At 40.6% G+C, this 72,089-nt stretch overlaps 1 protein-coding gene across 1 annotated transcript; it reads left to right on the top strand.

Annotated features, from left to right (window-relative positions):
* The first annotated feature begins 11,677 nt into the window (after window positions 1-11,677).
* shank3b (SH3 and multiple ankyrin repeat domains 3b) lies at window positions 11,678-71,130 on the top strand. Its single transcript, XM_025899740.1, is given in 28 exon segments — window positions 11,678-12,005; window positions 23,985-24,378; window positions 40,932-41,103; window positions 41,252-41,455; window positions 42,929-43,000; window positions 43,419-43,527; window positions 47,451-47,602; window positions 49,027-49,156; window positions 49,297-49,334; window positions 49,485-49,601; window positions 49,716-49,793; window positions 50,934-51,000; window positions 51,104-51,335; window positions 52,037-52,212; window positions 52,535-52,648; window positions 52,860-52,935; window positions 53,837-53,919; window positions 54,142-54,266; window positions 54,638-54,770; window positions 55,307-55,387; window positions 55,473-55,490; window positions 56,702-56,832; window positions 58,151-58,244; window positions 58,554-58,919; window positions 59,345-59,635; window positions 60,323-61,619; window positions 62,834-63,216; window positions 63,219-71,130. Coding segments are annotated over 26 exon segments (4,944 nt in total). The 5' UTR covers window positions 11,678-12,005; window positions 23,985-24,378; window positions 40,932-40,935; the 3' UTR covers window positions 63,428-71,130.
* The last annotated feature ends 959 nt before the right edge of the window (window positions 71,131-72,089 follow it).

The raw sequence follows: 72,089 nt of genomic DNA, 5'->3' as shown, positions 1-72,089 counted from the left end.
TTTTTGTTTGTTTTTGTTCTGACATACAATCTGAACTCTGTGAATTTATATGCACAGTAGTGAGTCTTTCAAAACTCCTATCAAGCCAAGTTTAATTAAGAGTAGTACTTAATAAAGTATGTTTATGCAAAAAATACATTTTCTAAGTGATAACAATGAAAATAAGTTTTGAAATTTGTAAAAGTGTTTATGTGTTACACATAAGAAGTAGCACATCTCCAAAAGTTGATTCTGTTCATCTGGACGTAGCGTTTTGTGGGAGAAACGTTTCGTCACTCATCCAAGTGACTTCTTCAGTCTCAGCTGACTGCAGGTTTCCCCAAACCTTATAAACAGTACATTTGCATAATGACTGAAGCCAGCCCACTGAAGGAACAATGGGCTGTGAGGTCAGTTCCTTAATCATAATTATGCAAATTCCCATGACCATTGATCAACAATCACTGACCAAAACCCACTGATCAAAGAACACTGATCTATGGCCATGAGTACCATTCACAGAGAGTTGGGGAATGGCTGCAATCACAGCATTGTAAGATGGCGAAAGATGTACCCTTAGGCCCCCTCCTCGATTCAGAGATGGTCTTTCCCTTTTCACGTAAATGGCCTCCTTGACTCCGCGCTCAAACCAGCGTTCTTCCCTGTCCAGGATGTGTACATCCTCATCGTTGAAAGAGTGTCCACTGGCCTGTAGGTGTAAGTAGACTGCAGTGTCCAGGCCTGACGAGGTAGCTCTTCTGTGTTGTGCCATCCGCTTTGGTTTCCCCGATGTATAAATCCTGGCAATCCTCCTGGCACTTAACAGCGTACACTGTGTTACTCTGTTTGTGTCGGGGGACCCGATCCTTGGGGTGGACCAGTTTTTGGCGCAGCGTATTTTGGGGTTTAAAAGCCACAGAGACCCGGTGTTTAGAAAAAATGCGTCTCAACTGTTCCGATACTCCTGACACATATGGGATCACTACAGGTTTTCGCTTGGGCAGCGGTTGTCCGGCTGGAGCTTTCTTTAGGTGTCTTTCCAGCTTTGACAAAAGTCCAGCTGGGATAACCACATTTACTCAGGGCCTTCTTGATGTGCTGTTCTTCTGCCTCCCTGGCCGCTGTGTCAGTGGGGATGGTGTTCGCTCTGTGTTGTAGCATCCTGATGACACCCAGTTTGTGCTCCAGTGGATGATGAGAGTCAAACCTTAGATACTGATCCGTATGCGTAGGTTTACGGTACACATCAGCTTTTAGATGTCCCCCATTACTGATGGAAATCTCACAGTCTAAGAAGGCTAACCTGCCACTTTTCATATCCTCCCTGGTGAATTTGATGTGTTGGTCCACCGAGTTAATGTGATCCGTGAAATGTAGTACGTCATGAGATTTGATTTTCACCCAGGTGTCATCCACATATCTGAACCAATGGCTTGGTGGTGTTCCAGGGTAGGATAGCAAAGCCCTTCTTCCATGTACAAATTGGCCACGATGGGTGAAACTGGGGAGCCCATGGCACACCCATGTTTCTGCCTGTAGAACTGACCCTTGTATGTGAAGTAAGTGGAATGAAGACAGTTCCAAAAGCAAACACACTTGGTCGATGCTGAGAGTGGTCCTGCTGCTGAGGTTGGTGTCATCCTGTAATCTCTTACGGACTACCTCCAACGCTTCCGTGACTGGGATGCAAGTGAAGAGAGATGTAACATTGTACGAGACCATGGTTTCATCTGCCTCCATAATGACATCTCTCACCTTCTCAACAAAATCCAGGGTGTTCTGGATGTGGTGTTCAGAGCTGCCCACCAGCGGGTTGAGGATTGAAGCCAGAAACTTGGAGATGTTATAGGTGACCGAGTTGATCATGCAGACAATCGGTCTTAAGGGTGCACCCTGCTTATGTATTTTCGGTAAACCATACAGACTTGGTGTAGACTCCCCTGGGTACAGCCTGTGGTATGAGGTCCGGTCAATAGCCTTGTCTTGTTCTAACTGCTTCAGACAGTCTATCACCCTCTTCCTGTAGCCACTTCCTGGGTCTCGTTTCAGGGGCTCATAAGTATTTCCATCACTGAGTAGTGACAAAATCTTCTCATGATAGTCTTTCTGGTTAAGCAATACCGTGCACCTACCCTTGTCTGCCGGAAGGATGATAATGTTGTTGTCATCACTAAGTGATGTGAGTGCCTTCCTCTCCTCCATGGTGATGTTGGATGCTGGGGGCTTTGCATTGCTGAGACAGGCTGAAACTTTCTTCCGTAGTTGCTCTGCTTCCACTTCTGCAATATTGTTGTTACGAATTGCTGTTTCTGTGGCGGTGATCAGCTCCACTAGCGGGATTTGTCTCGGTGTGACGGCAAAATTCAACCCTTTAGCAAGGATGTTTTTCTCTGTTTGGGTGAGCTGTCTGTCAGACAAATTCTTCACCCACTTGTCCACATCCTCCATGTCGCATCCTTGTCTCTTCTGGCCACTGAGGACACTCTCCGTATTTTGCAGTGGTGTCCGACGTACAACAAGTAAGTCAAACTTCCTTTGTTGCCTGGTCTTAGACTTCTTGTGCTGTACTAGACGAGCCTTCCTTCAGTGGGCTGGTTTCAGTCATTATGCAAATGTACTGTTTATAAGGTTTGGGGAAACCTGCAGTAAGCTGAGACTGAAGAAGTCACTTGGATGAGTGACAAAACGTTTCTCCCACCAAACGCTACATCCAGATGAACAGATTCAACTTTTGGAGATTTACTTTCCTGGATGATTGAGAATGCATCAAGAAGTAGCATAGTCAAAGGAGTTTGCAAAGAAAAGCGTCTGGACTTCTTTGAGTTGCTTGAAGACGTTTCACCTCTCATCTGAGAAGCTTCTTCAGTTCTAAGGTCAAATGGCCGAGAGTCCCAGATTTAAACCCAGTGGGAGTATCCCCCCAAGGAGGGACAAAGGACCCCCTGGTGATCCTCTAATCACATGCGCCAAGGTGTGAAAGCGGGTGTGGGACCTAATCAGCCAGGGTTTCGGGTGAGCTCATTGTGAAACTTAGAACTGAAGAAGCTTCTCGGATGAGAGGTGAAACGTCTTCAAGCAACTCAAAGAAGTCCAGACGCTTTTCTTTGCAAACTCCTTTGACTACGATGACCTGGATGACTGAGAACCTTCACAGACACAAGAAGTAGCATAATTAACTTGAATAATCAGCAAACATTATGCCTAAAATACCCTAAAATTCATATTTTTCCTCTGATAAAAAGTTAAGTGTAAAGTTACACAGCCCAACAGGGTTAGATCCACTTCAAAGGAAGGCGTTAACAGAGGCTAACAGCAGCACCCCATACCAGTTGGTGGCGCTAATCCACCATTTCCCTGTTTGCCAGCCACCAATAAAAACTCACAAGAAGAAGAAAGACGCCGGCTGTGCTGCGGGTCAGTCAGCGCTGACTTGCGGTCCGCCTCCGCCTCCTTCAGTGCTTTCGCCGCTGCTGCTCCGCCCCGGAGGCATGGTTTCGCGGCAAAATTAAGCCTCGTTGACGCAGTTAGACAGCAGCAGACACTCGTGAACAGGTGAGACTTAAAAAGTTTTATTTGTGCAAATCTAGGTTTTGCCACAGCTGACTGTTGCACTTTCTGCTACCTTCGCATTAGCACCGGCTTCCATAGCTAATCGGTGTCTTTACCGCCAAGCCTTAGAAACTCCTGAAGCTCGCTATAGTAACTGTCACGGGGTCCATGGAGAAGTTATCCTGATACCTACAGGCTTATCTAACCATCCGGAGAAAAATATGCCCGCATCTGAAGTACATGTACGGATTTTAATACGCCTCTTTCAAGACGCCATCTTTGTTTTGGTTCTGAAGCAGTGGCGTAGTTTTGTGAAAATAATAATAATAAATAAATAAATAAAAGTGTCTGTGGTGCGGTTGACTGAATATACTTTATCCCGCATTGTTAGAAGAGTATTCGAGGATTAAAAACGCTGCTACGTGTTTGGATATGTTTTTCTGGGGTGTTCAAACATGGCAGAGAATTTCAAAATAAACGGTTAGTTCAGTGACCGAGGATGCTGTAAGTCTGTGGAAGCTTCTTAGTATGGAGGGCCAAACCTGCCAAACTCAGGAATAAATAACGAAAATAAAGAACTGAAATATCATTAAAAAGAAACACATTACTTATTATTATTGTTATTATTATTATTATTGTTACTTTTTCAGACTTATGGTCTAATTTTGCATGAATATATTTGGTGGTTTTTGGGACATCTTTAAAAGGTTACAGGTTAGAGTATAAAACTCATAACAAGCTCCTGTGCAGGTAAAGTTAATTTTGGTGTTATTTAATCAGGTACAAACACATTGCATGTTTTGTATGTACTCAGTAGAGCCATGCCGTCCAATGTGGAGATCAAAGCCAAAGTGAGCGACCCGGCACAGTTTGCCCAGAAGGCGGCTGAGCTCAGCCAATCGGAGGGGACGATCATCAGGCAGCATGACACTTTCTTCAACTGCAGCCAAGGACGGGTGAAGCTGCGAGACTTCATGGTACAGAGAACAACAGATGAGGTTTAGAGAAGTTTAAAATACAAAAAATTAAATATTTGTTTATTTTTGCTCCTTAGAACGGGTCGGGTCAGCTGATCTTCTACGAGCGTCCGGACACCGATGGACCCAAACTATCTCGTTACTCCATCAGCCCCACCGGTGACCCACAGAGCCTCCAGGTAAAGCACCAACATATATAGCTGTTAATGAAATTAGGTAGCGTAGGCCACGCCCCCAACCAGAGACATAACTTAAATCAAGATTTCTCTGTGAATGTATGTTGTTCTTTTTTTTTTAATTTACCTGCCAACAGGCAGCTCTTTCTGACAAGGAGTTAAAGCCATCACTCTCCACCAGACTCCATTCATAAAAACTGAAATTTTAACTCTCCAAAACAGGAAATGTTTGTCTGCAGCTGCCTTAATTGGTTATTTTGCATTATCATGTGACTTTGGTGCTTTAATGGTTCAGTTTGGAGCCAAAATAATAAAAACACAAATCAGACCAGCAAATTTATATTTTCCAAAAGATAAAATAAAGATAGAAAAATCATAGTTTTTTTGTTTGTTTGTTTTTTGGGTTTTTTTCAGTGAGTCTGGTGGATTTCTGATTTGGCACGTCCACCAATCATTGAGCCTTGTTGTCTGTAATATTTGAACTTTTACGTTTTTTTTATTGACTGTTGGACCGGTGCTGACTTCCTGTATGCTGCAGAACAGTATGGAAGACCCATTTATCCTCACGCCACTGGCTTCTTTGTGCACCACTGTAACTTCATCACACAGCGATATCCACTCACAGTCATCGTTATAGCGCTTTGCTTCATTTGGGGTTCTGCAGCTCTGCAGTCTATATCCAAGTGTGCCATTTGGGAATCCCTGTGCTCCCTCATATCTGTGTCATATAGATGTCTTTACAGGCAGATATGCTAACACAGTGTTTCCTCAACCTCATCCATTTTGACAATACCTGTGTGGGCAACATCATCAAATCGAGATGGCCACAACTGAAACAACTCCAAATTGCAAGCTGGAGAATACAAAATAATAATTGTTTTTGATAGTACAGTCAAAGTGTAGAATGAGAGGGTGTAGGGCTGTAGAGGGAGGTTAAAGGTGGGGCTCTAGATGAAGCTAGGCATACAGCAAAGAAAGAGATGGCAAAGGCTCATACTGAGACTGAGGAAGAACTTTTTATTGGCTAGGCAGACAAATCAAGGTGATAAGGATATGCAGCAGGCTAGAGTGATTAAGGATAGAGATGACAACCACTAAAAAAAGAGTTGCTTAGATGAAAGGAGTACTTTGAGCAGCTACAATGGATGAAGTTTGTGGTTGGAGTTTTACAGTGAGTTTGGGGACGGGGACAATAACAACACTTCAAGACATGTTGAGGAGGTAATTTAGCCCTTTAAATCAGCTGGCCAAAGTGTGTGCAGCAGCCCTCTGGGGGGCTTTGAAGGTACCGCATGTGAGAGGCATAATCAGTATGTTTAAAAACAAAAAAGTTTAATTTTCAGATCTTTAATTTATTTTTGACACTGAGCTGAAAATTCAGCATCTTGTGTATTTGGATCTTTAAGTATATCTCAGTGGCAGTAATCTTAATAACAGTAAATATGTTTGTGCAGGTTGTCCTTTCAGAAGCTCTCGGGGTCAAAGGTGAAGTAAAGAAGGAGCGGCGGCTGTTTCTGATTGGTCAGACCAGAGTTCACCTGGACACGGTAGAAGGACTGGGCCACTACATGGAGCTGGAGGTCAGCAAACCCGTCACCTTTACCTCAAGCTATTGATCAGTGAATGATAAGTAAACCCGCTGAATATCTGCTAGTATCAGAAACTTAAACTGTGTGAAATGTGCAAAAAGCTTAAAAAGCTTTGATTTCACCAACAAAATGTGCTTAAAAATGACACGCTGTGACTTTAAATGCGGTTCCTGTTGGTTAATGTCAACACGTCAGCTATACCCTCTCACATAATGACGATGAAAAGAAATAAAATCCTGATGGTAGTGTAGTTAAGTGTGTTACTGCACACTTTTTATGTATTTAAAAAGTAAAAAACTAAATTCTGCTAAAACTTAGAACTTCCCAACTCTCTGTCACCTTTTTCATGGACTTGGGTTATTAGTCCTTTATTTATCCAGTTAAAAAATCTCATTGAGATTAAAAATCCCATTTTCAAGAGAGACCTGGCATCATGGCAATAAAAGTCAAAATACACATACCACATAAGTATATAACATTTAAAACAAATACAATATCCCATACCAACATGTGTAAAATATTGAATTTATACAAAAATCTGAACACTGATGCAAACAGTTCGTTTGATAAGTTTAAGTTGGTGAGATTTAGTTAGGCAGGAGAACTGAGGAGCACCGGCTGGATCAGACCATGAGCAGTTTGTTTTCCAGCGGTGTCTGAATATATTTTAAACCCATCGTTGCTTCAGCGGGACAGAGTTCATGATCGTCACCGTTTCTGACATCGTGTTAGATTTATTGTAGCTGTCAGATCTCAATCTGAAGGGCTCTGAGAGGACCGAAAGTCCTCAGTGACAAATGGTGAGTTCTGTGCTGAAATGGATCCAGAGCTCTGTAAGTATAAACCTGCCCACTGTATAATCTGTTGTGTGTTTGTTCAGGTGGTGATGCGACCAGAGCAGACTGTGGAAGAGGGACAGCAGGTGGGGTTTAAACGGTTTATCTACCAACAGATGCAGCTCACAGTCTCACACTGTCTTTGGAAAAGACACATTTCTGTCTCCCTTTATTTATATATTTATTTAATTTTAGGTGGCTGAGGATCTGATGAAGAAGCTTGGAGTTTCTAAGGAGAGTCTGGTGACCGGAGCTTACATGGACCTGTTGCTGAAGGGACACAAAGAGACATAAAACAAACACACACCTGAGTTTCAGCTGCAGTGGTGTGATTGTGGTAGACTCTGTTCTGTTAGTTTCTGTGAAATAATTTGTTAAAATTCAAAATAGTTAATGTATGAAATCCTTTTTTAAACCACGATTTATGTTTTTGTTTTCTAAATAAATGGACTCCTGTTCAAACAGAGTTGGTTAATGTGTGATCAGAGCAACGTCCCCCTGCTGATGTCATCGATCACAAACCAATGGGTTTGGATCTGAGTCTAACGGGGAACCGTGCACTGAATGTTAGATAAAATGCTTAGAAAAAGTGCTGGTATGAATGGGTGTGAACTAGTGAATGAGGCAAGTTGTACAAAGTGCTCAGAGTAAAAAAAAAAAAAAAAGCGCAATATACGAACCAGTCCGTTTACCATTTTACATTTAGCTTAAAGCTTTAGTTACTCATAGTTCTGTATATTGAGATTATTATGGAAAGTAAATGCTAAAAAAATCTGTATATATTAATCAAATTTGGCTTTTGTGTTGCAAAAAAAATACACAACAGTGGTTAGAAATTTACATCCAGTCATGGGCATGAATGTCAGGAGAATTTGGGTTTTTTAATGATTTCTTTGAACTCTTCTTTTTTCTATGCGGGAATGATTGTAGAGCATACATCTTTAATGACTTTAAAAGATTTTCTTAAATCCACACAGGCTCAAATATATACATATGCTGTCATTAATATTTTTTTTTAAATGTCCCTTAGCAAGTGACACCTTGACTAGACACTTCTGGTAACATCAACAAGCTTCTGCAATAATTCAGAATATATATTTGACCACACAGGCAGAACTGGTAGTTAATTTTCCATTGGCTGGTTTCCTCGCATTCTCCTGTCTTTTAAGTATAGTTGACTATAGTCTTTGTGTTATTGTAAGGTCTTTACTTTATAATAAAAATGCACCTTGAGGCAGCTGTTGTGATTTGATGCTAGATAAATAAAATTAAATTGAATTGAGCAAATTTTCAATAAGGTTGAGGACAGGTTTTGGGAAGCCCATTCTAGAAGCTTAATGTTAGCCAGCTTTATCCAATCCAGAACCAGTTTTTATATGTATTTGTCCTGTTAGAATACCCGACTATGTCCAAGTTTTAAGCATCTAGTTCTTAATTTTAATTTAATTTAGTAGTCCTCCATTATTCCACACACATTGTGCAATGTACCAGCCCAGAGCATGATGCTACCACCACAGTTGGTACATCTTAGTCCACGGTGGTGTAAAACTGGCTTCATTCATCCGTGCTGCTGGTGTTCCAGGACTTTCCAGTTTATAACAGGCTTGAGCCTTGGTGTTTCCTAGGTTGTTCCTGAACATCCTAACCAGTTTCCTCTCATCTGAGGGTGAGAGTTTGGGTCTTCTTCTAGACCTTGGTAAAGTGACACATTTTAATAATTTGTACTTGCATTCAGTTGTTTGAACTGATGATCTTAGAATCTGCTGCTGTTCAGAAATGGCTCCAAGAGATCTTCCAACTTAAGTAAATCTAGAATTCTTGTTTTTAGATGAGTTCCTTTAACTTTTTAATTGATCTGAGTATTGATCAGTCCAGTGAGTGCTGTCAAACAAGTCCTTTTTATGCTGTAAAGAGAACCTACCATTTGCAGTTAATCATGATCACTGATCAGAAGTTAATAGTCCTTGGACCAGTCAAGTTAAAAGACATTGCAAAACCTTCAGTATCACTTATAAACAAATTTTTGAGTGTATGTATATATTTGAACCCATGTGGATGAGAGATCATTCAAAATAAATTCAAACTTGTGCACTCAGGTCTTGTTTTTTTTAAAGTCATTATGGATGCATGCTGCACAGTCATTCGACCATCGAAAAAGAACAGTTCCAAGTATTCACATTCATGCCAATGATGACCATGGCCAAACAGTATAAGGTGGATTTCATTGTGATATATGGTGTAGGTTTCTTCCTCAGCAGATGACACTGTTTTATGGCTGCTGCTCATTTTTATTTTATTTTAATCAAAACTGAGTTGAAAAAAACCTTTTAAGTGCTCACTTTAAAGCTTTACCCTCAATTGCAGTACACCTGGAAACACCTCGTATAGCACATGTTAACAAGGTGCTTAATCTCCCATCCATGTGCTGTTGCCATGGTAGCGAGCCGGTCTGCCTCATATTTAAATGTAAATCCCCAAAACACAGATATTCAGCTCTGTGGGAAACTATTTTTTTTCCTCTTTCTTCCTTTAAATCCAGCTTGGCTGAAAAATCTCCTGAAAGGTGAGGAGGAAGAAGAATCAGGAATTTCAGGAGGTTTTTAATCTGCCACACGCCTTATAACTCAGATCACATATCAACCTTTAACCTGCGTATATTTTCTTTAGTTAGACAACAGGAAATGAAGGTTTGTTTTCTCCTCTGTGCAGTTTTACCTCGGAGCCAAATATGCTGCAGTCCACCAGAGGACGCTGTGGTTCTGTAACAGGCTTAGTGGCCTGCAGACCTGCAGTTTAAGAGGTTTTCTTCAACCCTGCAAACTTTGCTCAAAGCTATATTAAAGACGTTTTAATGGGAAACTCTAACTAGTTTTGTGGTACTGAAGGATGACCCACAAAGAGCATCAAGGACCAGCAGAGATTAAAGGACAATACAACTTTATTTATCCAGAAGTTTGGAAATTCCTTTGTTGCAGCAGTCATGTTCATACCGATTTGCTTTTGTCCTCATCTCCGTGAAGAAAAGAAACCAAACAGCTTCAGTGTATGTCGTCTGGAGGCTCCCAGCTGATGAGGTTCAGGACCCTAATTTTCATCAACTAATTTTTCACTGAAGCTGAAATCTTTTTAACTCATCTAGTGGCGTCTTCACCTCAAGTCTCAACACAGGGCGTGAATTTCTATATAATCACTTCCCTTTGCATTAGAAGGGCGCTGTGACACACCACTAGCAACTTTTTCTCTCTGTGATTGGAAGATAAAGAACAAGCACAGTTCTGCAGCGTAACCACGGACAACAGGAGGAAAAGGGGAAGACCACCGAGGAGGTTCGTGGATGCAGAGGGTTGGTGTGACAGTGTGGAGGATGCTCAGGATAGGATGGGATGATCCACGGAGGCAGCCTCTGAAGTTAGTAGCCCAAGAAACAAGAAGAACAACCACAGTCGGTATAAAACATGGACAATGTGAACATGATGTCACCTGTTGTTTTGTGAAGTCCTCTTCTGAAGCCTTGAGTGTTTTCAACGTCACCATCTTGATTGTTTGGTATTAGTCCTTTCCTTTCTTAGAATGGGCTCACAAAGTCATCAGGAAGGTATTTAGAGACGTCGGTGCAAACTGACTGTTTTCCCACACATTTCTATGGACCACAAGACCTTTTGCAGCCACAAGTGTGGCCCCCTGGTGGTCATTAGAAAGAATACAAGTGTAAGGCAAGAGCATAATTAATGATTTCTTTTGGCTCTTAAATGTACAAACAGTATTTAAACTTATCTGTTCATGTTTTCTGATTTTGAAATACTTCAGATTTTCTTCTGCCGGTTACTGTGAACACACCGTTGTAGGTGTGCCTTGGATCCACGCTGTTTTTCCTCACTGGTCAGAGCAACTGTTTATCGTTTGTTTATCACAGCTGATGTCTTCTGCCGCTCCCTGCCCTAAACTTTAGGTAGCACGTCTGTCCATTACACAGAAACCAACATGTCTCCATATTAAATGATTGGAAAGTGCATATAAAGAGATTTATTCCGGTTTTTCACCAAAACATGGAACGCTTCCAAACATTTTTGTCCCGCTCAATCGTTTACGCCCAAGTTAAGCTTTCAGAGGAGGCCTGTGGTGACGTGTTAAACTCCTCAGGGTGGCGCTCTGTGAGTGGTGCGCACATATAGTAGGGCTGAGTGACGGGTGAGAGGTTTACATGTGAAGAAGGAGAAGGAGTCATGTGATTGTGGGCCACGTGCACTCTGATTGGCCGAGTCTCTTGAAATTCAAGTTAAAAGACTGTGATTTATTTATTGTTTTTCCCACATCCATCTTTAAACGGGGCTGATCATCATCATCATCATTGGATGCCAGTGATGATGCTCAGATGCTGAATCCCCCCCCCACCAGGTTTCATCATTGCCATGGTGATGGGGCCGCTCCTCCACGCCCACGCTGCTTACCCCCTCTCTCTCTCTCTCTGCTCTCTCTCATGCTCACAGCGAGTGAGCGAGGGAGAAAAGACAAGGAAAAAGAGAGAGAGAGCGAGAGAGAGGTGTGTTTTCTAACCCACGCATTGGAGTGGGAGACAACGTGCGCACTCACACGTGCACACACACACACACACACACACACACACACACACACACTTGCATCCACAGTGTGTCATGCTAGCAGTGTGTGGGCTGAGCCGACCAGCCTTCCACTCATCCTGCTTCTCTCCCTCTCTCTCCCTCTCTCTCCCTCTTCTTCTCCTCTCTCTTTTCGTCTCCAGATACTCCTCTTCTTCTTCTTCCTCCTCTTCTTTTCTCCTCATCTTCCATCCTCTCCCATCCTCTCCTCCTCCTCTGTGTTTCTCTCTCCATCTTTTCTTTTCAGTTTATCATCATGGAGAACGAGTCGGCAACCTTCTGGGTGAGTCTCTCTCTGCAGCGCTCTGTGTGTGTGTGTGTGTGTGTGTGTGTGTGTGTGTTAAAGGTTTGAGTGTTTGGATGATGTTTCAGCAATATGTTTGCAAGTGTGTGTGAGTGTGTAGGTGTGTGAATCGGTAATTTGTAACTTTAAAAGTCGTGATTCCTTTTATTCACACTTAACCATTTTTACCTCTTCTTATCATATGTTTCCTTTCCTTCTCTCGTCCCTCCTTCCCATTTCTTTCCTTTCCCTAAGTGTCTTTCATCTCCTCCTTTCCTTTCCTTTCCTTTCTATCTCTTGGTCTTTTTTTCTTTTTTCTTTCTTCATACTTTTTTCTCCCCCCCCCTTCATTAGTTTCCTTTCCTAATCTGTCCCCTACCTCTTTTCTTTTCCCTGTGTCTCTGTTTTTCATCTCACCTCTTCTGTACCTTACCTTGTCTGTTCCTTCCTTAATTTGTATTCTGCATTCTTCCTTTTTTCCTCTTGATTCCTTTACTCTTCTTATGTCCTTCTCTATCTCTCTTTTAATTCCTTTATGTCTGCATACCTCCTTCCCCTTCTCCTCTCCTCTCCTCTGCTTTCCTTTCCTCTCTTGTCCTGCCTTTTTATTTCCTGTTTCTATTTCCTCCAGCATCACTTTACCGTCCTTTGAGTATGTGTGTGTTATGTAAGCGCAGCTGCCAATGTGTAGGCTGTAGTCTCAGACCGACTACCTAAACACATGATCCCCTCCAGCCCATCCCACTAAAAAAAAAGAAAAAAAAATCCAAACACTTAAAACAGGAACAGGAAGTGCATCTTCTTCTAAAGCACTGACTCTCTTTGACATCATGTTGCTGTCACAGCTAGGTGGCTAAAAGCTGTTGTGAAAGAAATTTATATCACAAATTAATGCAAAAACAAAGTGTAATTAAAAAATGATAGAAGCTGATTTTTTTCAGCAAAATATTTTTGGAAAAAGTCCATTCTTAAATGCCAGATTGTGGTTTTGAATGAATGGTATAAATGGCCTTCTTCACTCACCAAACAAAATAAGACATCTGACATCTTATAATTAATCCGATTTGCAGTTTGTGGAAGCTGGCTTGTGACCTCTTAGGCCAGATTTTTAAAAATCATACCTTTTCTCTGATATTAATTACATTCTCACATCGTAGAGACAATGTTAGATTCAATTCAAAGACAGTTTCGCTAAGACTAGCTACTGGCAGCTAACTGCAGCTAACAGAAGTAACAGCGACAAAAAAGGCAGCGCTTTCAGACAGAAAAATTCAGCATATCCTCAACAACTCACCACAGTATAGTTGTCATCAGTCAGAAGTGACCTGTATCAATGACCTGTATCAGATCCGAAGTTTTACTTTTAAAGAGTGTAGAGACTTCTCACCCAGCATTAACAGCTGAGGTAAGCAGTGGACTGACAGCCTTCCACAAATAGGGAAAATCTGCAGGATCCAGTACAAACAGTAGTAGAAACATGCAGGTTGGCCTCAGCTATTTTTGGATACTTCTGAATTTAATATCTTTTATTTCTCTTTGAAGATTAAAACATGTTTGTCATACAGCAGCCATCTTAGCTATTGTTATGCACTGAACTGGGAGGGGTAATAAAGCAAAAATCATCTGATCCACTGACATCTAGTGGTGAAACTTTTACACACGAGCAATGTTAGAAACCTGTTTATTTCTTCTGTAAAGTTAGACATTTGAATGTAGGAGTCTGTGGGGACTAACTGTTGCAGCCAGCTTCAACTTTTTTAGTTAACCTAATTGTTAAAAAGGGTTGTTTTGTTGTCCATGAAGCTCATTAGACATTTACATTTCTCAGAGGAGTGATTACACCATTAGAATTTATTTGTGTGGAAAATGGTGAAAATTGTAGTTAACAGATGTTTCCAAAGGTCCAGCTGTGTGGAAACCCCCTAAAGGCCCCGAACAGGCTGAGCCATACTCTGTTCTTTGGTGACCTTGGCCATGCTAACCCCCATTTAGTCCATGAAGGCCCTGAGGCCAGAAACACTAATTGTTTTGTATCTTTGTTGGAAAACATATTTGCATTGGCATTTGCATTTACTGTCTCTTTGAGTCTTTATTGTCCGTTTGTCATTCTGTGGTCTTTGTGGTTGTTTTTGAGCCTCTTTTTCTCAATATTACATCTTGTTACAGTCTTATATTTGATATTGATATTTTTAAACCTTTTAATGGTCATGCTATCTTTTAAAGTATCTCTGTGGTGATTTATGGGATATTTTGCATACCTTGTATCCTTTAATTGACCTCTGAGATTTTAAAATTACTTCAGAAACTGGGACCCAAGGACCCTGTTCATTGGTCCAGACTGGGCTAATCTAATGGAATAATTGTTATAGAAATCTTGAATTACATTGAACTGCTGTGCTCAATTTCATGAACAGTGCAGAAACCTCTTTAATATCCCACATTGAAACAGAGTACCTTCAGGATTGCAATTCTTCAGCTATCTGATTCTCATGCTATAATTTGGTGTGGCTTCTGAGCATCAAAGAGTTTCATTTTGTGAATGGCATTGGCAACACTATCCTTTGGTGGTGGATATTGATGCAGCTGGTCATGGTATTCCATGGAAAGTCCAGCAAGGACTTTGGGGTACCTAAACCAAACAGACTAGTTTTTCGTACCTAAAGCAAGTACTACCTAACCCATACCAATTTGTTTGTAGTATTTCAGTTTTTAGTATTTCAGTTCAATCGAGTTATAGTACCTAAACCAAGTAGTTTTTAGTGCCTAATGAGGAAGTTATGGTTCAGTGGTGGTAGCACATGGCAGTTTGGTGGCAGCTTTGGACTGCCTTCAGACTGGAGAGAGTCTGTTGTTGTTGGAGGCAGTGTTTAAAATGTGTGGTACAACCCATCTATGGGCCACGCTTGGACACTCTTGTGCTGTTGTTGGTCCATGAGACAGCTGCAGAGAGATGTTCTAACATACAAAGAGCTGAAATTCAAACAGTCATTAAAAACAATAAAAAGTGTCCACTGTACCCACTGTCTGAGCTTTTTGGTCTTTGGTGTCTTTTTCTCCACTTCTCCTGCTCCTGGTGAACTCCTTTGTCTCTTCTTTCCTTGTTCTGGTCTACTGGTCAACCATTTAGAATTAGATTTACACAATCCCAACTGCACAGCATCATCCGCTGTGCAGTTGGGATTTTGGAGGACTGCACAGGAGCACGTTTACGATGAATAAAATGCCTCTCCATAGGCTCTCTGTAAACAGTCAAAACAACAGTAGCATAAGCCAAACTAAGTAGTTTGTAGTACCTAAACCAAACCAAGTAGAGTTCAGGAACTAAATCAAACTAAGTTTTTACATAAAACAAATCAGCAAAGGAAAAAAAAAACAGGAGAAAAACACATACCTGACATACATACAGTGTATTCTTCCACCACCTAAAGTGGGCACTGTGGGGCTGTAAAACAAGGCCTTTATCTCTTGGCTTCAGATATTGCTGCAACCACTTTGTCAAGGCACCGATGCCAAGTGATGCCTTGAGTATAATGAGAAAATGCTGGATGCATATGTTGAAACAATATTATGTTATGTCTCGAGATCAGAAATTGTTGTTTGGGTTTTTATCTTTTCCAATTTGCTGTCCTTTGTCTCATTCAGGAGAAGACACTGATGGTCATTCAGTCCATTGTATCAGATGCTGTAAGAATTCTTGTTCTTACTCTAATGTGAGAAGTACAGATTCTCCTCAGATTTTAGGTTCCCAGTGATGTGCGAAACTTGACAAGATAAAGTGTGTGTCAGAGGGAGAGAAATTCAGTGTGTATTATCAGCTCCTGCTATTGGTTACCATGGTAATGGCCAGGGGAGCTACATTTCCAGGACACACACACACATCTTGTTCACACCTTACAATAAAAAACATCTTTGGTGATCTGACCGCAAATGGATGGATGGCTTTAAATACAGCTGTGAGCACACCTGAAGCATTCAGAGGTCCTATCAGGATGTGGCTGTTTAGATTCAGAGCGACACATGTGGCGAGAAGTGCAGCAAGAGCGCAAATACATAATGAATGCAAATGCAGTCAAAAGCTCTCTCAACTGCTGGGAGAGGACTGAAATTATCATCAAATTAAAGTCATGAATTCAAGATTCAATTTAGGGATGTTTTCACTTTGGTTCGGTTAAAACAAACTGGTCTGTTTGCACAGCTACTTCGACTCATTTAAGCGAATGAGAAATCTCATCTCGTATAAGGAAAATTGTTTGAAATTCAATTCTGGATTTTACAGCAAGGCAATGAAGAGAAGCCAATATGAAAGAAATATGATGTCTCTTAGTACTCTCACAGCAGCATTTTCGGATCACCTGGAGGCTTTTTCAGAGAGCTGTTAGGACATCCTGATATTAAGGATAAAGGCCATTTTTTCACTTTCATTCTGAGACAGGGTGTTCCTAATTTTGACAAACTGAGTAACTGAAAGAACGTGGTCCTCCAGATGTCTTTTATGTGCGAGTTAAAGGATATGATGACTCCAAGATTCCTTACAGCATCACTGAAGGCCAAGATAATGCATCCACAGTGACTATCGGATTGTTAAGTATGACAGTATTAACCTTTTCTAGGTCCAAATCTTCTTTTATTTCCCAAAGGTAAACAAGGAGAGGTTGGCACTAAGAGTTTCAAGGGCCAAAACTTATAACAAGTCCAATAAAGTTTCCAGATATTATAATCAAATGTAGAGGCCAGTCATCTGTGAAGGAGATAATTTAGTAGGTTGAGGTGAATTGGCTCACTAGTTAGAAAAACAAAAACATAGAGAAGTTGGTATAAACCTTTAACCTTTAAAATATTTTTGTATTCTGTAATGTGGCTGATTTACAGTAGCGTGAACCTGTACGCAATCTTAAGGAAGGCGCCTCTTTGCTCATGAGGTCAGTCAGTAGTAAAACCGAAGGATAAAGGCTCCAGGTCGGACACAAAGGATAAAATAAACAAACTAGTAAGCGCCTTGAGGCGATTGTTGTTGTGATTTGGTGCTATATAAATAAAATTGAATTGATTTGAATTTGGAGAGTTAGCCAGTTTGGCTGGTTTACATATAATTATCTCTCATCAGATGGCTAACATAGAGAATAACTTTCAGTGTAAGGGTTAAACTATCTATGCTGAGGTTCAATCAGTGAGGTAGAGCAGTGGCATCATAAGTTCCTACTGCCATCACGTATCAGCACAAACACCATCCCTGTGTGACATGTTGCTGTGTGGTTTGGACTACTCCCTGTGATAAAACCCTGATCCTCAGCCTCAGAAAGCTTAGAAGCCCTGACAGTGATTCTTTTGTGAAGCATGTGTGGCAATGTACACCATGAGTTTTTAAAAACAGGAGTAGTCCTAATAAAAAGCTGGAGAGGCAGAGTTTTTGGGGTTTGTGGTCTATACAAGTTCAATGCAATATTTTTTTAGTAGTAGTTGCAATTTTAATTTTAAAAAAAAAACTATAGGATTTCTAGTTTTTTGGTTCAGAATTTGCCTTTATGGGATAATAATAACTTTACTGATATATATTTTAAAAAAGAGTTGACAAAGTTTATTGACGGACACCATACAGTATGGCCAAAAATAAAACAATAGTGTGAATGGGAAGTTAAAACAGTACAACTCTCCATAAAAGTCTACAACACATTTTTAAATGATACACTAGCAATTACAAAACAATAAGATACGATAGGACAATAAATGTCAGAAAGAGCAACAAAAGAGAGAATGCATCATATAAAACACAAAGATATGTGATTTTTAGAAGCGATTCTAAGAAGTCACAGACTGATTTCAAAGGTAGGTCATTCCAAAGTCCTGATGGCAAAAACATCATCTACTTTAGATTTAGGTCTCAGAACAGCCAGGAGGGCTGAGGATCTAAGGCTTTGAACTGGCTCATGTGGGGTCAACATATTTGCTATGCAGCTTGGAGCCAAACCACATCAGGCTTTAAAAATATCAGTAAAATCTTACAATCAATTCTAAAACCTACAGGGAGCCAGTGATGAGAAGCCAGGATCTGGGTGATGTGACGCCATCTGCTTAAACCAGTAAGAACCAGAGCTGCTGTATTTTGAACCAGTTGGAGACGAGAGTGACTTTTCATTTATACCAAAAAAAAAAAAGCTAAAGTAATCTAACCTGGAAATAAATGCATGGACGACTTTTTCACAGATCACATTTTGAAAGCACTGGTTTAATTTTGGTGACAGATCTGATTTCATTGAAGCAAGACTGGAAGACTTTCCTGATGTCTCAGTTAAAGTTTATGCCTGAGTCAAACTGTAGCTTTAAGTGTCTGGCGGCTGGGTACATGTTAAAATGTGTGTTGGCATGATAGCATCAGACAGTTGCTGCATACTTACATACATCCATGATGGAAATCTGTTGTTTCACCACATCTCGTGAGATCTGGTGACTGTGGAGGCCACTTAAGTAAAGTGAACTCATTGCCATATTATAACGTCTGTTATAATGGCATAGCACTACTAGGCAGGGTCTTCCCACTAAGACCCCCAGAGTGTGTGTGTGGCCTATAGCCATTACAGCCAACCAGCCACACCCTTCTCATGTTCTGCCGAGGGAGACCTTACCTTTGTAACATGTTGATACAGGTATGTACCTGACACTGGCACATGTAGAGCCGTGGAGACCTGTCCTGTGTGATCTTCTTGTTGTTATGCCAAATAAAGGCCTAGTGTTCTACCTACCTGCCTAGACTCTGACTTATCTGGTTGTCCCAGGCTAACTAAGAAATTAGTTTGAAATGATAGGAGCTTTTATGACATGCATTGTAATCCTGCTGGAAACAGCCATCATAAGATGGGTGCAGTGCGGTCATGAAGGGATGGACATAGTCAGCAACAGTAATCAGGTAGGCTGTGGGGTTTACAGGTTTCACAGTTGCTACTAAGGGGCACAGAGTGTGCCCAAAAGAGTACAAGGTATGATGGATCCTTGTTTTCATTTTAGTTACCCAAAATTTTGTAGCAGAAATCAAACAAAGCAATATTTTTCCAGCCTTCAATGTCAAATTTTGGAACCTGTGTGAATTATAGCCTCGGTTTTGTGGCATCTGGTGTGTCGTTCTGCAGGTTCGACATAAGCATTCAGAGATGCTCTTTTATATACTTTGGTTGTAACAACTGTTTGCTTGAGATAGGGTAACGCAGATAACCACTTTGATTGTATGGGAAAATCCTAATAGACAAAAAGATAGCATTTCTTCCCCATGGTTGCTTTGAACTTCAGTAGGTCGTCTTCACCATTTCTATATATCTAGATGCATCAAGCTGCTGCCATGTGATTGGGTTATTAGACAGTTCTGTTAACAGGCAGTTGAACATCCATCCATCAAGTCTAAGCAGAGAAGCCCAGACTCCACCACCTCTTCTAGCTCATCCAGAATTTCCCAGGCCAGCTATGAGACATAATCAGTCCAGCATGTCCTGGATCTTCCCTGAGCCTTCCTTCTAGTAGGACATGCCAAGAACACTTACCTTCACCTAGGAGATGCCAATTAAGTATCATAGTTATATGCCCTAATCAATTCATCTGTCTCCTATCGATGTGGAGGAGTAGCAGCTCTGCTCCAAGTTTCTCCCCAAGGGAGAGCCCAGCCACCACAATTTCATTCTTTTGGTCACTGCCCAGAGCTTGTTACCATAGGTAAATCAGCAGCTTCACTTTCAAACTCAGCCCTTTCTTCACACCAATAAACATGTACAGTGTGCGGGGCCCCAGTCCATCTTTTAATCTTTGACCTCTGCTGGAAACAGCACCACAGGGTAATCACTATATTTTGACATAATTTCTGGGCAACTGTTGTGTTTCCTTACTTATATTCAGATTTCACATGCTCAAACAGTTAAAAGCACTTAAAAGTTTCAGTTGGTTTTGTCAAATCTGTGGTTCATAAAGGCCATCAGAAAAACAAAACAATCCCACAGTAATCATCCCAGTATGTTTCTCTACAAGACGCCTGTTTGTTATTATTCATGAAGTGATTGATTTGCAGGCGAACAATGCAAACTCACTACAGGCCTAAAGGGTAACTATAACCCTAAATTAGACGTGAAAGTGATCGCTACTGTTAGTCTTTGCAGTCGTCTCTGAATAAACTCTAGTGTCTACACTTATAAATCCAAGGAACAGTCAGTCTCTCCGAGCAACAGTGCAGCTCACTGATGGTTTTTTTTGGACAACAATGGAGCTCGATGACACAGAAAAGACATGTACAGACAACACTTGTAAATAGGATACATGCCGTGTTGCGTTTGGTGTTGTGATGGGCTATAGTATTTTTAAAAATCTCCAAAGATCGTTTAATCCACACAGGATTTTGGGGGGATTTGTAATGTGGTCATCACATAATGTAACAGCAGGCTTTAATACCTCATGTTGGATGTGAAATATATCAAATACAAATTAGGACAAAATGCATGTGGTCTTGTTCATCCATGTTTATTCGGACTGTGAGTGAGTATTAGACCTTTTTTTGAGTACTTTTAGTTCTGTTCTGTAGTTACAGCTAAGGAAATAATAATGAGGCTTCTCAAAAAGATGTAAATAGAAGAATATGTGGATCTGTTCTTGTTCAGGTATCATTTTGAGGACTTCTGTAAGCATTTGACCCCCTAAAGACATTTTGTCAGGTCCTCGCTTTCTTAGAGGCCTGTTTGATGGTTCAGGTTTAAATGAAGTCACATCAAAGCAAATGTCAACGAGGGACCTCAAGAAGATATACAAGAATATATGTATGTGCATGTGTCCTTGTTCAGCTGTGAGAACTATTGTGAGTGCGGGGACATTTTATTGAGTATTAATGTTATTGCAGAGTTTTGTGGGGTTTCAGGTGAGAATCAGGTTACAGTTGGATCGGGTCACGTTCTAGAAGTTATGAAGTCGATGTCTATCGTCCACTTAATTCTCTGGAAACAACGTCAACATTCCTGCTAGAATAGCGGGAGGGTCTAAAGTTTTTCAGTAGCTTTTGTCTTGGTGTTTACCTGATGAGCATCAGTAAGAAAATATAGTAAGAAATATAGATTCTTAGTGTCAACTTTTTTTCCCATTTTATTACTCTGTGAGCATTAACGTATGATCCTATAACAGGGCTTCTGGACCTTATATCAAATTTGCATGTATTCTGAGTCTAGTCTGTCTGAATTCTGTTTTTATAGTTAATATTTACATTCAGGCATTTAAACACAACCTGTGTCTTAATCCCAGAGGTCAGGACTTTTTCTCAATTTTTCTTCCTTCAAATCGTCTTAACTTGATTTATATAGTAGGTCTTTTACAATCTTTCTGACAAATAACAAAACCAGCACAATGTCATATCCTCTTCCATCTATTGATTTATGCAGAAATATGGGAATATGGTACTCAAGAAGCCTGCCTCAAGTGGACATTAGAGCAATTACAATTTTTCTTCAGCTTCATTTTTCAGCCCTGTGGGTTGCCTCTTAAATTTTCAGTGATGGGGCATAAAATGTTAAAAAGCTGCATATGTGTATGTCTGTGTTCTTGTATAGCTGTTTTTATGAGGACTAATGTAAGAATTATACCTTATGAGGACACATCATTGGGTTGTCTTTTTATCGCATGCCTATTTGAGGGTTTAATGTTGAATCAAGTTACAGTTAAGGAAATGTCAACAGGGTCTGTCACAAAGATAGAAGTCAAATGTGAGTGTTTGTGTGTTATCAGTGAAGTCCAGGTTCTCAGCTTTTTCCTGGCAAACATCCGTTTCCTTGGCAACCCAGACAGGAAACAGGAAGCGTGAGTCAGAGGAAGTCCTTCTAATCTTTGTCTTTACTTGTTTTAAATTGTGTTCTTGTTTGCAACATGTCCTCCTGCTGTCTGCGTTGCTGTGGAAACATTCCGGTTTTACAGACAGACCCACACAGACCAGCTGGCTAGCATGCTGTTAGCAATTAGCAAGCCACCAGCTGCCTGCAAGTAGGCTACCATAAGCTAACAAGCTACCAGGGGTTACTCCCACCCAGTCTGATATTAGGATTTGGCCATGCATAACTTTGGTCTTTATTCTGGGGCCAAATTTGAGTCTGATCAGGTGTTGATCTTCATATGTAGTTGGTCTTTCATATCTGAATCTTAAGTACTCTACCACCGTTGATAAGTTAAAGCTGGCGATGCATAAAATACTTGTAAATAATAAATAAATAAAAGAAAGCCCAATCTTGGTGGATGCATCAGTCAGGACACATAGGAGACTATATATATATGAACAGACTAGTGGAGATAACATAAGCTTTTAAAGTATCAGAGTGAATAACCTGTAATATGTGGTAGAATCACAGAAGAGTTTGCAGGACAGTTTGTTAGGTTTGTTGGATACAGGAATAGAGATTTCCTGCCAGCACTATTACGATCAGGCATAAGAAATTCCACTGGTGTCTGTATTCAACTCTCAAGTCCAGATCAACACAAGTCAAACTGGCATGTAGCCAGTGTTGGGAAGGTTACTTTTAAAATGTATTCCACTACAGATTACAGAATACATGCCCCAAAATGTATTTTGTAACGTATTCCGTTACGTTACTCAATGAGAGTAACGAATTCTGAATACTTTTGATTACTTAATATATTATCGTGCTTTTTACAACTACATGAATGTACTATTGCTGTGTGATTTATTACTATTACTGAAGGCTACTCGCTATACCAATACCAACTAGATTTTTAAATCTTAATATAAAATGAGTAACAGTAGGGTGGACATTAGGTAAGGCATGCATGTTTTGTTTGGGTTTCCAGCGGCGTGGAATTACCAAAAATAGAGAGAGCATAGCTTAACATATGAAACAGGAAAAGACCGCCGTGTAATCCATTTATTTCAACAAAGTAACTGTATTCTGAATACCACCTTTTTAAACGGTAACTGTAACAGAATACAGTTACTCATATTTTGTATTTTAAATACATTATGCCGGTACATGTATTCCGTTACTCCCCAACACTGCATGTAGCCAAATTAATTGAATAAACCGAATTAATGCAACTGTTGGATTGCTGGTTAAGAAAATAGAAGGACAAATGTAAGTTGAAATGACCTTTTGCTCATTTCCAGCTCATTATTCTTGGACTCTACTAGAGTACCATGCCTGACTTATAGTTCAAAATAATCTTTGCTGGGTCTTGGTGGAGTTCCCCAGTTTATCCTCTCTCTGAAACTAGCTAAATTAGCTCCAAATCCAAAGACTTTAAAAAGCAGAATAAGTTAAAAAAATTTACAGGAAAAAAATGGAGCTCATTTAAATTTTAGAAACTGAGTAAATAAAAGCACTTAAATAAGATGCAAAAGAGTTGCTGAAAAGGCTAATGTAACACAATAAATTGACTTTCTATGGTAAAATAACTCTATAAATGTAATATAGAAAAATAAAACAGAATTTACTTACCAAATGTAATAAAGAAATACTTAATGAGTAAAATAATTGGCGACTGGCTCCCTGATTTAAGTCTCATGGTTCAAGGTTATCTTTGAGTGTCAGTTTGCAGTCCATACACTGACTCGCTCTTACATGCTAGCAGCTAATCAACCCTGCTAGCATGTACAAGCTTCAGCTGCTGCAGTGAGGCCCTCAGCCAGTTCACGTTTCTTTGTACTCAGCTTAGAATAGAAACTGAGAAATAAATCAATATGTAAAACTTTACATAATTCTGCCAGCATGGCAGTGGATAGGGAAAAAAGGTTTGCAGCCTTGTTGCCATGCTAACAACTTCATATTGTGTAACTAAGTGAACCTGAAATGGCCTCCGTGAAATGCAGCTGTGTCTGACCCACTTCTGATTCACACTGCTCCACCATCTCCTGACATGTTTTTTCTCCTTCTTTTCCCCCCTCTATATCCTGGCCTCCCTCGCCTTTACCTCCCACCCGTCTTCCTCTCGCTCTTCCTCATCTCTCTTCCTCCCTTTCTACAGGATGGGCAGGGCAGCTCCCAGAACACAATCTGAAACCCTGAGACCTCTCACTCCCCTGCAGGATTACTACACTTTAACTACAGTATTACAACACAAAATCTTTCATAGTTTGAAGGGTTCAACAAAAGGCACTACAATATAAAGGTCTCTATCTGCTGCAGAAAGCACCCATCCTACTGCTACTACAGGATTACACCACAGCTTCATCCAATCAAAACCTTTCAGAGACACAGGAAGCAGGCACCCCAGGCTGCACCAGGCTGCCCCAGGACAAGAAACCAAAGAAGTCACCGGACTAGTAACCCAGACCAAAACAGAATCAGGACAGACCAGAAGAGACCAGTCGAACTCAGTAAAGGACAGTGGAAAAGTTTGATGGGACTCTTGACGATAGGTGAGTAAATCTATCTTGATATTACTGGGTTTCCTCTCTGCACTTGAAGCGATGATGGATTTGCTTTTAGCCATTTCTGACTCTTTGTTGTCACTTTTAGATGTTATGAGACTGTTTTGAGTTTGTTTTAAGTCATCTTTCCCGTTTGAGTCCATTTGGAGTCTTGTTTTAGTCATTTTTTTGTCTCTGCAGTCAATATTAGTTGTTTTATGACTGTTTTTAATCTTTATTTCTCATTGTTGGCTATTTTTTTTGTTTTCAGTCTGATTTTAGTCATTGTAGTCTTTTTGTGGTCTTTTTTTTTTTGGTGTTTTTGACTGTTTTTAGTTTTTGTGAGGCTACTTAGTCATTTGTCATTTAGTCAGTTTGGTTTTGGTCATTTCATTCTTTTACAGACATATTTAGTTTTTCTGAGGTCATTTTTGTTGTTTTTAGCTCTTTTATAGTGCTGGGCAAAAGACTTGAGCCACCACTCATTTTGCTAGAAACACAATATATAGAGAGCATACAGAAACAGAGTTTGTAACATTCTAACAAACTTGACAGTCAATATTTGATATGACCACCTTTATTCTTCAGCACAGTTTGAAATGTCTGAGGCAGATTTCTGTAATTTCTTTAAATAGTCTTCATGAACAGTTCTGCAGGCTTCTTGAAGGACATTCAAAGCTCTTCTTTGGATGTTTCTGCCTTTTATTCTGATCCCACACTTCTTCAAAATGTTGAGGTCCAGGCTTTGGGGAGGCCAATCCATGAATGATATTGTTCAACTGTGTGCTTTTCTATCCAGATATGCCTTTATTACATTACAGTCTGTTTGGAATCATTGTTATGCTGAAAAATGAATCTGATGGTACTTTCTTCATAATTCCATCCCTTTTCGTGAAGATCTTCAACACCACTGGCTCAAATGCAGCCAGACCATGACAGAGCCTCCACCATCTTTTACAGATGACTGTAAACGCTCACTGTTGGACCTCGTTTTGGAATTCCTCTGTAAAATACTTATGATGATTTGAACCAAACAATTCTCATTTGGATTCATTTCTCTGTAAAGCCTGTTTCCACCGATCCAGTCCGGATCCAGTCCAGGGTTCTCCTCTGTTTCCTTTATTCAAGAAGGGTTTCTTGATAGCTGCTTTCCACTGAGACCATTTCCAATGAGCCTTCAGTAAACAGTAGATGGATCAACTTCAGTCTTTTCTTATTTCTTACACACATTACTTTAAGGTAATGATTGTCTGCTGTAGATAGTTTTTGGGCCTGGCACTTCTTCCTCCACTCTTATAGTTTCCACTTGTACTGTGCACTCAATGCTGAGATATACCAAGTTTCCCACTTTTAGTCCTCTGAAAATTGTCAGGTACAAGGACTACACTGAAAATGAATGAAAAAGCAGCCAATGTCCTTCAGAAACCCTGGACAACTATTACTCAAGAGCACTTTAAAAACCATTACAAGTCACACTTCTTGGAAGTAAATTATAAAGAAATGAGTGGTGGTTCAAGACATTTGAGCAGTGATTTTTAGGACAATTTTGGTCTCTTCATAATCTTCTAACTGAGCTTTGTGAATTTTACATGAAAAACAATTAGAGCCGCTTCAAGCAAACACATATCCAGATGCAAGTGTGTTTTCAATCTTAGGCCAGTATCATAGCACCTGAGAAAATTATGTAAGAAGATGGCTTGTCTTATATTACATTATGGACCACTGACATTATATTCTGGACCTAAAATCTGGGAGCATTTAAGCAAATTTGTAAGTTATTTGCATCAACAACTGATTCAACAACTGAGTAATTTGCCTGGACAAAAGCCTGTAACTGCATTGAATGAGTCTTCTTTTATTTATCCTGGCTCATCTATCAGTTTTCAGACGTGTGTGTTGAGAAACTGTCGATCTGGAGACTTGATGCTGTTACATTGCTGTTTGCTTTAGGACAGGATTTGTAGTAAACGGACTAAAACAAGAAAAAAAGGACAAGTGTGATCTTTTGAAACACTTCCAGACACTCATTCATTTTCAGTCTAATATAGGACCCCGTTTCTGCTGGTTCCTCCACCTCTTCATTTAGGTTCCTCCAGCATATTTAAGGTCAATGAAGTCTTTTTTTATATCTCAGTCTATAAAGAGCATAAAAAAACACTCCTCGCTGGCTCACATTCATGCCACAACATTGCAAACCTTGAGTCATGTTTGCAGGTCTGAAGAAGAAGTGAATTAGCTTTTCTGCTGCCGTGATTCAAACAGCGCTCACATCCTGCAGCTATTGGCTGCAGTGAAAGCAGCTGAGGCGCCCTGTCAGTAGTGGAGGAGGAAGCCATTTTTTGTCTCTCTGGGGTTATTTTGAGCCTCTTCATGGCTGTTTTTAGTCATTTTGAATATGTATGTATAGAATCACCAGTCGAATTTTTACCTTTGGAAGTTATGCCTCTGCTGCCACCTTTGCTGTTGCAGAACTCTCCCATAGGTTTAATTCAAAGTTGTCTGAGTATAAAGTCTATATGTTATCAAGCCTATGGATAAATACACTAGAGAATTTAATACAGAAACTAGTCAAAAAATTAACTAGAACTCAACTACTTGATAGAAACTGAAAGAAAACTAAACAGAATAAAAAAATAAATGAATGAAATATTGAAAAAGTGCTTGAGTAACAAAACACAACAACGTGATTAAAGAACAATCACCAAAGAAAAAAGATATATTTAAAGGTACGAAGACCCCTTTCAGACCTCGAGTCCAGGAAAACTAACCCGGTGTTCCCCTCCTGACTCCTCCAATAATAACGGTAATATCTAAAGTCCCTGATTATTTGGCTTTAGGCCAGTTCTATTGTAACAAGGTGGAAGTGTGTATGTAGGCTGAAGGCAAACTGTCAGCACAAGTAAAAACGTGCGTCTCACTTAGCCTTCACTCAACAACTTGCTGTGTGTTTTTTCTTCTCTTTCAGCCTCTGAAACACAGAATTTGAAATTCAGGATGTCAAGCTAAATTTTTTTTTCAAAATTATTTTATTTTGATCACTCGGTGTGTAAAACAGCCAGACTGTGATCGCTGTCAGCTGGAAACACAGACGCTCTTCTCACTACAGAGGAACATTCAGTCTTTCTGAATTATACAAGAGGGCCGTGAAAGTACATCTGAGCTTTTTATCAGTTTTCCAGCTGTCAACTAAAATTATACTTAACTTTCAGATGTCAAAATGTAGACTGCTGATACACTCATTGGATTTAAAATGTTTTTTTGAGTAAAAAAGGCCTTTTTTTAATGGAATTTGGTTGGTATTCATCACATGACAGCTCATCAATTTCAAATGTACTGAGAAAAACCGACTAAAGGCTTTCTATGGTCTTCACCTTAATGTATCAATGACATATACCTTATTTACATATTTGCCTAAACTGCCATAAATACAGCTGTGGTCATGCACATCTCATGGTAATTTGTTTTTAATGATTTCTTTGAACTGTTCTTTTTCCATGGTGGGATGATTGAACATAGGTCCTTAATTACTGAAACAAGAACTGGAAGCACAAGTTTGAATTCATTTGGGATTGTCTCTAATACCTTTGGTATCCATCAACAAGCTTCAATAAATGAAACCCATTCGACACTTCAGAGTTAATAGAAACATACACTTGTTACGGGATTCACAAAGATTTAGATTCTGTTTGAAATAGATGGACTCTATGCCTTATCATTGGGCAGTTAATGTTCATCAACTGGCTGGTGACAGAGAAAATTCAGTGTTTATGTGTAAACTTTTACTATTAATCAAGTTTTATCATCCGACTCTTCCTATGGTCTTCAGGAACCAAAGCATTTTTAGATCTCACTTCTACTTCCAGATGAAGAATGTAGCCTCAGCATTGTTCTGTGTGGGAGGACAGTGGCTCCACTCAGGACAAAAACTGGAAATGATCAAAGTGTTGACCCCAAGTTATTTCAGGACAAAGTCTCCTGCTGCTCTAATCGAACAAAGAATTTCAATTTTTTCCCAAAAGTCGAGCCTAAATCGGAGAAGCACAGAACATCCTTGATCAGATCGGTCTTGAAAGAAACCTGAGGACCGACCCGAGGAGACATTACATAACAGAGCACTCTGCAGAGAAGAGTGGAGGAAAACAGTCGCTGTGAGCAACACAAAAGCTGCTCCTGCTCCCACTGAGTATTACCTGAAGGACCCATTAACATTTACAACAGCAAGCACAAAGATAACAAGGAGCTGTGCTTTTACCAGGGAAAATATACTTTGACTGCCGATATGTAGCAGAAACGTTTTGCTCACTCAGGTGTGAAAGTCTGATTTTCAGAGTGGCTGAGATGGAGGGAAGAATGGGAAGAGAAGAGGGATGAAACAAAATGGAAGAAGCAATGAGAGATGGAAAGAAAAAAACTGAATCCGTCTACATTTTCCAGGTGTTTGAAGATCTATTTGCTGAATTGATTTTAACCTTTTTTTTATTAGCTCTACTTCTCCGTCAGATTTATGAAAGGGCAATACTAGAACTTTACTCAAATTTCTTATAGATCGTCTGCTGTTTGGCATTTTAGTTGATGAGAGGATTTATACTCCTAACTTGTTTCATATTGCCATTTGGTTAAGGTCCTCTGGTATAACATTTAACAAGCTGGGTTCCTCTCTACCTTGATTTTTCAAAGTCTAGTGCAGGGTAGGATCTGTACAGAGAAACAATATTTCCTTTAAGGCTGAAGACATCTGCATTTATAGTGGATATAAAAAAATAAATCTCAGGACTTTTCCCTTGAAGACAGCAGTTCAGATCCGATAAAAGACCGTTAATTTACACCTGAATAGAAGTTGTAGAAACTGTATGAAAGCATTTGTGTATGTAAGCAGGTCATCAAAAGACATCTGATAAATATCAGATATGGTAAAAACTGCCATTGATAGATGAACTATTCAGTTTTATTCCATCTATCTAAAACGTGTGTTCAGATTTTTTTCTCTGAGAATGAAAAAACTGAAACATGAACCATAATGCTGAATTGTGGTGAACTCCATGAATGTGGTAATCATAACATATTTCTTAACAATAAAATTGAGATCCTTGTTTTAAAACCCTTTTAGAAAACAGATGACTTTGTGTTGCACGCTGCGTTGTGTAAGTCCTGTACAAGAAGTAAATGCTTGTATCAACCAATGACAGAAATACACATGTTCACAGACACCAATTAGGAACATAATACAAACCTGAATTTAGATTAAGGTCATATTTGCAATTTATGAAGTTTTTTGTGTACATAGAACCTGTGAATTATGAAATTTTGTCATATATCTGTAGACCTCTCCATAAAAGGTTTAAATTATGGCTTCTGATGCCAAAATATCCACTATAAAGGGCAGATGTTTAGTTCAGGAGCAGTTTGTTTGCACAAAAACACGACAAGCCCTCTCAAGTCAAGTTAAATACCAGTACTGACTTTTTAGAGTTATTTGCCTAGAGTTTATCTTTTACTGATTTTACTTTTAGAAGGGTTGTTTAGTTTTCCTTTCAGGACGTTAAGAGCCTGCGGGTCTATTTTGGTCTAAAGTCACACTAAAGTACTTTACTAAGGATTCAGTATAGTGTTTCAATCAGGAGCACAGGCAATGTCTGAACTAACAAATGACAGAACCTCAGTTTTGCTGTTAAGGTTTATGGACATCCAGATGTTTAGGGCCCCTAAACAATGTAAAACCAATTGCTACATCTTCAAGTTGTTGGACTTTACTAGTAAACGTAATAGAGTATCGTCTGCATAGAATGACATCCATTTTTAAAGTAGAGCCTAAAGGAAGCAGGTATAGTTCAGAAAAGAACAAGACCATGAATGCAGCCTCGAGGGACACCACAGGTTCGGGAAAACTCAACATGGCTCCAACCTTGCACACTGTGTCAGGCGAGAAAGCGTGATACTGTCATCTGCACTGTTGAAAGAAGCAGTGTGGCATGACAATGAAAATTTCTTAGATTTCATGCTGGAATAAGGGACCAGCTTATTTAACTACCACTTACAAAAATAGTTCAATGAAATGTGTTTTTGAGAACACTTCATTATTCTGTCGGATGGTATAATCAGTTTTTGGGAGTTTCCAAAAGGGAACCGTTCCCCTCCCCACCTCACATCTGCCTCAACTTTAGACAAATGAAGAGGCAGCAAATGTGATTTCTAGAAAAGCAGTGGATGGGATGCATAAAAAGGATGAATCCTGGGGACACGTAGCATTTAGAAACTCCTGTGTAATCAAGCTTTTCATCAACAGTGCATGTCGCAGATTTATATTTGAACAGCTGTCACATTGTTGGCTCGCCTTTTGTCTTTGCCTTCATTTTGAAGGTTAATCCGTCAAAACAACAGTGAAAAGCTCTAATTTATTTAGCTTTTATTTCAGGCACTGAGGCATGAAAATGCAGTTTGGCTTTTTCCGTGCGTTCTTTTGTTACGACCGATGAGAGCGTCTCAGTTCAAAACCCTCAGAACAGGTGGAGATAAAAAGAAAAATGCACACAGGAGTGAAAACCTCAACAGCTGCAGAGCTATTCAGAAATGCTTCGTCAGTGAGGTTGGCTTCAGAAGTGTTTGTTGGCTTTTTAAACAGACAGAAAGGGGGATTTCTCGGGTCTCGCCATGCTAATCACAAGCAGAGAAAACATAATCTTCAGTCAGTTTAGTGTTTCTGGACTCCAGTCGACCACCTTCTCTCTCTATGAAAGGTTATTTGAATGACAGGAAAGTGATTCAGCGTCTCTGATTGGTAGAGCTGAAGTGGAAGCTGAAGTGGAGGCTGAAAATCAAACCCTGCAACTTAAAGCTGATTGCAGAGGGAACTGTCAAGGCAGCAAGTGGACAGAGCTGGACATTAATACAGGCTCTGTGTTTGAGAGTGCACCAGGTTATTTCAATAAGCACAGATGCAGTACACTGATATTATATGACCTTCTCTTCTGGTGTTAGGAGCCAGTATTTACTGGGAAAACAGGGAGCACATAAACACTCAGTGAACTGATGACAAACTGATAATAACACCATTTTCCGCTCATTTTGTACAACAAGGACTGAACAGAAAGCGGCAGAAGACAAAAGAGCAGAGCTGAAAAAACTAGGTTACAGTAAGTGTGTCTCCTGGGATTTCACTCACTTTTTGTCCACACTAGTATTCCACTGCTATTAGATGGATTATGGATCAGCCACAACATTAAAAAATCCACTTTTCCATCCATTTTCTTCCTCTTATCTGAAGTTGGGTCATGTGGGCAGCAGACTAAGCAGCATTTTCCAGTTTTTCCTGGGGGGGATCCCAAGTTGCTCACAGACGAGATGACTTATATAACATCTTCCAGTAACCTGTCTAAGGTTAGGGTTAGAGTCAGAGTTTATTTCACAATCACCTTTTATATACTTTTATAGTTATATAGTTTTTCCCTAGTTACGGATTCAAAGGGGGGGGAAATCTGTTAAAAGAAATACTGCAAGACCAAAATGAATGTGTGGCACTTTATTTGCCTAATTATTGTATGGCTAACACAAACTATACTAGTGATTGTTAAGAGGTTAAAACCATTCATCCAGTTTGTTTTGCTCATGTAAAGTCAGGTTACAGTTGTAGTGGCTGAGCATTGTCCTCTGGATGTCATTTCCTCTAGCATTGTTTTCTAGTTCCTCTTAGAAGATCATGAGGCACTCCCATGTCAGATCTGCAGGAAGTTCTGGGTTTACCCCAAGGTCTCCTCCCAGGTGGATATTCTCAGAAAAACACTAAGGAGAGACACGCAGGAGGATTGCCTGCCTCTAAAACCAGAGGCAAAATTACCATCGTGTATCACATTCATCGTACTAATAGTTGGTTCCTAGTGGGCATACATAACTATGTTTAGAGGTAACCCTTTAAAGCAGCGGTCCCCAACCTTTTTTGCACTACGGACCAGTTTATGTGCAACAATACTTTCACGGACCGGCCTTTAAGTTGTCGTGGATAAATACAACAAAAAAAAACAGTACTGGTACCAAAAAAAGAAGATTTATTCATAAAACATGGGTTAACGATAAAAACGATAAAAAAAAATAACGATAAAAAACGATAAAACCCCTGAAAACCATCAATTTCACACCCGAGCCTCAACTCTCGCGGCTCAGTACCAAACAACTGGTCCGTGGCCTGGGGGTTGGGGACCTCTGCTTTAAACTATTTCCCACCACATCACTCAAGCATATCTTCATTCCTTCTTGTAGTCACTTCAATTGCTCTCCTCAAAATCACAATATGTATGACTCAGGAGCCACCTAGTAAAGGTACTTTCACCTGTCTTCACTAAAAGACGCTGAATTTCTTTCATTGGTTCATACATTGGAGTCCACATTTCCTACAAATCATCTCAGCTGTTTGTACCCATGATCTCATTCTTTTGGTTAATACCCAGGCTTAGATTGACTGGTAAACCTTTGTCTTCCAGCATTTAAAACCAGCTGCCTTTTTGTTTAGGTCCTCTGTGTGCCAACCAAGCTCCTCTTGTCCATTAGGAAATGGATATATTCCTTAGGGTTGTGGGGTGAAGGCTCCATGGATCAGGCTTGTTCTGGCCCATGCAAAAGATGGAGTATCAGAATCTGGAGGCCTGTTTAACAGGTTGGGCTCTTTTGGAGCAGTATTTTGCATCAGCCAAGAATAATTTCCAGGAGAGTGCTATTGTCGTAGTGTATATGGTGGTCTGCAGTGATGTTTAAGTGGGAGGTAAATTTTTAAAAAAAACATGTTAAAGACATCCTCCATGGATCAGGGTTACTCTAACGCCTCAAGCATTCAGGTGCTAATTGGGATCTTGGGAGACTGGAGGGCAGTTAAACACCTTGGGCTCTTTGTCGTGTTCCTCGAGCCATTCCTTGGCAGTTTTTATGGCGGAGGAGGGTGCAGTGTCTGCATATGGATATGATCCAGGATGATGGACCTGTCACCCCATAGAAACATTAGAAGCGTTTTGAAGCAGAAATGATGACAAACAAGACTCTGAACATTTAACCAGAAAAACTCCCACATCAAGCAAGAACTGTAAAGCGTTCAGCTTTAACAACTACACAAATTTGTGTCCTCGGTTCCCAAAACACTTACAGAGTGTTGTTAAAAGAAGATCTGATGCAACACAGTGAAAACTCTGCCTCAGCCCCAACTTTATTTGAGTTTTTTTGCAGGCATCAAACTCAAAATGAACAGATATTCTAAATAAATAAATAAAAGTTCTCCATTTCATCACTAAATCCATTTTCCCCACCGTTTTTTTAAATTAAATGTAGAGTGTAAGTTATAAAACGTCATGCAGAATTCAATTTTTTTTAAAACAGGGATTTTAAAAAAATGATTCAATTGTGATATTTATATTGATGATGTTTTTAATCTTGTTTTTACCGAAGTTGTCAGAAGCCCAAATGATCGGTTAAAATTATCATTGCATCCCTACAGTAAAATTATCCTGCATTAAACTTTAACAGTACAAACAAGTCAACAGTAGGAAAACATCTTAGGAACAAAGACTTTATAAACCTTGCGTACGTGTTTCTATGAATGTTTTTGTTTTTAGCTTTGTGTGACCTCTGCCCAGTGCATGCTGGGAAACTTTGGAGCCTGCTCTAGCTCTGAATAGCTGCGTGTTGGTGGAAAAGGAATGAAAGAGTCTTTTTAATTTGGTCCTGTGACATTTCACAGGCTGACATGTCATCCTGTGTGCTGAGGATTCCTCCACAGGGTGAGATGTTAGAGTGAAATATATCAGCAATTACCGGGCTTTTACTGCAGTAAATGAAAGGAAGTGATTCATTTCAGGGAGCCGCTTCTCAGTGTCCTGTTGGCGCTGCTTGATTACACTCAGTTCACTTCAGCATGCTGTCAAAATCAGCTTAAAGTGTGTTTGGGGTATTGGCTTTTATGGAAAACTGAAATTATGGTTGTGTGGTAATGCTGCTGAGAGCGGGAACCGCTTTGAAAATCCGCTGCTGGTGCATTCAAGGACACTTTCTCAGTGTCTGAGATTTTTAATGCTGGGAACTCAACGGAAAGATTTTAATGCAGCAAGCGACAAATTCATACAGTGTTCAAAAGCTCACTTTCCGCTCAAAGCTCACTTGAAACATAACTATTTATGGAGGGTGAGGGTACTAAAAAGGTCCAAACAGCTGCTTCATGTCCACTAAGTGTCCAGGTGTTCAGGAGTACTACTGCACATGTGCACAAAGTTGAAGACCACAAGCTGGAAAAGTTAAAAAGTGTGTGGAGCTGGAATGTAATGAAATTAAAATTTGCATGATTGGCCAACACAACACCAAAGGAACAGATAGCGCCTCATATTTTGTCACTAATCCCATGAAAATTTGGCATTTCGACCATCCCAGTGAGGTTTGTTCAGATTTAATTTAATTAATTTAAGTGTTCATACTCTCTGTTTTCCCTTCATCATATTTGTAGTCATCAAAGCAGATCTGACAGCAGCTCACGATTAGATTCTTAATATTTTTTAAAAATACCAGAACAACACTACACTACACTCAGCTCGTCTTTTAACCACTGAGGAAGCTAATTTCCTCCAACCTGGCCTCTCTTCACCTTTTTGTCCAAACTGTCCAGGATGAGCCCCCATTTATGTTACGAGCCGGCTCAAAAGCTGCGACATAAATATGGAGACTAATACACAGAGAAGAGGTTTTATTTAAAATTACATAACACGTTGGCTAAAATAGCTGGTACCACTAAGACCAAGACTAATGAGCCACCATGAAAGGCTGCCTCAGGTATGCCTTTATCCACACCTGACTAGGTGTGCTCAATTAGCAACAGCTGAAACTTTTGCACTGCCGCTGCAAAGAGATGAGTGGCTGCAGAGGGACGTAACAGATCCATCTTATGATTTTATTATTTGTTTCTATTAACACCTTTAATGGATCAGCATCACCATAGACATCTGAGCTGGAGCCTCAAGGTTGCTGAGGTGCAAGGATCAGTATCTGCGTATGGCCATGTTAGGACATTGGCAGGTCACCTGATCTACGACCTCATTAAACACTTTCCTTATCATTTCAATCAGCACTTTCAAGCACAGACTGGATATAAAAAATGGAGGTGGCCACTGTGACATCACCTGCGAGAAATCATATTTTTGAAACTTTAAAATCACAGTCACCATCTGAGCTTTGAAACCAGGTGACAGAGGAGAGACTCAGACAGAGAAACCACAGGACAGGACACTCATGAGGTCATGACTTGCCAGCTGCCCTGTTTCATCGTCCTTTCTGAATATAATGAGAATCATAATTTACAAAATGAACATCATACTTCATTCTGTAAATCATCAGATGTTATTTAATTTCTAGTCTGCTCTGATCCTGAGATGTACGGCTGCGATTATGAACAACTAAACCAATTATTTTGCTGCCTCCCTCCTCACAATGCTGCTCTGGTTTTGTCTTGTTGTTATGAATCCAGCCAAATCCTTGACAGCGTATGAATAATAAAACCAAATCAGCTTCGTAGTCCTGTGGAGAACAGCACATACGATTTTTTTCAAAAGCTGGGTGTTAAATAATCATGATTGTAATTTTTGCCCTACTGAGATTGGTCTGTTTTTAAAAGTTTAATTGTTTTTATATGAAACTTTTATATTAAGCTTTTCTAACCGTGTTGTCACAGAGCCATTTTAGGAGTTGCCTTTTTGACCTCAGGGAAACAAGTCTGTTGTTTTTAAGAACAGGCATTAAAAAGAAAGTAGTGGTGTGGTCCTTTAAACATGAGTGGGTCCTGCTGAGTTCATAAATCCATCTTCAAATATCTGAACTGCCTCTGAACTCCCATCTGCTTCTCCTCCCGTCAGCGTACATCGATCTTATGCTGAAAATCATTGCGTTCCCATAGCTTTTATTTCTTTAAACCCAGCTGAAGTGGATGGACATGTAGACTTTAAGCTTAGTGCTGCGATGGCTGAGCAAGCATGACAGACAGGAGAGGAGGAGAGAGTCAGCAGGTTGATGTTTTAAACGGGATCTGCGAAAATTGTTCAACTCCGTTGCCATAGCAACAGCGAGCATGTAGATCAGGAGGCTTTTTTTAAAACACGCACACACATACAGAGTGACACAGTGAGGTTAGCACAGGATTCCCTGCTATTCCAGTTTCTATGACAACTCACAACTCATCCTCGCCTCCCCGTCTTCCTCGCTTTCATCCTCAGCTGTAATGGAAGCAGCCATTAAGTTCTGACTCCGGCTCTGCCCGGCTTTATCAGCGTGAGTGGTAATCAGCTGTTAATTAGTAGCAGTGATGATTAATATGAACAATGATTAAAGGAGTACTAATGCAGTGTTAGAGCATCAGCAGCATGAGGAGCATCGGTCAGGAGAAGCTGCTGGGAGGGACTTCTGTTAAAGCTTTTTTTCTCCTCTGACCTCTTTAGCTCGGTGGAAGCGATCAGACCATTTGACCTGTCAGCGTTGTCCATTAGGGCTAACGACAAGGTCGAGGTCGAGTCTCTCTCTCTGCTTCATGTCCAGAGTCTCTTAGACTGTTTTCAACCACAGGATTTAGCAGGATTGGTGTGTCCTTCTTATCACAGGAACTACCGCTTTCCCCTTTTTTTTAAAAACTTAAATCACTCAAAATCACAACAGTCATCAAGCATGTTTCTGGTATAAGGTGAAGGCCCAATAACATTATATACTCAAGACCAAGAGATCCAACAAGCACAACAGCAGGGAGAAAAAAATCAGCTTCACTTTAAAAGGAAACAACAGCCAGTCTTCTTCATTCATGCTTCATCACGAGGACACACCTGGTCTGATGTGGCTTTCACTTCCAATTAACCTGTTGTTGTGACTCAACACAGGAAAAAAAAGACAATACCTAAATACGTCAGAGAGCAACTTAGGGTTCGTTTCTTACCCCAGGATACTTTGGCATGCAGAGTAGAGCAGCAGTAGTGCTCTACCTCCTGTCCCCAGCCACCCCAAGTAGTTTGTAGTACCTAAAGGTAACCAAGTTGTTTGTGATATCTAAACCAAACCAAGTAATCTGTAGTAAAGGTAAAAGGTGCTTGCAACTTAAACAAATCAGGAAGTAAATAAAAAGCCAAATTGCAAAACTCAAGCACTTCACAAGACATAAACCATGACTTCCTGGCAGAGCATTTCACTACTTAGGCCATTTCCATCCCTTTAACCTGCTGACAAAGATGTAGTTTGTAGCTGTTATTTCTCTGAGGCTCATATTGTGGCAGCTGTCAGGTCAAGGCAGCTATGCCAAAGGACATCTTGTACACAGGTGGCTTCTGACAAAACAGCATCGTATTGGCCCCTGGAATGAGAACATATTGGACAAAACCTCTGAGAAAACAAGGCTCAAGGAGGAGCAGCCATCTGTTGTGACTGGTTGCAGAGTGAAAGGAAAGCAAAGAGAGAATAGAGGAGCATAAGGACCACTGACAACAAACAGGACAAAAGACAAACTACAGGAGAGAGAAGACAAACATCTAATACATCCAGTAGTGGCAAAGAAACACCTGAGGACTGAAGAAATGCTCATTGCAATATGGGAAGTCCCCCCAGCAGCCTGAGCCTAACTAACAAAACTAAGTGATGGTTCATGGTCTACTGATCCAACCCTAACTATTAACTTTTCCAAAAAAGAAAGTTTGGAGACCGATCTTAAAAGTAGAGAGGGTGTCTTCTGAATCTGAACTGGGAGCTGGTTCCACAGGTGAGGGGCCTGATAGCTGAAAGCTTTGCCTCCCATTCTACTTTTAGAAACTCAAGAATCACAAATAACCCTCCACTCTGAGAGCGAAGTGTACTGTTGGGATATTAAGGTATTATGAGGTCTTAATGATATGATGGGGTGTTGTTTTGGATCAAGTGAAGAGTTTTCAGGGAGCTTTTCAACCAGATAAGAAGTAATTACAAATCTAGCCTAGAAATAATAATTATGTAGACTAGTTTTTCAACATCACTCTAAGACAGGATGTTTCTCTTTACTGCCATCAGACTTTTGTTTAATGTTTGGTTGAAGGACATGTCCTGTCCAAAAATGACTCCCATGTTCCTCACAGTTATGCTGGAGGCACACTAAGTATCTGATTAGACACCATGGTTTTCAGGTTTTTAGGCCCACGAACAATAACCTCCATTTTGCCTGAATTTAAAAGAACAAAATTACAAGTAATCCAGGCCATTATGTCTTTAACGTATTTCTTGTCTGGCCTAATGGATGTTAAATGGACTGGTTCTTATATAGCACTTCTCTACTTGAGCACTAAAAGCACTTTAACATGCCCCATTCACCCATTCAAAACATGTTTTTCTACTCTATTCGCAGTCCAATGAACACTTTGCAAGAAACTTGGGTTCATTATCTTGCCTAAGGATACTTGCTACTTCACATGCTAACTGGAGCAGCCAAGGATCACCACCAACCTTCCAATTAGTAACAGTAGCAGCCATGATCAATAGAGTTAGGTGTCATCTGCAATGGCGTGAAAATGTGTGCACTGTTTTCTTACAGTATTTCTGAAGCAAAGCATCTACAATTGCAGTTAAAAGTATGGGTCCGAGCATAGAACCCTGTGGAACACCATGACTTGCTTTAATGTGTGACAAAAACTCTTTGGAAATAATCTGCTGAATATCTAGTGCAGCTCCTTTAATCCCTTTGATGTGGCCTTCCTTTTAATTTAAAAATAATAAAGATCATAAAATGTTATCAAAACAAAAGTGTATGTTACAAGTATCAACAAAAAATATAGTACTATTAAAATACTACATTATTTTCAGAATGAATATTGCAAGATAACTGAGGAATGAATTTCATCCTGCTCCTCTTTCTCCTCTTTCCTTTCCCTTCCCTCTCTAATAATTTTCACACGGCAACTAAACTTTAGTCAAACTGTTGTACAGACACTTCCCACTGTGTGAACGTTTGGTTAAGGGGCGAAAAACAGGATGTGATGTAACATCCTGAGGACATTATTAGCGTTGGAGGAGGTGGAGGTCATATCAGAGTCAGCAGCAGACTATATGAATAAGATATCGTCCCACGATCACAGAGAATTAAACTAAGAAGACACCTGGTCTTTAATTACATGAACGCTGATGTGCTACATTTGGTGTGCAGTGGAAAACACTAATGGAAAGCAGCCATTTTGACTGTTAACCTCTGTAAATGCAAAATATCCCCTGTGAGAGATGTCTGTGGGAGGCTGTTAGATTCATGCCAATATCTCTGTCATAATAGAGACCGTTTTTCAATCCAGATTTTAATATGATTTTAAGGTCTGGACATCTCTTCATTTAAACTTTATTTAAAAGTTAAAGTGATTGTGTGTCCCAACAAAGCAAAAGTGTGCAAAGCTGACCCAGTAACTGTGTCAGAGGAAACAGAGCGCAACAAGTAGAAGCAATGTGAGGATAGACAGACAACAAAAAGGCACAGAGGAGGTAATACATAGAAATAATGCAACAGACATGAGGTTCATTTAGAAAAAATGTGAAATGAAGGATTTAGACTGGATGCGGGTTGCAAAGTCACTTGCAGATGTGCAGCAACTCTAGCCAGTCTAAAGCAGCTTGAATAGCACAGTCTACATGGTAACAGCTGATCACTGGCTCATGCAGACTGGTTTAGGTTCAGCTGAGTTTGATTACATGGCCTGTCTAAACAAACACACTATTCATTGTTATCTTTCACTACTGAAAGGGTTCTCATTCTGGAGTGTTAGTATTTTGTGAACTTAACACGAGGTGTATTTTGGCATCTGTGCCTTGATGTGCTGCCTGTTGAAGTACTTGCTGCAAAGAGATAACAGTTCTTTGAATCTGTATTAGTTTCTTCTGTGAGTATGATAGGTTCTGCTTGGGTTCAAGTGACATTAATAAAATCATCAGCTGCTGATCCAAGGCACATGCACCTGTCTGCTAGTTTTTTGGAACCGCATGGATTCATCTATGGGGCACTACACATACACAGCACCAACTGAGCATGCACTCTCCAGTCCCTTAAGCAGACTTGAAAGCACTAAAATGGCATGATAACTATTCCATTCTGTTGTGTTCGGAGTGTGGAATTTCTAAGACAATTTTTGCAACCATATAATCCATGCTGAATGGTCATCTGGAACCTATTGTTTGTGCATATTTGGGTTGTGCAAATGGTTTAGCTTTTTGCCAATCACTGCTTCATTTCATTTTTATTTGTTTGTGCTTTTAACAAAAATCTACTTGGTTAGATTTAGGTCAGGTTTAGACAGTGAGAATAACTTGGTCAGGTTCAGATACTGAGAACTGCCTAATTAGGTTTAGGCACAAAGAACTATTTGCTTGGTTTGACATGAAGATTGAGGTTTGGGTTAAAACAGTCCCCAATCCATGATGACTTGGGAGTGGCAGAGCTGTCTCAGTGATTTACCAGCAGCTTTGAATAGCATTATTAAATCCCGCGGGTGTGACAAGGTTCTAAGGTGTTGCCTATATCTGCTTTGTGATTAGTGCAGCAGTCATAATCCCCATTCTTTCTGTTTCAGCCACATGCCTCTGAGTCCGGCTGCTGACACCAAACATGATCGCCCGCGGCAACAGGCGGTTACAAACGGCAACCCGGCAGGCTCTGTTGTTGCCAGGGACGACGAGGGAGAGGACACGCCCACTGGGAACAGCATCGTCGTCCGCATCGGCATCCCGGACCTGCAGCAGACGGTAACACACACGCACACACACAGGCGTACTGCGTGTCGATGTACAGTTTGTATATAAACATAAGGCACAGCACAAACCTGTCTGTCTGTCTGTCCGGCTGTCTCTTTCTCTGTCTGTCCGCCTGTTTCTCTGTCTCTGGCTCTCTCAGAAGTGTTTGCGGTTGGACCCAGAGTTACCAGTTTGGACCAGTAAGCAGAGGGTTCTGGTGACGTTGACTCAGTCTCTGTCGGATGTTTTGAACTATGGTCTCTTCCAGCCGGCGTTCAACGGCCGAGCCGGAAAGTTTCTGGACGAGGAGCGGCTGCTGAAGGAGTATCCTCTCCCGCCCATCACACCCATCCCGTACCTGGAGGTAAACTTTACCTCAGTGTTTCTACAACACTGGAACATACTAAAACATACAGCACTGCTATAACTTATAGAACATTATATTCACACTGCTGAAGTGCTGAAGTGAAGTGGTAATATTTAGAGAAAACCCTGTAATATTTTTCTAGATTAAAGTTCAGTTAATCAAAAACCCATGTAGCTTAAATTTTCACATTTAAGTGAAGATATACATAACAAACAGATATTTGAACCTGTGGATTAGAATATGAACAAAACCTCTTTAGAGCAACTTTCTTCCAGCATGCTGTTTTCTCTTGTTTAATCTGCATGCAGACCTGGCTGTGAAGTCTTCTTCCTTTGTTGTTTTTTAGTAAAATATACTCTTAATGATACAGACAAACCAGTGCGCAAGTATAAATGCAAACATCTGCATCATAGTAATGCAGTCAGAGTATCCCCCAGTCTCTTGTGAAAAGTAGAATGCAACTAACTATCACTACCATAGACAGTATAAAACAGGGGATGTCAAACTCTTTTTATATCATGGGCCACATACAGCCTACTTTAATCTTAACTGGGCCAGACCAGTGAAACTCCCCTTTCTGTCAGTATTATTTACACAATTAAGCCTTGAGATATCTTAGTATAAGAAAAAGTGCAATTTCAACAGTGTGTTTCAGTTTTTTCTGCATGAAAAAGAAATGCTGCTGTAGTAAACGACTACTGCGGCTCTTAAATTGTAAGAAAAAAAACAATTTCAATAGTAGATAGTTAAAAAAACAGGAACCTTTCTGTCATTTAATTTTTTCTGTTTTACCTAATTACTTTAGTGTGGCATTAATGACCTTAGAGGAAGTCTTTACTACTAAAGATAAACTAAAATACAGTTAAAATTGGCCCCGGGGCCTAATGTTTGACACTTCTGGTATAAAAGATGGATGTAGCTTACATATATTTCCCTGAAGCACCTTAAACCTGCATTCTTTCTAATGGGCAGTAGAGGGCGACCTTTGTGGTTCCAAATAACTTGCAGTGGTAGACATGTTTGTGAAAACAGCTTTCGGTGTGGAGCTCTGTGAACACTTTCCTGATCAGTTTATTATCGTCATTAAGTTATGGTCACAATAAAAATCAAGAACGGGGATTATTTACAAGATGGCCATTAGCTAATGATGAATCATTCACAATTGGCCAGTTAGCCAATTAGCATGTGATATCACAGTAAGCCCCACCCCTTTCAAAATAGACTTCTTGCTGTGGTTCGAGCAATTTTTCCCACATAAACATGCTGCTAATACACCAGAGGGCGCTACTGAAAGAGGTTCATGTCAGATCATTTTAACAGGGAATGACACTTATTGCTCTTGGCTGTTTGGTGATCCTTTTAAACACAGACCAATTTAAAAACATGACGCTAACTCATGAAATCTCCTCTACATGCATCATGTAGCTTCAGTTTATTCCAAACTGACTGTTTGTGTCTCTTTTTTTGCAGTTTCGTTACAAGAGGAGAGTTTACACCCAGAGTTACGTGGACGACAAACAGCTGGCAAAGCTGCATACCAAGGTAGGAAACACAATACTGTTAATGAAAGATTTAAATTCTACAGAATTATTACAGTATTAATGCAAAATGCTCACACTGTGTCTCCAAATAAGAACACAAAGAGGTTTACTGCTGTATTCCCACAGTTACAATACTGCTGCAAGTGATGATATGAAGCTTGGGTGAAATAAATAATGAAAGGATTTAAATAAATATGTACAAAAATAGTCGTACATTTAATATGCAGAGGGATGCTTTCGGAGATGTGTTATTTATATTTGGCTGAGAGTGCAAAAAGGATCAGGAAATTTTAGCAGCATTTGCTTCACTGCGACTCCTCCACACTCACCTCAGATTTAATTCAGGGAGTTTGTGCTGCTTCTTCATAGAATATTATTCAGTAAATAAGAAAATTATGTTGTGTTTCTTTCCCTGTTAGGCCAATCTGAAGCGCTTCATGGAACATGTTCACCAGAAGAATGTGGAGAAGGTTTCCAAGTGGTTGGAAAAAGGCCTCGATCCCAACTTTCACGACTCTGACACGGGAGGTGAGCAGGAGCAAATCCCTTCAGCGTCATTTTTCAGTGTGTGAAATTGCATTTTTCTCCTACAGTGTGCAAGCATTAACCCACAATAACCCACTTTTTTTTTAATAAAAACAAAAAAATTGCCCATTATAAAGCATGAAAGTTAAAAATTTCCTGGTCAATTCTGGCTCTAACAACACTATAGCATAAAACTTGATTTTAAAAAAATGTATCCCACAAACCAGTGGGCCGTGTCATGTGGCTTCATTTATTTCTGTTACACTGCTTCTCAAACCACTCCTTCATTTTCTCTCAGTGCACTTCCACTTCCTTTGTGTGGAGTATTCACCACCTTTAGTACCAATTAAGGTCTGCAGACCTCCTGGAATGCTTATTGCCTGACTGGAAGGCGAGTGGTCCCTGGAGGTTGCCAGGTGAAATAGGTTGCAAAGAGGATGCTGGTCTCATAGCAGTCACCTCTTTTTTGTGGTTGTTTTGGCAGCAGATTGTGGCAGTCATCTGTGGTTTGCAGGGAAGTTTGCCAACTTGTCAACTATGGCTAAGCAACAGTGAAAGTGTGAAAAAGACAACCCCAACCAGAAACCAGAGCGTAAAAGTGAAACCAGCACTTTTCAAAACATGCTTCTTTTACTTGAACTTGAACTTGAACGGAACCTGTTTGGGTCGAACTTCTCACACTGCTCTTTAGGCAGTGTGAGCACTGCTCTTCGATCATATTTAAGATCGAAGAATTAATTAATGTCAGGACTTCTTTGAGCAGTTTTGTAGGAATGGGGTCTAAAAGACACGTTGATGGTTTGGAGGAATTAATTATTGAAGTTAACTCAGAAAGATCAATTGGAGAAAAAGAGTCTAACTTAACATCGATGGTACTAAAAGTAGCTGTAGATAATATTACATCTGTGGGATGATTATTGGTAATTTTTTCTCTAATGATAAGAATTTTATTTGTTGGCTCAGTAGAGCTCTGACTTTTTGTCAGCCTGGCTACAGTGCTGAAGAGAAACCTGGGGTTGTTCTTATTTTCTTCAATCAGTGACGAATAGTAAGATGTTCTGGCTTTGCGGAGGGCTTTCTTATAAATCAGCAAAGTATTTCTCCAGGCTAAATGATGATCCTCTAAATTTGTGACATGCCATTTCCTCTCCAGCTTACGAGTTATCTGTTTTAGGCTACGTGTTTGAGCAATCATAGCATTCTGCTAGCGACCAAAACAATCACAAGGAGGTTTTCAGTGCATCACCGTACACCTCTCTGTGACCGATTTCACCTAGTAACAGCCAGAAACCTTCAGCAACTACTTGGCAGTTGTTTGGGAAATGCATATTTTTCACTAGTATCCAGTTGTTTCAAGTTGGTCACTATTCGGTCTCTAGGCCTATGTGACCCGAGAGGGCCTAAGAGGGAAAGGAAGTGGCTTTTAACACTCTGTGAAAGCAAGTGTACAACAGTGCATTCAAACTGTAGTTCTAAGTATTTAAATTTATTAGTAATGAAGTCTCAAGACTAACAGAATTGAAGCTTTTAAATGTAATAATCTGGCTGGTCATATTTCTGCTGTGCAGTTAATTTTACTAAAAGTCCAAGAAGTCTGACCCATCGGCATAACTTTGTGCTGAACATTGGGGTCAAGATCTCTGTCTAAATAAATAAAAAAACGGGGTAAATTCCCAGATGATTAAACATGCAACTATTTTGCTGGTAATACCTGAAATGAGTAAAGAAAATCAACAGCCTATTTATGCAAGATCATTCATAATTTTATTGGGGGGGGTTATATTGGTTGGGTCTGATTACTGGGGGGGGATCATAATCCCCCTAACCCCCCTGGAAATTACGCCCCTGGTCTAACCTCCAGTTTTGTTGAGTGATACTTTTTTATTGTATCTCGTGGCTGCTAAGCATAATTAGCATGTATCTGTGTCTGTGTAATGTTCCTATACAATCTATAAATGCAGCCTGATAACCAAGCTAGCTAATCACTTGGCTCCAAAAACTATAAGACTAACCTTGATGCTCCAATGTTCAGCCTGTGGTCATATTGTATTTATTATTAGTATCCAGTATATTGAAACACAAACCTTGAAACATTCGCTGTGGTCATTTGATTGTAAGGTTTTGTGTATTTAAAGGGACTGTTAAAGCTAATTTGGGTTTCCAAATGTTTCCACCTGAGTGAGAGAAAGTCCTCCATAAGCCAATTGCTACAGAAAGAGAAGGACTAAAAAGGTTCAGTTTTAAAGGGTTCAAACTTTGTTGTTTTTCCAGGAAGTTTTGAGTGGCTGTGACTTAGTAGGCAGGTTGGTGGGTGTCTCCATGCCAAATATTCTTAGGCAAGGAACCCCAAGTAGCTACCAATATGTTTATTAGAGGGTGTCTGAATGTTAGATAGGAAGTAAGTAAAAGTTTATTTGTATGATTGAGTGAATGAGACATGTTGTATAAAATGCTGAAGTGGAGAAGAAAAGTATGTGTGAACCAGTCCATTTACCATCACTGGCTCTTTTTTCCTGAAACCATCCTAGCTATGATTAGTCAGAATCAGCTGAGAAACATCCTACAGTCTAAACCCAACACATGCTTCCCTTAAGCAATATCATTAGAAGGCACAGCATCCATATTCACTGCTTTGCAGATGATACCCAACTTTATCTATCCATGAGCTGGGCACGAATGAGTTTGTTAAACTGCAGGAATGTCTTAAAGAATCTTGGAGTCGTTTTTGACCAGGATATGTCTTTCAATGTGCATATTAAACAAATATGTAGGACTACTTTCTTTCATTTGTACAATATCTTTAAAATTAGAAACATCCTGTCTCAACACAATGCTAAAAACTTAATGCATGCATTTATTACTTCTAGACTGGACTAATGTAATTTATTATTATCAGTATGTCCTAAAAGTTCCCTGAAAAGCCTTCAGTTGATCCAAAAGGCTGCAGTGAGAGTACTGACAGGGACTAGAAAGAGTATATTTCTCCCATACTACTAGGGCTGGATGAAGTGAGCCTGAATCCTCCCGTTGTTATGCTGCAATAGGCCTAGGCTCCTGGGGGCTTCCCATGTTGCACTGAGTGTCCCTCATCCCAACCAGTCACGCCAGATGGCCCCCCTGAGAGTGGTTCTGTCTGAGGTTTCTTCCTGTTAAAAGGGAGTTTTTTCTTCCCACTGTCACCAAGTGCTTGCTCAAAGAGGGTCCTTTGATTGTCTCTATTATTGTAGCATCTTTACCTTGCAGTAAAGTGTGATAATTTATTTAAAGTCATTAGAAAACAGTCAGTGGGTAAACTTTTAAAGAAACATTACTAACACACTTGCATGTAAATACATATCCGCCATCCAGCTCAATCTTACCTGACACAGAAGGAGCCTGGAATGTACTTCATACCTTCCTTGGTCAGTAGCGACTGGGTTTAAATAAATTATCGCCCCCTGCTGGTACTGCAACTTAAGCATGTCCATTTCACGCCTACGAGAGGCAAAACCGTGACATCCACACGATGAGCCAGCGGGTCTATTACATGCTTTGCAGTGATATAGGTGCTTTATAAATAAAACTGAATTGAATTGAACATCATCCCCACTTGGTTTCCATGTTGCTTCTCACATATTAAACGACTTGTAGGTGGTTTTCTGATTAGCATCGATACGCCTTCTGTTATCTGTTATGTACCAACCTCTGAATCCATTTTAAGACTTCCTGACTCACTGTTAGGAGGCTGCTTTTTAGTTTCTAATTACAGCTTTGATGAGGCAGATGTAAAAATGTTTATACAGTTTTTCAGATTTTATTTCTCTCAGGAGCGTCTGATCCTTGGAGAGCGTCACTGTTCAGTTTCCCCTCAGCTGTGGAGCTGTTACTGACTTTAAAGATGGATATTCTCCTTCAGCCTAACAAAGACTTGTTTCCATGTGCCTCAGAGTGTCCTCTGACTCTGGCCGTGCAGCTGGAGGAGAGCTGCGAGCTGATTAAAGTTCTTCGCAATGGAGGAGCTCACCTGGACTTCAGGACCAGGGACGGCATCACTGCCCTTCACCGGGCCGTCCTCTGCAGAAACAGCGCCGCCCTCACCGTAAGAAAACACTTTTTTTTCTCTGGTTCTGTCTCCATGTGTTCACTTTAGTTTGAATCACACCACAGCTCGCTGATTTTTGATGAAAAAGACATTTCAGCCGAGCTTTTCCAGCTTCCGAGCTACCAAAGTCCTGCTTCCTGTCTGGGTCTAACATTAATATACAGCGATGTTTCTTCAGTGAGGACAGAGTGACTCATTCCATCTGACAGCAACATTTTAAAAAAACCCGACTGAAAAAACACATCACCTGATAAAATCCACCAGCTCACCTTTATATAAATGTCGGCTGCTGCCTGCCTGTTCAGTGTTTCAAGCTCGTGAGTTAATGCCATTAAATACATTTTTTAACATAAGCAAGCCAGTGAGCAGTATTTATACAACAATGTGTTTTAAAGGAAACAAGATTAGAAGAACAGAAACTTAAAAGAGCACAGGAAGTAATATACCCTAATTAAAAGCAAGAAAACACAAAACCAACTATATCAAAAACAAAAGCAGCTCCTGCAGCAGCAGTGGCTTAATTAATTATTAATTTCATGATTAGTGGATCTGCTTGACCTCCATGGAGTTGTGGTTATTAAATGAATTCATGTCAAACTGCTCTGTGTTGGACTAACATGTTTCCACCACACATCATTTCAAAAACAAATTCAACACCGAACCATCAAAACCGGCAGTTCCTCTAACCTCCACTAGAGTGAGCAGTGAGGCCCCAGTGACGCCTATTAAAATGTCCAACTTAACAGCAGAGATATACGTGTTTAGAGTGTCTATGCAGGATTTCCTCCATCGTAACAAGCGTACAGGAGATGACTTTTTCATAGGCCGCCTGTTTGCATTTTAAAGTTGGGGCCGTGGTCTCAGGCTGCCGTAACACACAACCCTCTATTCCAAATGTGATCACTTCTGGCAAAGTTAAAGTTAGAAGTAATTCTTTATGTTGGCAAGTTGTTTAAATTCTGTTTTCACTTTCCAAATTTTTCTACATGAGACAGTTTTGTGCCTGTAATGGATATAATATTGTAGAAACTTTTTTTAGATTAAAGACTTTATTGGAATTTAAAGAATTAATCTTTAATCTAAGAGAAAAAATAATATTGAACATATTTTTCCTCATTTCTTTGGCTCACTTGAGATTTAATAAGCTGTTTATGGCCCATGGGTAAAAATCACTGAGACCTCAGCTGACTGTTTTCACCATCTTAGGTTGAATCTGCACGTAACACGTGAGGGTTGGATTTAGTGCTTTATGGTCCTTTCTGACACTAATAAGACCCTAAATTTAGATTTTTACTTTATAGATTTCTACACAGTTGGTGCAGAGGAGTCTCCCACTGCTGGGCATTAGAAACAATGCAGTTTCAAAGTACTTGCTCATTCTTTTACATCACTGCATTTTTGTTGTTTCTCCTGGTCCTCAGACTCTGCTGGACCTCGGGGCATCTCCGGACTACAAGGACAGCAGAGGCCTCACTCCGCTCTATCACTCGGCCATGGTGGGCGGCGCCCCCTACTGCTGCGAGCTGCTGCTGCAGGACCACGCCACCATCGGTATGAGGGGGTCTCATAGGACCAATCTGACGAATCATCTGATATGTTGTGGAGCTCTATTATTATTTATTTATTTTATTCATATTTTTGTGTTTAAAAAAACACTTTAGCACTAAGAGTACTTGTTGTCATGGTTACAGGGATGACAGATGAGAACGGGTGGCAGGAAATCCATCAGGTGACACACATACACACACACACACAATCAGGAAAATTACTTGCGCTGATGACAAGTTCAAGCCCTGTACAATTATGACTCTGTGTGTGTATGTGTGTGTGTGTGTGTGTGTGTGTCTTTGTGTGTGTGGGCGCATGTGTGTGAGTTCAGGCATGTCGCTATGGCAACGTGCAGCACTTGGAGCACCTGCTGTTCTACGGCGCTGACATGAGTTCCCAGAATGCATCAGGAAACACTGCACTGCACCTCTGCGCTCTGTACAACCAGGTAACACACACAAACACAAAGAGGTAATGCACATGCTGGTCATGTGATGGCGGCCTGTGGGTGTAATGTATGTTGTTAGTCACATTTTGGCGGTTTGGGGTTTTTTTTCATTAGGATAGTTGTGCCCGAGTGTTGCTGTTCAGAGGAGCCAACAAGGACATCAAGAACTACAACAACCAGACGGCCTTTCAGGTAAACCAGTCAATCCATTAGCAAATCAATAAAAGAAGCCTTTAAAGCAAAAAAAAGCAACTTATTTTCACATGAAAATAAGTTAAAAAAAAATTATTACACTTTAAAATGAGCTTTTAGTTTCAAAAATTATAATCCAATAGTTAATAAATAAAATATAAACAACAACAAAGTCTTTTTTCTTTACCTTCTATTGAAGCAAAAATAAAAAACAAATAAAATAAACATTAAATGATAAATAAATATACAAAATAATCAATAAAAATCAGATAAAGACTAAATAAATAAGATAAACATAAAGAAATCTAATTAAAAAAAACATTTCCGATACAATATTATAAAATAAGAAACATATATAGACTGTTTAAAAATACAAATAAAAGAACATTATGTGCCTTTAAGTAAAAAATATTTTTACAATTTTATATTATTGTATTATTATATATTTTTTATTATTATATATTTTATTGTGTAATTTAATATAATGCATTTATTATTTGTTATTTTTTATTTCTGATAAATAAAAAAATGGAGAAAAAAAACAAAGTCCAAACAAGACTATATCCACCCTGCTCGACATAAAGACCAGGAAGTCAAAAAAACGTTAAACTTAGAGCTACAGAAATAATCTGGCTGGTCCACGACCACACCGGAAACAAAACACAGCAGTTAGTGGAAAAAATAATTAGCCCACCAAAAACAGAAAGGAGCGCTTGTTTCAATGCCAGAAATGATACCACTGCTACCTTTAAGGCATTTAACCATCATCTAATTATGTTAACATCTCAGCTTCACAGACACATTTGCAGCTCTGTGATTGGATGCCTGCTGCTATACTGGCTCTTTAGTTTCTCTTTAATCTTGTGCTATCACGTCTCATGTTGTACCTGTGAGTTTTTATTATTTTCTAACCAGGAGACTTGTTGAAAGAGACTTTTACGTTGAAAACCCTGGAACTCTGTGGAAATCTCCAGAAATTATTTGCAACTTCAGAGATGCAGAAATGTGAAATTATAATCTGTTCAATATGCTCCTGTGATGTTTCATGTTTCAGGTGGCAACGGTATTAAAAAGCTGTGAGTTTAATTTTGAACCCTACGGTTTGTGTGTTTTTATGACTCCTGTCTTGTGTGTGTGCAGGTGGCGATCATTGCCGGGAATTTTGATCTGGCAGAAATCATAAAAATCCACAAAACGTCTGACGTTGGTGAGTTTCAACACATTTAAATCGTGTGCGTGTGTCAATGTTAACACAGTGGCTGGATATTAACTCTCTGTGTGTTTTTATGTGTGTGTGTGTTTGTATATATGCGTCCAAGTAGTTCCCTTCAGAGAAACTCCCTCCTATACCAAGCGCCGCCGCATGGGCTTGACCCGGACAACAGCTGGAAACGGCCTGTCATCTCCTCGCTCCCTGATTCGCTCAGCCAGTGACAACGCCTTGGAAAGCCCCGCCTCCTCACCTGGCCCCTCCCTTCAAAGCCTGGAGACGCACCATGACACGCACACACACTCACTACGCCGACACACACGCCGACTCAGGTAATTATGAATCATTTATGAGTCATTAATGGTGCCTTTACACATGTAAAAGTGAGATGTGCATGATTTCACCTAATACTAACAAGGATGCTGGCTTTGTGTTGCTGAAATAAGCAAGATCATCCCTGAAAATACATCTTCTGGTCAGCAGCACATCAGGCTCCAAAAGTTGCTCCAGTGTAGCTCATTTATACATCTTTCAGCATTAATGGTGCCTTTACAGATGAGCTACCAGATTCCAGGTTCTCATTTTCTTCCTGAGTGGTCGTCAACAAGTTTCTCGCAAAACTACAACATCACAACAATGTGATTGGTTACTTGCAAGTCCTCCGACCTATCCGTTATGCACAGAGATCTTTTGATCACATTATGAACCGAAGATGAACCGTAGATTCATCCATTGTGTTGACTGCTTATCCAGTTCAATCCAATTCCATTCCAGCATGTTACAACTTTTCTAGGCGTTTCTGGTTTTTTGACCCAACTTTTTGAACCCTGTTGCAGGTTCAAATTGAGCATGTGTATATAACAGGTTTCTCAGTTTTACATTTAATATGTTGTTTTGTTTCATTTTCTCATAAAATGGTTTTTCACTGATTTTATTTGAAATGTGGTTCATTTTAGTAAGTTTTTTTTGGGGGGGGGTTACAAAGATGTCCTTTAAGGTGTAGTCAAACCAGTATCTCCTTTCTCAACCGCAGTCCAAGTGGTGGAGGTCATGTGGAGACCAGCCCTCCCTCCTCTCCTCCCCCGACCCCACAGATGAGGAAGAGGAGGCTGTATAGCGCTGTGCCGGGACGCACCTTCATCGCCACCCGGTCCCACGTCCCTCAGGGGCCCGGAGAGATCCAGCTGCACCGAGGAGAGCGGGTCAAAGGTTTGACCAGGATAATGATTCTTATCAAAAGTGTAATTCAGGAGCTAAACAAACTCTAAATGTCCGACTTTTATAACTCAATAAGGATATATAACTATCACCACAACAAAGACCAAAGAATTGAGAATAAATAAACACTGAACACAAAACTTCCATAATCAGATTCAGACCCCAGGTGTTTCTGTTTATGACATTATTTATTTTTTTAAAAACCTTTATATCTGCATAGTTCTAGATTATTAATCCCCCATCACAAAAATGAGCTCAAACAGAGGTAACGCATGTGTGAGGTGGTGATAATGAGTGTGTGCTGTGTTTACAGTTCTCTCTATCGGTGAAGGAGGATTCTGGGAAGGAAGCGTTAAAGGCCGAACCGGCTGGTTTCCTGCCGACTGTGTGGAAGAAGTCCAGATGAGACAATACGACCCGAGACTGGGTAAAAAAACACATCCACAGCAGGGTCAGGGTCTTCTCTGCATTTAGAACATGCTGCTGTGCTTCACAGAGGAAAAGCATCCCTGTTTATATATCAGTACTTTAACTTTGCGTTCATTTAATCGACCATAAAATACATGGACAGCATCTGATGGGATATTTAATAAATAATGTGCTATGTAACATACATATGTAACACATGTATGTTTCAGAGACGCGAGAGGACCGCACCAAGAGACTGTTCAGACACTACACTGTAGGATCCTACGACAACTACACCTCCTACAGGTAACACAGCATCACTACACCATCTGCAGGTAACACAGCACCACTACACCTCCTACAGGTAACACAGCACCACTACACCTGCTACAGGAACTCAATGGCAGGTTCGACTTTCTTCAGAATCAGGATCAACTTCATTAAAGTGGTTTTGTTTGCAGATTCTTCTGCTGCTGTATGAACATGTGACAGACCTAATGAGACAGGTGACCCTCTCAGGTGTAACCCGGTGATTCAGCAACCGTGGCTGTTTTAAACTATAGAGAAAATTTTTACGTTTAAGATGACGCTTGTTGATGTTTTCAGCTTTTCTGTCTCAGTTACCGGGAAACAGACGCCAGGCTCGGGAAGAACTAATAAACATTTAGAGATGTTCATTCATGTGAATAAGAAGTTCTCCCTGATTCATGTGTTATCAGTGTTTATGGCCTTTTTCAGTGAGCTGTTCATATAACACCATCACTAAGAGAGGGTGCAGGGTCTCCTGCTCTGGCTCTAACTGTGAGCTTTATCAAAAAGGAAAGTTTTTGATTCTGAAAGCAGAAAAATTGTCTGTCTTCTGAATCCAAACTTTGTCTGAGAGCCAAATGTAGCTGCCGGGTCGACTTAGATTTGAGCTAAAACTCCGGTCACTGATGAAGAGGGCATATTCAGCTGCTGTCCTTGCTGAGGCTTTTACAAAAAGTACCTTTATTAATAAATCATTCATTTCATGTCAGCAGAGCATTGAGAGCATGGCTCAAAAAGCTGGTGGAGGACAGTTTAATATTTTAACGATTATCACTTGTTCGTCATCATCTGTAGTTGCGCTTTAAAAGCAATTTCATTTCAAGTGGTTCAAACCTTGGAGGCGCAATAGAAGATGGAGGGATCTTTTGTGAGCCTCAGTTCTTTCTTCATGTTTCAGCGATTACGTGATCGAGGAGAAGACGGCCGTGCTGCAGAAGAGGGAGAGCGAAGGATTTGGCTTCGTCCTCAGAGGAGCTAAAGGTAGAAACTGAGGGACGGGTGGTGGAGTGGTGGGCGTTTGGAGGAAGAGGAGGAGAGATTTAAAAAAAAAAAAAAAAAGCTCCTTGCTGTGTTTCATGACACCTACACAGTCCACAGAGTCTGGCTTCCTGTGGAAGCAGAATCAGACTCCGTGGACTGAACCCTCGCTAGTCTGAGGTGGGAGGAGCTTCTCTAACTCACCCGCTCTCTCTTCATTTCCAGCTGAGACGCCCATCGAGGAGTTCGCTCCAACCCCGGCGTTTCCCGCCCTTCAGTACCTGGAGTCAGTCGACCAAGGGGGCGTGGCCTGGAGGGCGGGGCTACGGACCGGAGACTTTCTCATCGAGGTAACGGCGACTTCATTTTATATTCAAGTAGACACTTAGTCAGCTGACAGACATTTACTGACATTTTTTTCATGTTTTGTTTTTCAGTACTTTATTTTGTTTCTTATTCATTTTATTTTTAACTTAGTTTTTTATTTTCATTTTCATATTTTTTTGCTGGTTTATCATTCTCAAGCATATTTGTCATATGAGCACGCTCTGTGAACAGAAAAGAGAAGATTAAGATGGAAACTTGATATTTTATGACCTCAGTTTTAACAGTTTTTTTTTACTTTTTAATCACCTGCAGGGACAAAAAGTTGTGAATCTTTGTGTTTGGGCCTGTGAAACATTTAAAACATTATGACTTGAGCTGTCTGTCTTTTCTCCAGGTGAACGGTACCAATGTGGTGAAGGTGGGTCACCGGCAGGTCGTCTCTCTAATCCGGCAGGGAGGAAGTCGCCTGCTGATGAAAGTCGTCTCAGTTTCCAGGAAATCTGAAACCAACCTGATCAGGAAAAAAGGTAAAGCCACCTGCTGTCCAGCCTTAGTAAGATTTGATTTTATTGGTACACAACAGTGTACAGTTAGTACAGTGATTTAAAACAAAGAAAGTCAATCTTTTCAGGACTAAAAAGGACTACAATACAATAAATTAAGTGTCATATAAAGTGGGTTTTATTCAGTTCTAATAACATTTAAATAAGAAAAATAAACGTGAACTGGGAAGAATAAAGTTTTATTTTAGTTTTACCCCCTTGTTTCAATAAATAATCAAAACAAATTAAGATGTAATTATAGATGTAACAGTCAAACCATTGTATAAATACAAGATGCAGTTCAAGTTTAGTTAGCGAGGAGGTAGCTGCACGTGCTCACTGGAGCTTCTGTGTATTTGACATGTCAGTGACATAACGGCTATCTGTGAACATGTGACTCTTTACAGGGAAACTTATCTCAGCACTCTTTCTTTTTATAAGTGCTGTAGACCAAAATACCCCACCCCCACCCCCCAACACACACACACTGTGTACCACTAATATGCAATCTTGCTTTGTAGCACCGCCCCCTCCAAAACGAGCCCCCAGCACCTCCCTGACCCTGCGATCCAAGTCCATGACGGCTGACCTGGAGGAGATAGGTAAACACACACACACACACACACACACACACACACACAGTTAGACTGTAGCGGTGTGTGTTGCTGACCTTTGCTCTGTCTGCAGCCAGGAGGAGACGCTTCGGTGAGTCACATCGACCTCACGGTCATCGTGTTGTGACCCTGCGGTGACATTTGTCTTTGCAGTCTGTTGGCATGATGTCGCAGTGATGTCATCAGCTGCATTTCCACCAGAGTCCAGGTTATTTCTGTGCAGACAGTTTTAACCAGACACAGTCGCACAGCAGTGACACCAAGCTCTGAACATCCACTGGGACTCCACATACCCGCCTGTGTGTAGTGACCGTGGACAGGTTGCTGGTGACTGAGTGGATGTTTAGAGGTTTAAAGATGAGGTGCCCGTCAGAGTCGCAGTCTGACAAATATTTAGCAGCCCACCCTACAGTGCAGTGAAACACTGTTTGTCCCCTTCCTGATTTCTTAGGTTTTTATTTGCATATTTGTCACACTTACATGTTTCAGGGATTTACGAACAAATTTATTGCCTCTGACCACACACACAACCAAAAGATGAAGCCGTGCCTCCAAGTGACACTAATCTCCCAAATACTCAGAACATTAACACGAACGTAACTCCTCCCAGCCCAGATGGGGACTTTGTGAAACCCACAAAGTTAGTCACCTGGCCAGCCTCCTTCATCGAAGCACAACAAAGCTGATTTTAAGGGCACAGGGTGAATGACAGAGGAGACAAGAAGGCACAGAGTTTGGATTTTGGGGAATTCGGGCCAACACTTTGGCCTAATTTTATCTCCTGGAATGTTAGGTGGAAGAGCAGCTGATGTTTTTCATTGATGTCGCGACTTTTCAGGGCTGTAGCTGAATCAAGTATAGCTTCTACAATTACACACAAACAGCAACGTGTTCAGTTTTTATTTGAGGCTCGTCCATTTTTTAAGGCATCATTGATATAAGTTCATCTACCCCCTGACCCCTGTTTTTCCCAAAAGGGGGGGATGCTACAAAAAAATGATGCTTGAAAAACCTCAAAAAATAAAGAGTAACATGGTGATTCTTGAGTTTGGAATTTGATTCTTCTAAGCGCTTTTAAATTGAAACACCTTTTTTTGTCTGTTTTGACACTTTTGAGAGTCCACGTTTTGCGTGAAGTCCTGCTGCAGCCCTGGTGACTGATGTTGTGATGTAGCTCTGATGTCATGATTTCGCCACAGTGTTTGTCACGCTGTTTGGAAACTTTCACAGTGGTGTGGTCGTGACCGGATGCTTAATCATGTCTTGTTAGGAGTCTGTTCACGTTCCTCTTTGTCACTTCAGAGAAACTGGATGAGATGTTGGCGGGAGGTCAACAGGAAGTCGTCTTGAGGGGCCGCCCATCAGATGACTTCAGGGCGGCGACGGTGAAGCAGAGGCCAACCAGCCGCCGTATCACACAGGCAGAGATCAACGTAAGACACGGTTGAGCTAATGGGATAAACACAGAGCAACCGTAGTGAGAGGATGATTTTTAATCAGAGATTCCTGAGTCGCAGGCTGTCACAGCTCAGTGTTTACCTGCACACAGACTAATCAGATTTTCTTCTCTCAAAGCCTTCAAGCCCCCATAACATCAAATAATAAACAAGCATTTATTTTAGCTGAACTGGTCACTACTTATTGGAAATAGTTTTGTTTACGGTAAACATTTCAAAATCAGTGGAACGGTCTCTGTGCAGATCAGTCAAATGTGGCTTGTTTGTAGCCGGGTTCATGCTCACAGGTATTGCTAATCAGGCACAGGTCAGGCACCTCAATGTCAGTAGCAGAATAATCTGTTTGGCATTGCCAGAGAGAAATGGTAAAAAGAAACGTGACTAATAAGCATTTCTATCCAAAGGCTGATTTGAACACTTTTGCTGAGAAAGGGGAAAACACCTGTACTATGAAGCAGGATACAAGGCTTTTGTCCTGAGCATGTTAGGTTCAAGATAAGATATAGATCAAGATAACACGTACAAAATCAACACCTATTGATCAACCAGTTCTCTAAAGTTTAGAGCCGCAGTTTCTGGAAGATCCCTCAGACTTCAGAGCTGATAAAAAGAGGCACTAAAGTTTTTATACATCATCTGAAGGTTTGTCTTTCCTTGATAAGGATCAAAAGGAAGTATAAATTCTTAAGGGAAACTTTATTTACTTTAGTAGGGAACAATTTTACTCTTCTATATAAATGATAATTCTATTCAGTTGTATTATAGCACCAAATCTGAACAACAGTTGCCTCAAGGCACTTTATACTTTAAGGTAAAGACAATAATACACTAAATTGATGATAAGAGGAGTCTTTTATATAAGCAGTATTTGTTTACCTTATGTAACGTTTACAAGTAAGCTCAAAAACCATTTGAAATCTATTTTCATATTTCCCTTTTAACTGCTCTCAGGCCTTTAAAGGATATGGTTGAGATCATCATAGACACCATAAGAATACTTACTTGTCGGGGTTGTTACTTTTCTTAAAAGTACCAGGTATTTAAGCACTGAAGCAACACATTTATTTAAGAGTATAAGCAGCTGACTGAGAAACCCTGGGTTGATTTATTGAGCCAATAACCACCTTTGCTTGACCATTTAGCCTGGTTTCCCAGGAAAATAACCTGGGTTTATTTACTTCATGGCAGTACTGACTTCATATGTAAAAAGTAAATAGTCGTCAGCATAGAAAAGCAAAGAAATATCTTAATTCTTGGATTTTTAACAAAATCTTTGTGTTGTTTGTGTCTGTAGTCGCTGTTTGAGCGTCAGGGTCTGGTGCCCCCTTCAGCTCCAGAGAAGAGCACCATGCCTTTACCCAGAGGGATGTCCAGAACCAAGAGTTTTGGTGAGAAATGTGGCATTACACCAAACTGTCTCATAAACTCACATTTTGTAAAATATGTCACTGGCTGAGCATAAGAGTACCGGAAATAGGAAAGTCGAGGCATCGTTGGCTTCCCATTTTATGACCCAAGAAGAAAGCCAAATCATCATAGTGCTGCTGTAATAGGCAGACTGGTTTCAAGCTAGCTAACACCACAGATAACTTTATACCAAAAACTTTAATTCATTGATCCAATGCAGACATAAGATCTCTTCGTAAGACCAATCGGTGTGGTCGATTTATTTTGACATCTCATTGTTACCACAACAGGCACACCGGACGACGACAGAATCACGGCTCTGATCAATGAAAGTCGGTTTCCACGGAGCTCTTCACTGACAGACAGCTTCATCCCTCCTCCTCCTCAAACAGCACCGCCTCCTCCACCCTCTGCATCCTCTACCTCCTCGCTCTTCATACTCGACTCTGGACCTCCTCCCTCTTTTCTCCCTCCTCCTCCTCCAGCACGAGGAGATGGACTGACCCGCTCTAGTTTCAAGCCGGGGGCAGAGCCAAGGCTTCAGGAGCTTTCAGATTCACCAACGAGGAGCCACACCCACGCCGAGCGGCAGAGAAAAGCAAGGTCCATGATCATCCTGCAGGACACGCCTCCACCACTGCAGCCTGATGCTCACGGTGCCCCTGCTACTCACACACTTCACACCGCCACACACACCGCCACACACACGCTTCACACCGCGACACACACATCTACGCTGTCTCTGCACAGCACTAGCCCCGCCCTTGGCCACTCACCTCTGTCGCGGCGTCGGGGAAGAGCAATAGAAAACCCCTATGCTAATGTGGGACAACAGGCTCCACCTACCAAACCCCAGAGGAGGAAGTCACCATTACTGAAACAACTTCCTGTTGAAGAGCAGGGTTAGCATTTTTCTGTCTGATGTCTGTGGCATGTTTGTCTCAATCCTAAGTGCATGATTGGATATGTTGTTCAGAGAACCATGACTCGTGTTTGCTTATTTTTTAAATATATTTAAAATAAAATTGGGCTGAGACACCAAAACAAAGAAAAATAGACTCCTAATATTTAAATTTTCCAGGTCTTGGGATCAAAGATCACGATTCATCCAAAGAAGGAGGTGGACCCAGCAGCCCCAGCAGGGCTGAGCTGTACCAGCAGCAGGTTCTTTCAGAGCGCGCTCGAGTTCAGGGTCGCCGGTCGTCTCTCTTCTTGTCAGTGGAGGGAGCGGGGTCAGAAAATCAGGCACCGCCTCTTCTGACACAGAGCCACTCGATGGATGACCTCGGCGAGCTTCCCCCTCCAGCTCCGGTCCTGTCACCTTCACCGACGCCTCATACCTTCCTCCACCCGCTGACAGGGAAACCTCTAGGTCTGACTGACAGCACACAGTTAATGAATGTTCTCAATGAGAATCAGGCTGCCACATTTTGTATGGGTTAATAACAATAATCACCTCTGGAAAAGCTAGTTTTATTCAATTCAAGCTTAGAATAGAAAAGAATAGGAGAGCCTTGAAGTGCTTGACAGATCAAAAGGCATATAAAGGTAAAACCTTGCGGTACGGGTAAAGCAAATAAATAAAAAATAGAGATTCTAAAACTAAGGAGGTATTCTGCAAAACACTAGTGGTGAACAACCTAGGCCAGAAAAAGTTTTAAGGCTGAAGAAAGTATCAGACAAGATCTTAATGATCTCCACGTAGTAGAAGAACACTACAAAATAAAACACAACCTACAATGCAGTGTTGAGGCTCTCAACAAAACATGAAATGGCCAGACAAAGTAAAGGTATTAAGGCTGAGGACGACAGACAGGGCCTTTGTGTACTGTGCATTGTAGAAGGCAACTCAAAAGAAAACCTTGAGTCACTTTACAGAATATAACAGGACCCGGGACAGAGCTAGCGACTTCAGAAAACGTAAGATAGAATATTAAGAGATTTTGCAAAACAAAACACAACCTAGGTAAGATCCTAGACCTTGACAATATACTGAAACTTGGAATTCAAGTTTTTGTCTGCATGGATTTTTATTCTCACTTGTGTTGTTTGTCTTCAGACCCGTCCTCTCCACTCGCCCTGGCACTTGCTGCAAGAGAACGAGCACTCACCGCCCGCACACCGAGCCCTGAGCCTCGAACTAAACACGCTTCTGCCTCCACCACACCCATCCCCACCCCGGCTGCCAGTCCTGAGGGCAGACACAAGCGAACGCCCATCACCACTCCACAAAGCAGTCCTGAGCCACGATCCAAGCGCACCACTCCTCAGACAAGCCCTGAGCAGCGGACCAAACGCACCACTCCCCAAACGAGTCCTGAGCTAAGGCATAAACGCATAACCCCACCCCTTTTCCCAGATGGACAAGTTGAGCGCCCAGAAACAGAGGGAGGAGTGACATCACCTGCCGCACCCTCCCCTGAGCGCTGGAGACCCTCCCCTTTGCCACCACTGGCCAATGAGGCTCATTCTCCTCTGATTGATAGACGTAGAAGCCTCACAGTGGGCAGTTCAGAGGAGGAGGGAGGGGCTTACACAGTGACACTCCCACCTGCCTTGTTATCATCCAGCGATGAGGAAACTAGGGAGGAGCTGCGTAGAATTGGTCTGGTGACTCCCCCTCCTGGCTTTGCAAGCCCTCCTGCTGCTCCTCCCCCATCCTCTCTCACCTTGTTGCCACGACGAGGTGGAGAGGGAGGGGGAGGAGAGAGTGGTCCTGAATCTTTGGGTAGACGAGGAGATGAGGAGGAAGGAGGTGATGAAAGGCTTCATGACAGCTCGTCTTCCCCAAGCTCCCTCCCACCCTCCATCACCCTGGCTTCTCCTCCTGCTCCATCTTCCCCATCTTCCCCACCTGCTACTCACCCATCTCCTTCATCCGCCGCTACTTCCCCATCAGGGCTAAAGCCTCGCCTTCGTTCACCTATCGGTCGAGGACGTTCTGCACTCCGGGACCCCCTATTAAAGCAGTCGTCGGACAGTGAGCTCCTCCCATCTGCTGCATCATCATCCTCCCCCTCCTCCCCACTTTGCTCCTCTCCCACCAGTGGCGGAGGCCGACAGCCACGCTATTTGTTTCAAAGGAGGTCTAAGTTGTGGGGGGGTGGGGATCAAGATCGACGGGGCTTCAGTCCGGAGGAAGGAGGGGGGCGTCCAGCAGCCTTGGGAGGCCAGGGATCCGGCTCAGCTGTGGATCTAACAAGCCGGTCAGCTTCTGCACTAGAGCTAAGCGGCAGGGCGGGGTCTGGACTGGATCTAGCCAATCGGCTACAGCTGCTCAACAAAGATAGCCACTCTCTGGGGGAGGAGCCAAGCCCCCTCGATCCAGGTCGAAGGTCACCAGTAGGAGGTGCCAGGTACACCAAATATTGTAAATATTGGTGTGGTGTGCTGTTGATCTGGCAGTGTGTTTGCTTGAGTAGATGTTTTGTAACAGTCTGTTATTTGTATTGTTCCAGATGTGTGGACAGTGGGGAGAGTAAATCGTAGGTTTTAATCTCTGGTAAACATTTCTTGTTATTACCAAGAGATGGCTTTCATCAGCTAACAGCTGACTAACGTGCACCACCTTTGACTAACTACTAAATATCTCATTCAATTACTCTCCCATCTGTCTTTTGAACAAAAGTAGGGAAATGTTTAATAACCACATCACCTGAAAGGAATAATCTTTTTAGAGCTCAGCAACCATAACAGACCACAACAGCCCTGTCAAGCCTTGTATTTGTTTATATCTTGAAGTTGTACAGGAAGGTTTTTGGGGGGGAAAGCTTCTGTTATCATTTTCAAATCACAAAAATAGAAGAGGAGCTAGGACTAAACCTAATATACACCAAAAATAAGAGTGGGGCTAGGACAGAGACACACAGACACTAAGGAGTACTTTGAACAGTATTTTAATGTACTTTGATCTAAGACAGATTACATACTAAGAATAAGGAGGACTTCAGATAGCCTAGCTTAAGACATAACCCTAAGGTACTTAGCAAAATAAAAAGGACCTAGACCAGAGCCTTGAGGTACTCCACGAGACATGATAGGATGTTGGCCTTTGACAAGGCATCAATTGGACATTTTATCTTACCCTAATCTCTGTGTTTCTTGTAGGTAGCACAAGAAATACAGCCATCTTCATATATTCTGTACAGAAATGTAAACAACCAAACCAAGTTATGTTAAAATGGTTTATCGGTGTGATCTGACCATTTAACTTCCAGTGAAACAATGCTACACATTAATTTTCATGACTGTACAACATGATCAGTATTAGCAAAGATATGAAATTGCTTGCCCAGCTTTAGCCCCAGTCTTTCAACAGAAAGCAGCCTGAAGTAGTTTTCCAAGATCCTACAGAATTAAAGGTTCTTAACTAGACAGTCAAAATGCAGGGTGTTCTCTTCAACAACTGTTTCAAAATTTGAAAAGAATAATGTACAATTTATCTGCCACAACTTTCACATAAGAATACAATACTTGACAGGAAGCTGTAACTAATGATTATAAGGCTTAACAAAGGATCATTTACACTGTGTTTAACCCATAACTAAACACTCTATTTGTTGTGTTGCAGGTTGTTCTCCAGTCTCGGTGAACTTCACACCATCTCCCAGAGAGGATATGGCGCCACCTATACAGTCCGACCTGGAAGTCGCTACCCTGTCACTCGCCGGAGCCCTTCTCCTTCTCCCTCGCCCTCTGATAGGTCAGTGGGACTCCCCTCCACTACCGCCCCCTGCTCTGAAAGGCCAGATCTGAGCTCAGGTCGCGGTCTAACCATCCTAAAGTCCTCCAGTCTCAGCCTCCCCTCAGAACCAAAGGAGGTTCGGTTTGTGATGCGAAGCGCCAGTGCACGAACCAGATCCCGTTCCCCTTCCCCTTCACCCCATGCCTCGCCCTGCCCCTCCCCGGTCCTCAGCGGGCCCTTGTTGTCCCTACGACCATGGAGGCAGCGGCCCTCAACTTGTGGAATAAATACGATGTGGGTGACTGGCTGGAGAGCGTGGGTCTGGCCGAACACCGCCAGCGCTTCCAGGACCACGAGATTGAAGGCTCCCATCTCCCTGCCCTCACCAAAGAGGACTACGTGGAGCTAGGAGTCACCAGACTGGGACACCGGATCAACATTGAGAGGGCACTCCGACAGCTGCTGGATGGTTCCACTTGACCCCTCACCTCTGACCACTCACTTCTTAGATATCCTGAACTGTAACCTCAGACCCCCTGACCTCTGGTCAGACACTAGGCCATCTCTTTGAATTGAATAATCTTAGCAGTGACTGAATATTTAGACCTTAGACCAGACATTTTCTGGTTTATCAGCTCTTTGATCAGCAACATAAGGACTGGTAGCAGCTGCAGACCGCTGATGTTTCGTTTGCCTGTTAATGTCTGCATGCTCCATAAAAACTCCCAACCAAACCAATCATGTCACACCGAGTATTATGGTTGTGTAAATTAACAATCTGACACCAGCAAAGGAGATTCTTTAACACCAGTCATGAGGAAAATCATGAGGTTCAACTGCAGGAATTCATTTGGGGCTGAAAATAAGTCCATGCTTGACAGAATATTAAAGATCGGAGAATTATTTTTTTCAAATACACCACCTTAGTCCAAAACATTTTTCAGTTTTTTTTAGTCAAAAAAGACACATTTAACATTCCCACATATGGGCACTCAGTCATTTAACTGGGAATTATAAAATGTCAGAAGACACTAATAGAAGATATTGATGACAGACATGTGCAGACATGTGAAAACTGGTCGCTGAACTATTGAAACAACCAAATGAACTGACTAAATCTTGTCAGCCGGACTCACTCAGTTTTACACTGTGACAGATTTGTCAGTGTTCTCTGATAGCATGTTTGCTAGTCTTTCCAATTGCTGGCGCAACATTACCTATAAAAGCAGAATCCTCTCCTGACCATGATCCAACATACAATTTCACTACAAGCCATTAAATTTTACCATACTTAGAATTAAAATGTACCAGTAAGTCCCACAATGTGAACAAACTGGGAACAAAATCAATCAGAGTTTCCCAGACCGTGATGTAACTTATGAAACAGCTGCTTCTGTACAGCCAGGATTTAAAAATGAAAAATAACAGTCAGTGCATCTGAGAAAGGCAGAACAATGAAAGGAACTGAAAAATCTTATCAACACAACTCTGCTCTTAAGCTACGAGAGATTTGAGTGGCCATTATTTTTTTTAAATCCGAAGGTAACTACTCAGTAACAGTTACTAAAATTTATGGTGTATTACGATTCTTGAAGACTATAAGCTGCAGCTTTTCAAACAGTTGCTTGTTGTTACAGTTTTTGATGGACAGTAAACACTCAAACATCCAGAAACATCAGTTATAAAAGCATTACCTGAATTCGGGTCTGGACCATTACAAACAGCTCTGCTGCCAGCCTCTAATGGTGATCAAAGAGCTGATGTGACAATCCGACTACAAACACACCGAGACGGGTCGTGTCCTCGTGCCGTTCTGGTTCCCCAGACGAGTTTAGCTGGACCTTTGCTAGCGGAGCTGGATGACTGGCGAGCTACTGGGAGTCTCTACCGTAACACCGGGAGATTATAGCTGAGGATATTTGTCCGTCCTTTTCTTGTGACTTAACTTTTGTTTTCCCAAATAATCACTCATGACGAGTTTGTGTTAATTTTTGAGTTCATACTATCTTAAAGCTGATCATTTAGAATTTATGAATAACAAGTAACAATAATGTGGTGGTGATGAGTTTATAATAGTCCGGAAAATGATTTTGAGTTCCTTATGATTTGACAATGAGTTGAATTTCAAGGTCATCTCGGCGATGTTTTTGGAATTCATAATGATTTGTCAATGAGTGTGACTTTGTGCTGATGTGCTATGTGTTTCAGGGAGAGCTGCAGCAGAGCTCCAACTGTAAACCTCTCTGGTTTCTAACCTGCTTATCGAGGGCTTACTGTACATGGTGCTATTTGTTTAAAGCCATCTGTACAGAAAATACTTTCCTCCTTCCCCTCTTTATCTTCCTCACCCTGATATCTATTAATTAGCCCCCTTAAATTTAATCAAAGAACGACTTTCAGGAACAGGCCATAAATGGAGTTTCCTCCCTGCCATACTGGGGATTTTTCATCCCTGCCATATGTGGAGTTTCCTCCTGACCACAGAGTTTACATCAGAGTTCCCCTGTAAGACTTAACATCCACTCATTTTAATTCTACTTCATCTTATTTAATTTTTCACCATGAAACGTTTTCATGTTAAGTCACAGTTAAAGTTCAGAGGTGAAGGATTTTTGTGCAGTTTCAGTATCCAACACAGCTGCAGACTCTAGCTCACTCTCTTGCAATTAATTAAATTTAATGTATATTTACACTTACCAGCAGTATATAAACTTGTAATAAAGTATGATGGCCAAAAGATGGATAGGCAACAGGGAACGATATTATAAGCAGTGTAAGATATGGCTTTTCTGGAGATTTGGCGCCTTCCCCCTAAAGGAAATTCACCAGGACTCTTATAAAGATATATTTCACCATTTGGATGGATTTAATTTAATCAAGCAAAAAAAAAAAAGAAATGTTGATCTGTAGAACTGTGCAGTCACTCAAAATGTAATCTCGGATAACAGGAAGAGAGACTCAAATGAACCGAAAATTTCTGAAACATTTTGGGTTTAAATGCTCAAAAACTCTGAGATGTTTCCAAAGAAATCGAGTTTAAATCAAATTATGATCACGGCTGATCAAAATAGTCAGGATTGCAATTTTTGCCATCATGTCACTAGAAATAACAGAAAATCTTCTGCTTACAGTTGTAGTTGCTCCTCAAAAGCTCAATTTGAGCTGCAACAAACCTCTGGACATATATGACACACTACAACCGCACATTAAACATTAACTACATGTTTATATGCTGCTAATAAATGTAAATAAGTAATTTATGTGCCTGCTGTGGAATCTAATCACAAAGAAGCTGAAAGAATTCATGTAGTTGGAGATACTGTCCAAAATTACAGGAAGCTCTCTAAGTTAGAGTTTATGGAAACCGGCTGGTGCACTTTATCCTGATGTGTCGTTCACGCCAAATGTGAAGCAAAGTTTCACCTCGTGTGGAATCAGTCACACTGGAGACCTGTGAATATTCACCGAGCAGCCAGCGGGATAAAGATGAAGCTGGAAACAAGTTCCAGAAACGCATCCTCACAGTTTACACTCTGTTTCCTCCGAGCTCGCTCCTTTTTTTCTCTTTGTCTAAAAGCAAAGTCGAACCTTTCAGCTCCAGCTGTTCTCAACCAGCGCCGATAAGCTCCTCCCTCATTTCTGATCTCACTGGTATCAGCAGAGGATCACCGCTGATGGGTTCTCATGCGAGCAAATGTGGATTTGCCTTTATTGTTAAACAGACTGATCATATCCGTACCGTGTGAAAACTCTGCTTCACGTTTGTTGTGAACGCACCGTTAAAGGGGACCTTTATATTTTTATACTAGCGCTAGATCAGAGTAGCTTTGTACAGGTCAAAGTTCAAATAATCTTCATAGTAACATTCCTGTCTTTATACAGGCCCTCAGTTCACCCTGTCTGAAACAAGCCAATTTATCTTCGGGCTCTTTCCTTGACAGCCTACTTTCCTCTTATTGGCTAACTTCTGGAAGCCTGCCGAGGGGCAGCATCCAGTGCTTGTGAGGTGTACTCTGAAGGCCAAGTGTTCGGCTCACAGGGATTATTTCTACTCATGTTTACCTCATTATGTGTTTATATACACACATTAAACATCACAACATCAGACAGATGACAACAAAATAAGTAAAGGTTTCATATTTTACTACAGCACTCATGATGATATTATTATAATCCATCACTTTGACCTCTGAGAAAACAGACTTATTAAGAGCTTTGTGTTTATCCTAGCTTAGCACAAAGCATGGAAGCAGGAGGAAACTGTTAGCCTAGCTCCATCACAAGGTAAAAGTCCACGTTCTAGCTTATTTACATGGTGTAGTGTTGTATTCAGAAAACTAAAACAGAGCAGTCCTGAGTACAACTCAAACAGCCTCCTTTTTATTTCACTGTCTTTCTACATTTGCACATTAACAGCATGTAAGTGGGTGGAAACTGGATTCCTCCAACCTATAAACCAGCGTTCTTTACGTACCGGAGACTTGAATAGAATTTTATTTCAGACATTTTCTTAAAGTCACACCGCCCCCTTCTTTTCTGAATATTTGAATTTGGTTTAAAAAAGAATGAATCCCTCTGTTTGCCGCCCTCTAAAGCACAATCAAAGCTTCAGTGCCTGTTCCCACAGCAGATCGACTGCTTCTGTCTCGTTTCCTTCCGACTTCAGTTCCCAAACAACCTGCTGAGCTGCAGTCATGATTTCCAAAGTTCTACAAGTTGATGTTGACACGCTTTTATGGACAAAGTCATATAGAATGTACAGACTATTTACAGCACATTACAGTAGACTATATGGTCTGTATAATATATATTATGGTAGAATAAAATGTAGCTATAGTGTAAAATATAAAGTAGACAATAAAGTTTATTTAAAAAAGTAATATTTTGGTAGGCTGTAGTCTATGAAGTCTTTAATCTAATGAGATATTCAGAGCTTGTAAGCAGCTACACTGAGCTCAATCTGGAAACAGTGCAAGTTTCAATTAAACCAGGTTTCATTTTTTCAATGAGGAAATCAAACGTGCGTACATTTAAATATACAATAAATTAACAGTGTCTTTTGTCCACAGAAACACTTACCAGTACTATTACCTTACATTATTGAGGTGACTGCTGTTGTGATTTAATGCTATATAAATAAAACTGAATAGAACTGAATTGAATTGAATACACTATAAAATAAAATTCTGCTTAAGTTCAGGATATTTTTGCGTTGGGTTCATCCAATCTTAACCTTCAGTTCTACTTAAATAAAGCTACACATCTGATGGGAAATCAGATGACCAAAGTCTGGCTTCTTGTAATTCTTCCTCTCGCTACAGACATCCTGGAAATCAGGCCGATAACTTTCTGTTTCTGGTTATCCAGAATAGACTGTAATGACTCTAGTCTGAAATAAGACTGGAAAAAATGTGACCAACAAAACAAAAAACAGAAGTGGCAAAGAAAAGAAAAAGGCTAGCACCTGATTCTTTTCTTGCTTCTCTCAATTGATGTTGTACTTACTGTGCGCAGACTGATTGTGTTACATTTTGAGCAGAGAAAAATGCTCCGCAGAAGTGTTTTAAAACACAATAAGAAGAGAATCGGTGGATCGTCTGTGTAGAAAGCTACAAAAACCCAGTTCGGGTCATCATCATTGCTTCCTTTGGTTTTATCGATTAGCCAAACCGCTCTGGACCAAAAGTGTCTTTGAATGTTTAATCTGCAGATCAGAGTCCTGCAGTGTGGCTGCTTACACTGAGAGAATATCACTTGAGTCAGGTATTCTGTACATGTATAGTATATATTATAATGGACTACTGATAGTCTACTGTACAGAGTCATGCGCAGAATGAGTCAGTGAATCAGGTTGGAAGCAGATCAGTGACCTCAGGTCCCCACCTGTGCTCTGTTACACCTGACATGAGGTCAGTCGCCCATCGTAGGACTTCTCAGCCAATCAGAAATGACAACATTTAATCAGTTCTCTTATTTGAGCCAATCAAATGTAAGTAGGGCTAAACAGCAGGTGGCACCAATTCTTCTACTCACCCAGTGAGACTATTGTTTTTCAAACTTTTTTTTTGTTGGTTATTAACAACAAAAAAGATCCGAATAGACGTTTACGTAAAGGTTACCGTACGAGCATCAGCACGCTCTTATTCTACTTATTCAACACAGCTTCGTGTCATTTGACCGTCGTCATCATGGTTTCAGAACCACCTCATTAAACCATTACAACAGCTCCAGTCATTTTTTTCAGTTAACCCTGTGAGGCCTCAGTCATTGAATCCATGCACAGCCTGCAACTGAGTACGTAGGTCGCTGACGACATTCACAACATTTATATACTCATGTGAGGCGCTCCGCATCACTCTACTTAACCACCAGCTAGTGTTTTGGTGGTGGAGTTTCTTCCATGAATTGACTGAAAACAGATGGAAAGTCAGAAACGTGTATGAGGAGGTGATGCTATCGAGAGCCAATCACAGTCCCTGCAGCCTCAAACATATAATTTGTGCTTACATTTCAGTTACAGAATCCCACTTAGCTCTAACCGTTTGATTTGGACTCTTTTAAGAAAAAGTGTGAATTTTTTTTGTGTGTGTCTTAATGGTTTTAAGACGTCCCCGAACAAAGACTGAGACCACACAGTGTGAACATAATTAATTATCCATAATTAAGCCAGTAATTATACGAGTAAAGTTTTATCATTTCTATGACTTTTACAGTAAATCAGCATCAGTCATTTACTAACACATTATCATTGATGTATTTACTTAGGCAATAAATAAAGACGTGTCTGTTAAATCTCACAAACAAATTCTCACTAATACCATTTATTGACACTCATATTGGTATAGCAGTTTTATAATTAAAAATATGCTCAAATCACATGTAAATAAAGAGCGGAGCTCATAAACCATCCCATTCAGTAACTTTAAATACATTTGAAGTGAGCTGGATTACAATGTTATTCAGTCTACAAGATAAAGCCCTGTCCAAGTACTTTTGGTCATTTTTGGTTCTACAGTTTGTGTTTGCGTATTGCGGCCATCTACAAAGATAATAAGTCAATTGGAAAACCACAAAAAAGCTGCTTCGTGATTTTTGTGCTATTTAATACGAGCTCAGATTGTTTATTTCTCTAAAATAAATTCCATTTTTTTAATACACAGTACCAGACGAAGGTTTATAGACACTCACATATACATATGAATAACTTTTGCACTTGGCACTACTTGGTCACTCGAGGGTTAAATATGAGCTGTAAACCTATCAGAACAATGTCATTTATATTTGACTGTTATAATCGGGTCTGTGATGAAAAGATTTTTAATAATTCCTCTAAGAGAAAAATGAGGATATAAACCAAACCATAGCTCCTCAGCCGTGGTTTAAACCTCTAATTTTTATTATTTATGTTCCTCGATGTTCAGTAGCTGGGGATGGTCATGCTTTGGTCTTTTACCAACGTTCATGTCCATGAAGTGTCAGAAAATACACAAAGTTCAGTAACATTTACGCCCACGGCGGAGTAAGGAAACTCGAGAGTTCAGATTTTTACATTTTTGTGTTTAAAAAAAGGAAAAAACGAGTTTCTATTTAGAGATTTTACAGTCCAAACATAGAAGGGAATAGAAAGCCATCATTTATAAATGTTCACTTCATATATTTGTAGGTTAAAAGTTGGTTGAGAGCAGAATTTCTTTTGCTTAGGGTTAGAGAACTGTAGAAACCAGAGGCCACCCAGCAGGGGGCGCTGCAGATAGACGTAGAAGCGATAACTTAAAAACTTCCAGATTCTTCCAAATCTGTGTGTTAAAGTGATAATTGATCAATAGAAGCAGGATAAATCTGAAAGAATGAGCCAAAATGGAAAACTGGAAAATAATCCTCAGCTTCCTGCTGATTGGCTGAGAATCCTGGCTTTCTAACCTGCGTGTGAAACCCTCCTCCCCCTCCTCTTAAATCTCCACCTGCTTATAAGTTTATGGTTTTATGGTCCCCCCTCCTCCTCCTTTCTAGCTTCCTCTTTTTACAGTATGTTTGTAGTTTCTTCTGGAGTGAGTGGTGTGCGTGTACTTGTAGTTTTTTCTTCCCTTTTCTAAAAACCGAAGAGCACACGATGACAACTGATGAGCTCTGCAACGCAACAGATTGTAATCTTTATAATAAACTGTCATTTATTACAAACTGCACTCACGGCCTTCACGTGTGCTTCTTTCACAGGTTTATGACCTCAGACCTTCTCTGGCCACTAAAGTGTGAAGTCGAGTTAATGACTGATGAGTTTCACCTCAGATGTGCACTGATGATGATTTACTACCCGGCTTCATATTAAAACAAACACTAAACCTGAAGTATTTGAGAAGTTCAAACTGTTTACAGCTGAATAATGAAAGGACCAAACTTTATAACAAAGTCCATTAACAGAAGATTTGATGTCATGATTTTATCCTGTCTTTCCTGTGATGACGCATCTCTGCTGTAGCTTCCTGCACTCTGCCTGGACATCTTCCCCTTTCTTCACTCCTTCCCTTTATTTAACTAATAGTAAACATTTAAAAATCATCTGACATGAAAACGTCATGTGGTTAGCTAGCCAGCTGTCAAAAAGTAGCTATATCTTGATTTATAGAAAATATGAAGTGTAGTTATGAGTAACTCCATGGCTACGACTTACTGTGATGTCAGCACAGCTCCATGACCTTTTTACTCTCACCTGAACAATAGGTGTGACATCAGGGAAGATTCAGGTTTCCGGTCATGTGACTGTTAACCATGTGACATTAACTTGTTTGCTATTTTGAAATGTATAATGCTGTCTCAATGGTCTGAGAGATTCATAACCACTGGTAAATAGGAACACTAGGAAAAATGTGGTTGCTGGCAGTCGAAATGCTGCAGTCACCTTTCATTTGCATGGAAGACGCCAACTTGTCTGCAAACACTTGCCAACTGCTCACCAAGCAGCAGTGAAGCTGTGAAAAGAAAAACACAAACTGCAAATGGACACCGTTCTCCTTCAAAGTACAAGCTGAGCCTTTTGAAACGTTTACATTAAAGCCAAATGTTCTCAGTTTCTGGTTTACATCAAACTTTTTCCACATTTTATACCAGTCTGTGAACAGTTGGTGAGTGTTTGCAGGCAGGTTGG

This window comes from Oreochromis niloticus, linkage group LG17, assembly GCF_001858045.2.
Source record: "Oreochromis niloticus isolate F11D_XX linkage group LG17, O_niloticus_UMD_NMBU, whole genome shotgun sequence".
Lineage (NCBI taxonomy): Eukaryota > Metazoa > Chordata > Actinopteri > Cichliformes > Cichlidae > Oreochromis > Oreochromis niloticus.
The sequence above is the reverse complement of the archived record's forward strand: the minus strand, read 5'-3'. Positions and strand labels throughout refer to the sequence as shown.